The 70,716-nt window shown below is 47.4% G+C and overlaps 12 non-coding genes across 12 annotated transcripts; all 12 read left to right on the plus strand.

Moving 5' to 3' along the window:
• The first annotated feature begins 20,763 nt into the window (after positions 1-20,763).
• On the plus strand, positions 20,764-20,835 carry trnaq-uug (transfer RNA glutamine (anticodon UUG)). Its single transcript has one exon. It is a non-coding gene; the product is annotated as a tRNA-Gln (tRNA).
• A 1,284-nt stretch (positions 20,836-22,119) lies between these two features.
• Positions 22,120-22,191, plus strand: trnaq-uug (transfer RNA glutamine (anticodon UUG)). Its single transcript has one exon. It is a non-coding gene; the product is annotated as a tRNA-Gln (tRNA).
• A 1,286-nt stretch (positions 22,192-23,477) lies between these two features.
• On the plus strand, positions 23,478-23,549 carry trnaq-uug (transfer RNA glutamine (anticodon UUG)). The gene has a single exon. It is a non-coding gene; the product is annotated as a tRNA-Gln (tRNA).
• Positions 23,550-26,186: 2,637 nt separating this feature from the next.
• On the plus strand, positions 26,187-26,258 carry trnaq-cug (transfer RNA glutamine (anticodon CUG)). The gene has a single exon. It is a non-coding gene; the product is annotated as a tRNA-Gln (tRNA).
• A 606-nt stretch (positions 26,259-26,864) lies between these two features.
• trnaq-uug (transfer RNA glutamine (anticodon UUG)) lies at positions 26,865-26,936 on the plus strand. Its single transcript has one exon. It is a non-coding gene; the product is annotated as a tRNA-Gln (tRNA).
• A 2,640-nt stretch (positions 26,937-29,576) lies between these two features.
• Positions 29,577-29,648, plus strand: trnaq-uug (transfer RNA glutamine (anticodon UUG)). Its single transcript has one exon. It is a non-coding gene; the product is annotated as a tRNA-Gln (tRNA).
• A 1,276-nt stretch (positions 29,649-30,924) lies between these two features.
• Positions 30,925-30,996, plus strand: trnaq-uug (transfer RNA glutamine (anticodon UUG)). Its single transcript has one exon. It is a non-coding gene; the product is annotated as a tRNA-Gln (tRNA).
• A 3,996-nt stretch (positions 30,997-34,992) lies between these two features.
• Positions 34,993-35,064, plus strand: trnaq-uug (transfer RNA glutamine (anticodon UUG)). The gene has a single exon. It is a non-coding gene; the product is annotated as a tRNA-Gln (tRNA).
• Positions 35,065-37,705: 2,641 nt separating this feature from the next.
• trnaq-uug (transfer RNA glutamine (anticodon UUG)) lies at positions 37,706-37,777 on the plus strand. Its single transcript has one exon. It is a non-coding gene; the product is annotated as a tRNA-Gln (tRNA).
• Positions 37,778-41,096: 3,319 nt separating this feature from the next.
• On the plus strand, positions 41,097-41,168 carry trnaq-uug (transfer RNA glutamine (anticodon UUG)). The gene has a single exon. It is a non-coding gene; the product is annotated as a tRNA-Gln (tRNA).
• A 1,960-nt stretch (positions 41,169-43,128) lies between these two features.
• trnaq-cug (transfer RNA glutamine (anticodon CUG)) lies at positions 43,129-43,200 on the plus strand. Its single transcript has one exon. It is a non-coding gene; the product is annotated as a tRNA-Gln (tRNA).
• A 1,235-nt stretch (positions 43,201-44,435) lies between these two features.
• On the plus strand, positions 44,436-44,507 carry trnaq-cug (transfer RNA glutamine (anticodon CUG)). The gene has a single exon. It is a non-coding gene; the product is annotated as a tRNA-Gln (tRNA).
• Positions 44,508-70,716: the final 26,209 nt, after the last annotated feature.

Consider the following 70,716-nt stretch of genomic DNA (forward strand, 5'->3'; position numbering starts at 1 on the left):
ATTTATACCCTATCAGAATTTACGCACTCTGTATTTTAGGAGTCTGTTTAAAATTGTTCATTTTTCCTGACACAAGAAACCTATTAAATTTATTACAGAGAAAAAATCATCAGGAACATAATGTTTCCGCACGGGCTCGAACCAGGGACTTTTCACGTGTGTGGTGAACGTGATAACCGCTACACTCTGGAGACCTCTGCTTAGTTAATTATCGACAAAGTACTGTTCAGACAGAAGGGACACTACAGAATCGCTCTTTCTGCAATGATTTCCTTTCACTGGCATTTCTCTGACCGAACTGCACAAGTCAAAAATGTTCCATTCAAACTCATTAAATCCCGAATTTCCTTCCACTCTGAATCTGACGTCTCTAGTTTTGCCCACTCAACCAATGTCCCTTTGCAATTTTCTGCTCCCTTCCGCACTACTTACTCTGCCACTAACTTAGTGTCGTTAAACTTGGTAATATATGCCTATGGAAGACTTTGGGATTACCTTTTATGTTAGCTGCCATTCTTTTCTCAGACCCTCTCTTTGCCCCTCTTATTTTCCTTTTCACTTCTAATCTGAACTCTCTATAGTCAGATATATTAGGATAGTTGAAGCCCCCATTATCACTAGTCTATACTTCATTGTCATAGAGTCGTAACGGCACAGAAGGAGGCCATTCGGCCCATTGATTCTGTTCCAGCTCTCTGTGGAGCTATCCATTCAGTCCCATTCCCCCGCTCTATCCCCATAGCCCTGCAAGCCTATTTCCCTCAAGTTTCTAACCAGTCTCCCCTTGAAAACATTGAGTGTCTCTGCTTCTACGACTTCCGTTGGCAGCGAGTCCCAAGTCCTCACCACTCGCTGAGTAAAAAAGTTTTCCTCACATCCCTCCTGTATCTCTTGCCCAAAACCTTAAATCTGTGTCCATCAGTCCTTGTACAATGAACTAGTGGGAACAGCGTTTTCCCGTCTCGTGTATCCAAACCCGCCATAATCTTGTACACGTCTATCAAATCACCCCTCAACCTCCTTTGCCTTAAAATCATCCTGTCCAGCGCCTTGGGACGTTTTACTACGTTAAAGGTGCTATATAAATAGAGGTTGTTGTTGTTGTTGTTGTGGTAATGAAAACAAATCCAGCTTCTCCAACCTGTCCTTGTAGCTAAGATGCTCCATCCCCAGAACCATACTGGTAAATCTCCTCTGCACCCTCTCAAGGGCCTTCACATCCTTCCTAAAGTGTGGTGAACAGAACTGGACGCAATACTCCAGTCGTGGCCTAAACAGCGCTTTATAAAGGTTCAGCATAACTTCTCTACTTTTGTACGCAATACCTCTATTTATGAAGCCCAAGATCCCATATGCTTTGCTAACCACTCTCTCAATATGTCCTGCCACCTTCAGAGACCTATGTACATTAACTCCCAGGTCCCTCTGTCCCTGCACACTCTTTACAACTGTGCCATTAAGTGTATATTGCCTCTCCCTGTTCCTTCTACCAAAATGCATCACTTCACACTTCTCTGTATTAAATTCCATCTGCCATTTGTCTGCCCATTCTGCTAGCCTTTCTATATCCTGCTGTATTTGACTGGTATCATCCTCACTGTTTGCCACACCCCAAAGTTTGTTGTCATCGGTAAATTTAGAAATTCTACTCTGTATTCCAATATCCAGGTCAATTACATATATATCATAAAAAGCAGTGGTCCCAGCACTGACCCTTGGGGAACACCACTGTCTACCATCCTCCAGTCTGAAAAAACACACATTTACCACAACTCGCTGTTTTCTATCCTTAAGCCAATTCCTTCTCCAAGCTGCCACTGACCCATCTATTCCATGAGCCTCAATTTGGTTATCCAGCCTTCTACGTGGTACCTTATCAAACGCCTTCCTAAAATCCATGCAGACAACATCCATTGCATTCTCTTGATCAATGTTCCCTGTTACTTCATCAAAAAATTCAATTATATTAGTCAAACACGATCTGCCTTTTACAAATCCATGTTGGCTCTCCTTAATTAGCTTAAACCTCTCCAACTGGCCGTTAATATTTTCCTTGATTATTGTTTCTAGAACTTTACCCACCATTGATGTTAAACTGACCAGCCTGTAGTTACTAGAATTATCCTTACAGCCTTTCTTGAATAGTTCTTACATCTCTCTGTAATTTCTCTGCAAATTTGCTTCTCCATATTTTCTCACTAGTTGGTGGCCTATAGAATACATCTAGTAGTGTAACGGCCCCTCTATTATATCTTAACTCTAGCCATATAAATTCAGTCCCTGTCTCCCCATCCTGGAGTCATGTCTGTTCTCCTCGTCTGTCTAACGGTCACCCATTCCCTCTCTGCCTGTACACTCCTTAGCTGCGGGGTGACCACCTCCTGAAACGTGCTGTCCACGTAGCTCTCAGCCTCGCGGATGCACTGCAGTGACGCCAGCTGCTGATCAAGCTCCGAAACCGCGAGCTCCTCCAGCTGACGACACGGCCTGCACACGTGGTTGTCCAGGACATGGGATACGTCCTGGATTTCCCACATGGCACAGGATGCACATTCCGTGGGACTGAGCTGCCCTGCCTTTATTTATTCGACTATTAACTAACTTTACAGAATATTAAGACTAAGATGTACCTAATTAAAGTTATCAATGCAATATATTATTAACAGTTACTAATTTAACGTAGAATTAAATTTTTGCTAACAGTCGCTTGTGTGAAATCTTCTCAAATGCCTGCTAGAAATTATCATATTAAATCTAGAAAATCCCTCCATAGTGTCCTATGTACATTAACTCCCAGGTACCTCTGTCCCTGAAAACTCTTTAAGACTGTGCCATTAAGTGTATATTGCCTCTCCCTGTTCCTTCTGCCAAAATGCATCACCTCACACTTCTCTGTATTAAATTCCATCTGCCCATTCTGCTAGCCTTTCTATTTCCTGTTGCCGTCGATTGGTATCAACCTCAATGTTTGCCACACCCCCAAGTTTGGTTTGATATTTAAGGGGGAACTGATAGGGTAGGTAGAGAGAAACTATTTCCCCCAGTTGGGGAGTCTAGGGTTAGGGAACATAGCTTAAAAATTAGATCCAGGCCTTTCAGGAGTGTAGTTAGGAAACATTTCTACACACAAAGGGTGGTAGAAGTTTGGAACTCTCTTCCACAAACAGCAACTGATGCTGGGTCCATTGTTAAAACTAAATCTGCGATTGATCGATAATTGTTAACCAAAGGTAATAAGGGGTATGGGCAAAGGCGGATAGATGGAGTTAGATCACAGATCAGCCATAATCTCATTGAATGGCGGAACAGGCTCGAGGGGCTGAATAGCCTCCTCCTGTTCCTATGTTCCATGGGGATTGACAGGGTAGACACTGAGAGGTTGTTTCCCCTGGCTGGAGTGTATAGAACTAGGCATAGTCTCAGGAAACGGGGTCGGCCATTTAAGACTGAGATGAGAAGGAATTTCTTCACTCAGAGTGTGGTGAATCTTTGGAATTCTCTGCCCCAGAGGGCTGTGGATGCTGAGTCTTTGTGCATAGTCAAGACTGAGATAGATATAATTTTTGGACTGTAGGGGAATCAAGGGACATGGTGATCGGGCGGGAAAGTGGAGTTGAGCTCGATGATCAGCTATGATCTCATTGAATGGTGGAGCAGGCTCGAGGGGCCGTATGGCTGACTCCTGCTCCTAATTCTTAGGTTATTCTGTTCTAAGGGGGCTTTCTGGTTGATGTTGGGTGTCAGCCTCGGCTCAGTTGTTCGCGTGCTCACGTGAGTCGTAGGTGCAAGCTCCACTTGACTGAAGCACAAATTCCTGTGAAATAGTAGAGGGAGCGCAGCACTGTCGGAGGTGTCGTCTTTTGGATGAGATGTTAAACCGAGGCTCTGTTTTCCACCTCAGGTGGACGTAAAAGATTCCACAGTTGTATTTGGAAGAACACCGGGGTATTCTCCTTGACAAATGTTTATCCTTCAACCAACACATCCAAGTCTGCAGACGACACAAAGCTGGGTGGGTGTGTGTGCTGTGAGGATGATACCGAGAAACTCCAGGATGATTTGGACAGGTTGGCTGATTGGGCAGATGCATGGCATACGCAGTATAATGTGAATAAATTTGAGGTTATCCACTTTGCTGGCAAAAACATGAAGGCAGATTATTATCTGAATGGCAATAGACTAGGAGAAGGGTAAGTGCAACGAGACCTGAGTGTCCTTGTGCACCAGTCGCTAAAGGTAAGCATGCAGGTGCAGCAGGCGGTTAAGAAAGCAAATGGTATGTTAGCCTTCATATCGAGAGGGTTTGAGTACAGGAAAAAGGATGTCTTGCTGCAGTTGTACAGGGCCTTGGTGAGACCACACCTTGAGTATTGTGTGAAGTTTTGGTCGCCTTATCTGAGGAAGGATGTTCTTGCCATGGAGGGAGTGCAGCGAAGAGTCACCAGACTGATACCTGGGATGGCAGGAATGACGTATGAGTTATATTGGACTTATACTCGCTGGAGTTCAGAAGAATGAGAGGTGATCTCATTGAAACTTATAAAATTCTAACAGGACTAGACAGACTAGATGCAGGAAGGCTGTTCCCGATGGCGGGGCGGTCCAGACCCAGGTGTCACAGTCTAACGATAAGGGGTAAGCCATTTAGGGCTGAGATGAGGAGGAATTTATTCACCCAGAGAGTGGTGAACCTGTGGAATTCTCTACAACAGAAGGCAGTTGAGGCCAATTCATTAAATATATTCAAGAAGGAGTTAGATATATTTCGTAAGGCTAAAGGTATCAAGGGATATGGGGAGAGGGCAGGGACAGGGTACTGTGTTTGGATGATCAGCCATGATCTCATTGAATGGCGGAGTAGGCTCGAGGGGGCGAATGGCCTACTCCTGCTCCTATCTTCTATGTTTCTATGTTTATTTTTCCCTGTGTACACGGAGGTCATTGACAGGCTGGTGGAATGGGCGAGCACATGGCAGACGAAATTCAATGGGTTTGAATGTAAGAGTGAGGAAAGTGTCGCTGCGATTGTAGAGGGCCTTGCTGAGACCACACCTGGAGTACTGTGCAGAGTTTTGGTCTCCTTTCCTAAAGCAGGATATACTTGCCTTAGAGGGAGTGCAATGAAGGTTCAGCAGATTGATTCCTGGGGTGAGAGGGCTGTCCTATGAGGAGAGATTGAGTAGATTGGGACTATGCGCTCTGGGGTTTGGAAGAATGAGAGGTGATCTCATTGAAACGTGTAAAATTCTTAAGGGGCTTGGCAGGGTAGATGCTGAGAAGCTGTTTCCACTGGCTGGAGAGTCCAGAAGGAGGGGGCGACTGAGATGAGGAGATATTTCTTCATTGAGGGTGGTGAATCTTTGGAATTCTATACCCCAGATGGCTGTGAATGCTGAATCGTTGAGTATATTCAAGGCTGAGATCGATAGCTGTTTAGACTCTAGGGGAATCAAGGGATATGGGGATCAGGTGGGAAAGTGGAGTTGAGGTCGAAGATCAGCCATGATCTTATTAAATGGCGGAGCTGGCTTGAGGGACCATATGGCTGACTCCTGCTACTATTTCTCATGTTCTTGAGAGGGGAAGATAATGGGCGGGGTCAGTGGGAAGGTAACGGTACAGGGGATGCAATGGGAATGAGGGGTGGGAGGCGTGAGTGTTTGGGGATGGGTCGGGAGGGAATTCCGGCCAAGTCCTACCCACAAATTGCTTCCGGAACACATTGGCGGCTGCTTATTGTGCACCACCACACGATGCAAACCAGCAGCTCCCATGCGAAAGGAAAAAAGAAAAAGGGTAGGGGGAGAAAAGGAGAAAAAGAGAAGCAAACATAGGAATTGAGGATTGAAGAGAAGGGAAATAGGGAGAAAGAAGCAAAGGAGGAGACAGAGAGAAATAGCACACACAGCGAAGAGGAACCTTGCCATGTGCAGTACCTTAGGATACTGACTATATTTATATCTTTCAATAGCATTCTATTATTATCAGTTAATCTCCATTAGTGCCACACACGGGGCACTGTGACTAGGGGGGAAAAGTTCAGTATCGCCCCGTTTGGGGCGGCATTATCGGCCATGCGCAAAATTTAGTGCCTGGCGCACTAATTATCACCTCCGACGGCAAACTTGGCTTTTATTGCCCCTGGAGGTGATTGGAGCGCTAAATCAGGTGCTTCACACCAGTCTTAAGGCAAAAAGCCCGAGGAGTGATGCGGTACCTCAGAGCGCTGGCGAAGCAAGGAAGGGCAAACTAAAATAAACCTGCAAAGTGCTGCTCTGTACCCAAAACTCCTTCACACAGCATTGAATCTCTCCAGAAGTCTCTCTCGCTCTCTCTCTCTCAGAATGCGTGGTGCAAAAATGTCACCAACAAAAAAAGGCAGGAAGCGGTCACCTTTAAGTAGCGCTCCCCCAGTCCCTTTCTGACTGCATAACGCTCTCCTCAAACTGTTGTTGCTAGCGGCAGGCGGTAAGGCAGGGGGCGCCACTAAATATCTGGTCCGGGGCACTACCGGGGCATTGTGCACTTGACTGATGTCATGATCTGCCGGCCCAAGAGATCATGGCGGTAGTGTTTAGTGCCGCCGCAAAAGTCTAGTTAATTTCGCGAGTGGCGCAAGCATCGCCGCGCCCGGGCACTAGTTGCTTTACGCCCATTTAGTGCCCTCTTAAGGCGCTAACGGGAGGTGCAAACAACTGAATTTCCCCCCTAGGTGTGGTATTAAGGCGAAACACTCTATATCAATAAGTTAGATGAAGGGAGCGAGTGTAATGTGCCCAAGTTTGCTGACGATACAAAGATAGGTGGGACAGTAAGCTGTGAGGAGGACACAAAGAACCTGCAAAGGGATATAGACAGGTTAAGTGAGTGTGCAATAAGGTGGCAGACGGAGTATACTGTGGGGAAATGTAAGGTTATTCACTTTGGTAGGAAAAATCAGAAAACAGAACATTTTATTAAACGGCGAGGAACTGTTAAATGTTGGTGCTCAGAGGACTTTGTCTGCCTTGTACACGAAACACAGAGAGGTAACATTGTAGGGGTTCGCAAAATCCCCTCAGCCCCCAAAGATCGGGAAATATTAACCCACATCGTGGACGAAGACGTTGCGTGATTTAAATTGTCTCTGGGTTGGACAATGTTTTAAAACATACCCAGAACCGCAAGAAGGCTGCGTTAAGCTAGGCAGCACTTGGACAACACCGGATTCAAAGAACTTTGTAAAAAAATCGCACACCTTAAGACAGTACATTTTTATTAAAAAAAGGAACTCTTGAGTTTGGTAAATTGCCCAGGGATAAAATGGCTGTCAAGCTGCGTGGCCAAGGACAAAGGGCATGGAAGCAGCTTTCTGTGTCTGTGAAGCAACGGCAGTCAAATTCTGTCAATCAAAAGGGGAGTTTCCCCTCCCTGCAGAGACAATCGATGTTTGTTTACAGAAACTGCTACAAGGATATTTGCACAAGGGATTAAACCAATTGACTGCGGTTTCAGTGACTACAAGATAATGGGTTTCTGTTTACATAGTAATACAACTCCATTCAAAACCCATCAGGTTGAATGGAGATGGTTCGAAGGCTCAGCACAGACATTTGAAAAGAAACACTTAAACTGAGGAAGGGAACAGTTTAAAATGAATGGGTTTGAACCACCCATTACTGGAAAATGGGGACAGTTGGATCCCTTTTGTTTTAGCCCAGAAACTTCCCGATCTGGGCGGGCACATTTCGGCACCAAAACTGGGGTATAAGAGATTGCTTCTCAGAGGCATCTCTCTCTCTCTGGCTTGCCTCCGTGTGCCCTCTGCAGCGTGGGAGTCTGTCTGAAGAAGTAAGAACACCAGCAGTTTACTTTTAAAACATTGCGGTGTTTCTTTACTTCAGGACAGTGAAGATCTCGTTGGACAAGAAGCTGGCACTGCAGTGGTGAGCATATATTTTTCTGGCCTTCCACAAGGCAACTTATGATAAGTTTAGGGGTGGGAGTAAAGTGGGGATTTCGTTAGAATTGTATTTTAGTCGATTTCCCTCGTTGTGTCCGTTTTTTTCCTTCCCTATTTAAGCAATTTTACCGTGATTACAAGATCGTGTGTTGTAGTTTCTTAGTTTTAGTAAAGTTTGACTTTCTTGCATCCAGACCATTTGTCCATTTTAATATATCATTAATTATAAGTTCCTCCAGTCAGAACTGGAAGGAGGGGTTTTGTGATTTGAAACCGCTGTGCAGTGCAAAAAGTGCAGTGGCAAAAACGCTGCCTGACCAGGTAAATTACCGTAAACCAGGTAAAGGAAGGTAAGTTACCGTAAACCAGGTAAAGAATGCCCCCTTCAAATTTGCGACCGTGGCAGGACTGGAGGCAGTTTTTGATATGATAAGTGGTCTGGATCTGGAGAAAGCACCAGCGCTTGCTTTTCTTGCTTTTAGTCTGTAGGTAGCCCTGCAGAAGTTAGCGGCAGTGTGTAAGCTCACCGTTTATGGTATAGGTGGCTGGGTTAAGAAGGGTGAGATGAGGGTGCGGGAGGAGGTTAAAGAGGCCAAGAATCGGGAGTCAGAGTTTGAAAAATGCCAGGCGGAGGTAGAATGCCTCATAAGAGAGGTGAATAAGGCCAGAGATAGTGGGATGAGGGTGCGGGAAGAAAATGCACGCCTTACACTAGAGGTCATGAAATGCCAGGCTGAGATAGAGCGCTTTGTGCAGGAAGCCACAGTGGCTAGGGACAGTGAGATGAAGCTACAGGAGGAAAACGCACACCTCACCCAAGAAACTAGTGATGGCAAAAGCCACGCGAGGCACAAGATAGAGTTCCTAAAGTGCCAAATTACAGAAGCAAGGAGGAACGAGATGAGACTGCGGGAAGAGAATACCCACCTCACCTCAGAAGTAACAGAGCAGGAGGAAAAGGTTAAGGAGGTAAAGGCAGCTTATAAGCTGGCCTGCGACCAAAGGTTTAGTGGAGCAGATCATACCCCATGTAACAGAATGATTGAGAGTTTGGGTATGGAGTTATTAAGGACTGAAGGGATGGAATGTCTCATAAGTCCGAAGGGAAGTCCATTGGACAGTACCAGCAGCCCAAATAAAACCGCCCCACAGGCAGCACCCAGAACAGAGCTTGCTAGGGAATTAGAGATCCCAAGACAGCAGCCCACAGCACCGAGTTTTGAGGAGCTCTGGCAGCAAGAAGGGGTGGACAATGGGGTGGTAGGAGAACGCCAGCAGGTCCCGCTAGGCAGGCGGGGATCAGGACCAGTGTACCCCCTCCCACAACGGAGGTACGGGCCGCCCGTGAACGATAAAGACCCAGGGACTGCTCAGCATACCTATCTGGTGCCCTATGATACCCCACAGCTCAGAGGCCTGGTGAAACATATTCCCCTGCTCTCCGAAAAGAGAGACCCCTCAGTGCACTTGCAAGGGATAGAACAGGCAGCCTGTGTTAATGGCTGTGATGATGAAGAGAAAGCCAAAATGTTCCTTTTCTCTGTAGATACTAAGCTCTATCAGACCCTTTCAGATGAGGCTAAGAGAGGGCAGAATGGTTTTGAGGACCTAAAGGAGGAAATACTGGAAGCCATGGGTGTGAACGACGGCAGTCCGTTCGATCGCATAGGAAAAACACCGCAGAAGGAAGGGGAGACCCCACAGACATTTGCAGACAGGCGGTAGCCAGTCTACAACAGTGCATGTACAGGGGGACAAAATAGGGCACGCCTGAACCCGCAGCAGCGGACCCAATGGTTTTGTTGCCTGGTGTCCAATTGTCTGCCCCAGATAAAAGCAAAGGCTGATACTTGGTTTGACCACCGAGACCCCCTAGCAACCGAAGAGACTGTAATCCGGCAGCTCACAGTAGCATATAGGAACAGTAGGAATAGTGGGAGCCCCAGCAAAAGGGTAAGGTCCACGAGGTTAAACCTGGGACTCAATTCAAGAAATAGCGTTGCCAGGAGGGGAGCCGACCCTCCAAGAACAAGGTCACTTGTTACAGGAGCGGGGAGGATGGCCACTAGTACAGGGATTGTAAAAAGCCTGGAGAGACGATAAAGCCAGCACCCGCGCAGCCCCAACTCAGAAGGCAGAGACAGAAACTCCTCCCGATACAGTCGAGTCCATCATGGAGTCGATAAAACCGTTCCTCAGGGCCAATCAGGGAAAGGTAGCAGCCATCAGTGGTGCTGCAAACCCCTTGCCCACCTTTGCCTCCCCACAATGACTGGAGCACGCGCAGCCCGTCCGTCTGTGTAATCTCCGGTAAGATGAATGGAAGAGACCGCTCGTACAGATGGAGACAGAGAAGGTTACAGGGACTTATCTATTGGATACGGGGGCATCATGCATCGTGATCCATACGGATAATCCCACCACCACACCTCTGTTTGATGGGGTTCCAAACATACTATCGGAATTCACCAGTCAGTAGCAGGCGGGGGTATACTCCAGATCCCTCTCCGTCCCTCTGGGCACGCTCCTAACTAAGTGGACGTGCATCCTGGCAAAGTGGAATAAGGAGGAAGGAAACGGGATCCAAGGAGCCGACTTCCTGGTGGGCCACGGGATCCTCGTGGATCTCCGCAACCATTGCCTTTGGGGGGCTAGCACAGACAGGGAAGAAGGTGTAGTGGTCATCCCGGCCAAGGAGGGTAAGGGGACCTTGTGTACTGTGAAGCCCAAAGAAGGTTACGACCTCAGGCTCATGGTAAATGGTGTCCCGGAGGCACTGCAGGCAGTCGTGCAGGCAAACCTCACAGCCTTTGCCACCCATAACCACGTCTGCGGAAGGATCACAGGGTTTGAGTTTAAAATAAATGGGGAACCCATGACCCGACCACAGAAGCAGTACAATTTCCCCAAGGAGGCAGAACCCGACATGGAGGCAGCCATCACCTCCTTAGTTAATCAGGGAGTGTTGAGGCCCATAGCCACTCATGTTAATTCTCCACTTTGGCCGGTTAGGAAACCGGACAATTCATGGAGAGCCACGGTGGACTATCGGGTGCTTAACAGCAATATCCCCGTGTGTGCCCCCAGAGTAGAAGCAGTGGCTAATATTATTAGCAGTATTCCAGCATCCGCGAACACATTCACGGTGCTGGAAATTTCGAATGGGTTCTGGTCCATCCCTTTAAAATGGGAGGAGCAATATAAGTTTGCCTTCACCTTTAAGGGACAGCAGTATACCTGGACCTGTCTGCCACAGGTTTTCTACAACAGCCAAGGCATCTTCCACCAATGAATGAAGGATAGTTTAAAGGAGTTCAGTCAAACCACTCAATTACTGCAGTATGTGGATGATCTGCTCTTATTTACCGACTCGGTCGTGGAGCATGGCCCACTGCTGGCTGAGCTGCTGCAGAGAAAGTGGTTTAAAGTCAACCCCAAGAAGGCGCAGATGGGTCAGCAAGAAGTTTAATTCCTGGGTCTGACTGTCCGCACAGGAGAGAGGTCGATAGATAAGGCAAGGATGGAAGCGGTCCAGGAGTTACCGATTCCCAAATCAGTAAGAGTGCTGAGGTCGTTCCTGGGATTGACGGGGTACTGCAGGGAATTTATAGAGGACTATGCAGCCACAGCGGCCCTTCTGCTCCGTCTCCTACACAAGGGAGTGGAGTGGTCCTGGGTTGAGGGATGCCAGGCAGCATTTGTTAAGTTAATGGGAGACCTGCAGACCGCAGCAGCCCTAGGAGCGATAGATGGGAAAAGGGAATTTTTTCTGCAGGCAGCAGACAGCATGAGGAAGCAGCATTGGAATAACCGGCTGCTGCTGGAGCCTAGCAGGAGCCACCAGTGGGAGATAGGAGACCTAGTGATGGTAAGATACAATGCCCAGGTGGGAAGTTTGGAGCCACTCTACATGGGACTATACTATTATAGTTGATAGGGACAGCCCCATGGTCTATGCAGTAAAACTACCCCGGTGCACAAAGTAGTTCCACGCCAACCAATGTAAATTGTAACAAGTTCAAGTTCACAGGCTGTAAAGACAGGCACTGTGGCTTGTTCCAAGGGAAAAGCTGTCCGGCGCACCAATTGGGACACTTCCCCGCCCCAGTGGGACCTAAGTTTTGGCCTAAGTTTAAATTTGAGCCAGTTATCTAGTTCAGAAACAGAGAAACAGCCGCCTGAGAGTAAAAATCTGCAGGGTGCTGCGAGTTCATTCCCAGAAGAGACTGCCCGCACATGTGTAGTCGCTGGTCTGGAGACAGGAATTCCCCAGTCTTTTGAACAGGAGGTTCACGGGGAGAGGTTTCCCAACACCAGGTTCGCACAGGTGCAGTTCCCTAGCCTGTGACCCCAGCGGCTCCTCTTCAGTTTTCCCGCGCAGGCGCTGTCGCCTGTTTGAATACAGAGATTTCACAGCCTCTGCCGGGGGACTCAGGGGAGGAGGTTCGTGCAGGCGCAGTTGCCTGTTTCAAGGGACAAACTTCCCAGCCCGCTTCTAGAGTGGTTCCCCCTATGGTGTGGGACTCTGGGGAGGAAAGGATTGAAATTCCTCTTGTGGGGGACATATGGAAGGAGCCGGTACCAGGTTTTGGACCTGCAGAGGAAGATTTTCAGTCACCAGCAGCGGGTGGTGAGGGGATGCCTGCCCCCAGTACAGGAGTGGGTAGGGAAAAGGAGACAAACCCAGATTACTGGCAGGCTGCCAGGTATATTAAACAGTGCGGTCTGTTTGCATCAGGGGGAGAAGGTTCCTAGCCAGCTAGGGCTGTGACCCAGGCTCAGGGTCTGTCAGCCAAAGTTTCCCCGCAGAGACGACCCTCAGAACGTCTCAGCGGGTCCACAAGCCTAATATAAGATGGTCACCAGGGTACCTGTCACAAAGAGCAATCTTCCGAACAGGGAGGAAACAGATCACAGAGGTCCCCAACTAGCAGCCATAAGCTGCCAGGGACAAGAAGCAGGAGGCAGTCCAGCTTCACTGCAGGCAGCAGTAATCTGTGACAGTGACACCAGAGATTAGCCTGGCCGTCCGGAGACGGGCGGCATTTGTATTATAGCTTTGTGTTAAGTTACCAGTGTTTATAGCTTGCTTTTAAGGTGTTTAAATTTTAAGTTTAGAATGTAACTAGTAGTTTAAAGTTTAAGCTTGTAAGTGTGCCAAATATTTGTATTTTGGTCCGAGGTCAAGGGACCCGACCATGTCTCCACCTAAGGCAGCAGGTCAGTGAGAGACCTGGCTGCATGTCCTTTTAAGTTCTTTTGCAGGAGAGTGGACAAAGGAGCAGACCTGTTCGCCCAGCCCGAGCTGGGCATCGAATGAAGATATGGTTATACAGAATGCTGGTGATCACCTCGCCATTGGACAAATCCAGAAGGAGACCCCACAGTGACCTTCGGGAGAAACCGGACAGAGTCCGGAGGAACCTGCCTACTCAAGGGGGGCACGGTGGCATAGTGGTTAGCACTGTTACCTCACAGCGCGAGGGACCCGCATTCAAATCTGGCCTCGGGTGGCTGTCTGTGTGGAGTTTGCACATTCTCCCTGTGTCTGCGTGGGTTTCCTCTGGGTGCTCCGGTTTCCTCCCACAGTCCAAAGATGTGCAGGTTAGGTTGATCTGGCTATGATAAATTGACCCTTAGTGTTAGGGGATTAAATACGTGGGGTTACGGGGATAGGGTGGGATATGTGTCGGTGCAGGCTCGATGGGCCGAAATGGCCTCTATCTGCACTGTAGATTCTGTGATTCATCCTACGTGGAAGGGATGGCCCCAGCTAGGTGGGGCACAGCCCCAACCCAGCACTATCCTGACCGAATTTCACTTGCTGGAGACCTCGCTATTGAGGAGTCATGGTGGGGAAGCACAGGCGCCTTGTCAGATAGGGACGCGTTCCCCGGGGACTGGGTGGTGATGGCCCAGGAAAGATTGTAAAGGGGAGGGGGAGACTCAAGAGTCGCATGGGTGCATTCGGGGAAGGGAGGAACTCACCCGGGGCCCACAGGCAAAGTTGGAGTGTAACTGTGGCTGGGAAGGATGAGTGAGTGGCTGGATCTGGGATCCAAGTTTGAGTGTGGGGCCAGTGAGAGACGCCACACAGGCACCAATCATTTTCTGCAGCCAGTCAAGGGAAGATGGGAGGGGGAGGGACTGGGAGTTGCGATCCCATACTCCCCGGTCTCGGTCTGTGAAACATGAGGGGTACCCCGCCTTCACAAAGGGAGAAGGGAATGGCTTGGGGCTGGCGGAGCAGACTGTTCTGTAAAATCCATTCTGTATGTTTTAAAAGTTTAAGACCATTAAAAGGGGGGGGTGGAAGGAACATTTACTGCCCGGGTGGGAGGAGCAATACTTACTCAAATTTCGTGGCCCTTCATTGGCACGTGATGGTCGGGGTTTATTTCAGCATTTTGTTTCAAATGTTTAATGGAGATTTTTGTATTTTGTTTTACAGTTGCAAGTGCTGCAGAGGCGTGGGACACTCTACGTGCTTGAAATCATTCTGATTACATTGTATAACCAAGATTGCAACATTTTGTAATATGTTATAATGTAACAAGTGGTGCAGGGGTATGAGACCCTTATTGTAACATTTTGTAATTGATGTATCTGTAGATGCCTACCGTACCACGGTTTTCTCAGATTTGAGTGGAATAGACGGGTCGGGGAATCAGTGATAGGTAGCTATAGGTAAATACAGGGGATGGTTGTTTGTCGGGTGTCAGAAATCTTTGCTCACTTCTTCAAGAGGATACTACAAGCAAGTTGGAAGTATCCAAGGTGCGAATGTAGGGGTTTGCAAAATCCCCTCAGCCCCCGAAGATCGGGAAATATTAACCCACATCGTGGACGAAGAGTTTGCGTGATTGTCTCTAGGTTGGATTTTTTTTATAACATACCCAGAACCGCAAGAAGTCTGCGTTAAGCTAGGCAGCACTTGGACAACACCTCAATCAAAGAACTTTGTAAAAAAATCGGACACCTTAATACAGTACATTTTTATTAAAAAAAGGTACTCTTGAGTTTGGTAAATTGCCCAGGGATAAAATGGCCGTCAGACTGCGTGGCCAAGGACAAAGGGCATGGAAGCAGCTTTCTGTGTCTGTGAAGCAACGGCAGTCAAATTCTGTCAATCAGAAGGGGAGGTTCCCTCCCTGCAGAGACAATCGATGTTTGTTTACAGAAACTGCAAAAGGCTATTTGCACAAGGGATTAAACCAATTGACTGCGGTTGCAGTGGCCACAAGATAATGGGTTTCTGTTTACATAGTAATACAACTCCATTCAAAACCCATCAGGGTGAATGGAGATGGTTCGAAGGCTCAGCACAGACATTTGAAAAGAAACACTTAAACTGAGGAAGGGAACAGTTTGAAGCACCCATTTCTGGACAATGGGGACAGTTGGATCCCTTTTGCTTTAGCCCAGAAACTTCCGGATCTGGGCGGGAACATTTCGGCCCCAAAACTGGAGTGTAAGAGATAGCTTCTCAGAGGCATCTCTCTCTCTCTGGCTTGCCTCCATGTGCTCTCTACAGTGTGGCAGTCTGTCTGAAGAAGTAACACCAGCAGTTTGCTTTTAAAACACTGGGGTGTTTCTTTACTTCAGGACAGTGAAGAGCTCGTGGGACACGCAGCTGGCACTGCAGTGGTGAGCATATATTTTTCTGGTCTTCCACAAGGCAACTTAGGATAGGCTTAGGGGTGGGAGTAAAGTGGGGATTTCATTAGAATTGTATTTTAGTCGATTTCCCTCGTTGTGTCCGTTTTTTTCCTCCCCTCTTTAAGCAATTTTAGCGTGATTACAAGATCGTGTGGTGTAGTTTCTTAGTTTTAATAAAGTTTGACTTTCTTGCATCCAGACCATTTGTCCGTTTTAATATATCATTAATTATAAGTTCCTCCCGTCAGAACTCGAAGGAGGGCTTTAGCGATTCGAGACCGCTGATTGGAGCTGGTCAAAGTGCAGTGGCAAAAAGGCTGTCTGACCAGGTAAAGTACCGTAAACCAGGTAAAGGAAGGTAAATTGCCATAAAGCAGGTAAAGAATGCCCGCCTACAATATGAAGGTACACCAAAAAATTAGGAAGGTGGATGCATTTTGGCCTTTATTGCAAGGGGTTTGGAATATAAAAGTGAGGAGTAAGTCTCTCATCCCTGCAATTGTCAGTGCTTTTGGGCCCTGAGGGAATCAGGAAATATGGGGATCGGGTGGGAAAGTGTAGTTGAGGCCGAAGATCAGCCATGATCTAATTGAATGGCGGAGCAGGCTTGAGGGGCTGAAAGGCCTAATCCTGCTCCTGATTCTTATGTTTCTTACATGACAGGGTTAGGGAGTTGGGGTTAATTGGAGTAGGGCTTCCAGACTTCATTGGTTCTCCATTTTAAAGTCCCCACATTGTGGTTTGCAACAAAGCTTAGAGTAATATGCAAGGCAGCTACAGTGGGTTGAACCAGAGACGAGTGAACACTGAGAAGCTGCGCTGGTAAATCTGTGCTGCTGCAGCGGCACCAAGTGGTGACATAGAGAGTTGCCATTATTCTTATGGACAGAGCAATTTATTGCAGAAAAGTTGGCACAGAAGTGTGACAAAAAAGTGATAGGAAGTTTTGTAGAAAGGACTCTGTCTTTAAGGGGCCCACATTCTCCTTCGCCTCCCTCTTTATCATACTATACCAGTAAAAACTTTTCACAGGTTTATTCTTGCATTCCCTTTCTACAGTGTTTTTGCACCCCTTTGCTGTCCAAAGAGACTCGAGGTTCCATGTACATAGATCAATAAAATCTCATGAACAGGTATGGAAAATAATCAAAAAGGCAAATGGAATGCTGGCCTTAATATCTAGAAAGCTAGCATACAACGGGGCAGAAGTTATGCTGCAGCTATACAAAGCCCTGTTTAGGCCTCAGTTGGAGTATTGTATTCAGTTCTGGGCAGAGTTGTTAGATGGCTGTGATCCTAGGATGGATTAACTATTATATCCTGTAAGTTACGGTTGCCCCATGATCTCATGCCGTTATGCCCAGTGTTCTGTGTTTTGCTGGTCTTGAAACAACTATTAAGTAAATATTAAATTGATTTATATATACACACATATATATGACACAAATCCACTTTGAATTGACTTCTGACGAGAGGCAGGACTAATTACATTTGATTTCCTTTACATGTTGAGGAACGATAACCTGCTTGATTTAGTTCTCGTACCCGGGCACAATGTCCATAATATGCAAGAATGATTATATCCAAATACTCTCAATATCCCCACGTGCACTTTATATATGTTCAAATGTATCAAATTACTGTATCACTCATTCCATATATGTATCGGTTCAATAAAATGTAATAAAAACATTTCATCTGCGCCAGTTCCTTATTACAAAACCTCCTGTCCCTATTTTGTCACACTTCTGTGCCAACTTTTCTGAAGTAAATTGCTCTGTCAATAATAATAATGATGAAGGCAACTCTCTATGTCACCAGTTGGTGCCACTGCAGCCGTCCAGATTTACCTGCCCCAGCTTCTCATTGTCCACCGTTCTCTGGTTCAACCCACTGTAGCTACCTGGCATATTACTCTAAGCTTGGTTGTAAACCACAATGTGGGGACTTTAAAATGGGGACCCAATGATGTCTGGAAGCCCTACACCAATTATCCCCAACTCCGTAACCTGTTACATAAGTTACATAAGAATCAGGAGCTTCGTTTGACTGCACAGCAGATTGCTCAACATTTTCTTTGCAAGCTGCATTCGGCTGGCATACTTGTTGAAATTGAAAGCAGTGCTTCTTGAAACGTAGACATTGCACTTCGTATTCTCGAAAAAAGTTAACAATTGCTTATCTTTCGTGCAGCAGTGCCTTGCAAAGATTATTCACATTTTACCTGGCAGGACTGCAATGCAATCTGCCATGAGCAGTGTGAAAAAGAAGCAGAGATTTGTGAACCGATAGCCATCAAGGCAGCTGTGTGATTTACTCAGAACCGAGGCTAAGCAGAGGGGCAAGTGGGCAAGCTGAAGTTAAGGATGAGACCAGACCGAGACAAAGTATAATGGTGGCGATGGTAATGTTGTTGATTTTAAGAAAAGATTCTAATGAATTCTTCAGCGTAGGTTGCATGGTGTAATGTGTGACCACTCTGGACTTTGAGTCCAGCGATCCAAGTTCAAATCTTGGTGGAACCTGAATTCTTGTTGTCCCAGCTGCTGCAAATTTGGGACGTACAAGCTTGGCATCTGCATACCAACCACGGTTACGGGACCGTTTGCTGCCTGGATCGATGATGGTTGACTTATTGTTCTCGACATCAGATGATAGGCTCAACCTCTCATTCCCAGTTCCAAATAAGGGGGGGGGAGAAAGATGTGTATTGTCAAGTGCTTCGTTTCACTGCACAGAAATTGCTCAACATTTTCTTTGCAAGCTGCATTCGGCTGGCATATTTGTTGAAATTGAAAGCAGTGCTTCTTGAAACGTAGACATTGCACTTCGTATTCTCGAAAAAAGTTGACAATTGCTTATCTATCGTGCAGCAGTGCCTTGCAAAGATTATTCACATTTTACCTGGCAGGACTGCAATACAAGCTGTTATGAGCAGTATGAAAAAAAACAGAGATTTGTGAACCGATAGCCATCAAGGCAGCTGTGTGATTTACTCAGAACCGAGGCTTAGCAGAGGGGCAAGTGGGCAAGCTGAAGTTAAGGATGAGACCTGGCCGAGACAAAGTATAATGGTGGAGACGGTAATGTTGTTGATTTTAAGAAAAGATTCAAATGAATTTATCAGCAAAGGTTCCATGGTGTAATGGTGAGCACTCTGGACTTTGAATCCAGCGATCCGAATTTAAATCTCGGTGCAACCTGAATTCTTGTCCCAGCTGCTGGAAATTTGGGACATACAAGCTTGGCATCTGCATACCAACCACGGTTACTGGACCGTTTGCTGCCTGAAGCAATGACGGTTGATTTATTGTTCTCGACATTAGATGATAGGCTCAACTTCTCATTCCCAGTTCCAAATAAGCGGGGCAGAAAGATGTGTGTTGTCCAGTGCTTCGTTTCACTGCACAGCAGATTGCTCAACATTTTCTTTGCAAGCTGCATTCGGCTGGCATATTTGTTGAAATTGAAAGCAGTGCCTCCTGAAACGTAGTCATTGCACTTCATATTCTCGAAGAAAGTTAACAATTGCTTATCTTTCGTGCAGCAGTGCCTTGCAAAGATTATACTCATTTTGCCTGGCAGGACTGCAGTAAAAGCTGCTATGAGCAGTGTGAAAAAGAAGCTGAGATTTGTGAACCGATAGCCATCAAGGCAGCTGTGTGATTTGCTCAGAACCGAAGCTTAGCAGAGGGGCAAGTGGGCAAGCTGAAGTTAAGGATGAGACCAGGCCGAGACAAAGTATAATGGTGGAGATGGTAATTTTGTTGATTTTGAGAAAAGAATCTAGGGAACTGTTCAGCAAAGGTTCCATGATGTAATGGTAAGCCCTCTGGACTCTGAATCCAGCGATCCAAGTTCAAATCTAGGTAGATCCCGAATTCTTGTTGTCCCAGCTGCTGGAAATTTGGGACATACAATCTTGGCATCTGCATACCAACCACGGTTACGGGGCCTTTTGCTGCCTGGATCAATTACGGTTGATTTATTGTTCTCGACATCAGATGATAGGCTCAACCTCTCATTCCCAGTTCCAAATAAGAGGGGGAGAAAGATATGTGTTGTCCAGTGCTTCGTTTGACTGCACAGCAGAATGTTCAACATTTTCTTTGCAAGCTGAATTCGGCTGGCATACTTGCTGAAATTGAAAGCAGTGCTTCTTGAAACGTAGGCATTGCACTTCGTATTCTCGAAAAAAGTTAACAATTGCTTATCTTTCGTGCAGCAGTGCCTTGCAAAGATTATAATCATTTAAGATGGCAGGACTGCAATGCAATCTGCCATGAGCAGTGTGAAAAAGATGCTAAGATTTGTGAACCGACAGCCATCAAGGCAGCTGTGTGATTTACTCAGAACCAAGGCTTAGCAGAGGGGCAAGTGGGCAAGCTGAAGTTAAGGATGGGACCAGGCCGAGACAAAGTATAATGGTGGCGACGGTAATGTTGTTGATTTTAAGAAAAGTTTCTAATGAATTCTTCAGCGACGGTTGCATGGTGTAATGGTGACCACTCTGGACTTTGAGTCCAGCGATCCGAGTTCAAACGTTGGTGGAACCTGAATTCTTGTTGTCCCAGCTGCTGGAAATTTGGGACATACATGCTTGGCATCTGCATACCAACCACGGTTACGGGACCGTTTGCTGCCTGAATCAATGACGGTTGATTTATTCTTCTCGACATCAGATGATAGGCTCAACCTCTCATTCCCAGTTCCAAATAAGCGGGGGAGAAAGATGTGTGTTGTCCAGTGCTTCGTTTGACTGCACAGCAGATTGCTCAACATTTTCTGTGCAAGCTGCATTCGGCTGGCATACTTGTTGAAATTGAATGCAGTGCCTCTTGAAACGTAGACATTGCACTTCGTATTCTCGAAAAAAGTTAACAATTGCTTATCTTTCGTGCAGCAGTGCCTTGCAAAGATTATTCACATTTTACCTGGCAGGACTGCAATACAAGCTGTTATGAGCAGTATGAAAAAGAAACAGAGATTTGTGAACCGATAGCCGTCAAGGCAGCTGTGTGATTTGCTCAGAACCGAAGCTTAGCAGAGGGGCAAGGGGGCAAGCTGAAGTTAAGGATGAGACCAGGCCGAGACAAAGTATAATGGTGGAGACGGTAATGTTGTTGATTTTAAGAAAATATTCAAATGAATTTATCAGCAAAGGTTCCATGGTGTAATGGTAAGCACTCTGGACTTTGAATCCAGCGATCCGAGTTTAAATCTCGGTGGAACCTGAATTCTTGTTGTCCCAGCTGCTGGAAATTTGGGACATACAATCTTGGCATCTGCATACCAACCACGGTTACGGGGCCTTTTGCTGCCTGAATCAATGACGGTTGATTTATTGTTCTCGACATCAGATGATAGTCTCAGCCTCTTATTCCCAGTTACAAATAAGAGGGGGAGAAAGATGTGTGTTGTCCAGTGCTTCGTTTGACTGCACAGCAGAATGCTCAACATTTTCTTTGCAAGCTGCATTCGGCTGGCATACTTGCTGAAATTGAAAGCAGTGCTTCTTGAAACGTAGGCATTGCACTTCATATTCTCGAAAAAAGTTAACAATTGCTCATCCTTCGTGCAGCAGTGCCTTGCAAAGATTATACTCATTTTACCTGGCAGGACTGCAATACAAGCTGCTATGAGCAGTGTGAAAAAGAAGCTGAGATTTGTGAACCGATAGCCATCAAGGCAGCTGTGTGATTTGCTCAGAACCGAAGCTTAGCAGAGGGGCAAGTGGGCAAGCTGAAGTTAAGGATGACACCAGGCCGAGACAAAGTATAATGGTGGAGATGGTAATGTTGTTGATTTTGAGAAAAGAATCGAGGGAACTGCTCAACAAAGGTTACATGGTGTAATGGTAAGCACTCTGGGCTCTGAATCCAGCGATCCGAGTTCAAATCTCGGTGGAACCTGAATTCTTCTTGTCCCAGCTGCTGGAAATTTGGGACAGACAAATTTGGCATCTGCATTCCAACCACGGTTACGGGACCATTTACTGCCTGGATCGATGACGGTTGATTTATTGTCCTCGACATCAGATGATAGGCTCAATCTCTCATTCCCAGTTCCAAATAAGCGGGGGAGAAAGATGTGTATTGCCCAGTGCTTCGTTTCACTGCACAGCAGATTGCTCAACATTTTCTTTGCAAGCTGCATTCGGCTGGCATATTTGTTGAAATTGAAAGCAGTGCTTCTTGAAACGTAGACATTGCACTTCGTATTCTCGAAAAAAGTTGACAATTGCTTATCTATCGTGCAGCAGTGCCTTGCAAAGATTATTCACATTTTACCTGGCAGGACTGCAATACAAGCTGTTATGAGCAGTATGAAAAAGAAACAGAGATTTGTGAACCAATCGCCATCAAGGCAGCTGTGTGATTTGCTCAGAACCGAAGCTTAGCAGAGGGGCAAGGGGGCAAGCTGAAGTTAAGGATGAGACCAGGCCGAGACAAAGTATAATGGTGGAGACGGTAATGTTGTTGATTTTAAGAAAAGATTCAAATGAATTTATCAGCAAAGGTTCCATGGTGTAATGGTAAGCACTCTGGACTTTGAATCCAGCGATCCGAGTTTAAATCTCGGTGGAACCTGAATTCTTGTGGTCCCAGCTGCTGGAAATTTGGGACATACAAGCTTGGCATCTGCATATCAACCACAGTTACAGGACCGTTTGCTGCCTGAATCAATGACGGTTGATTTATTGTTCTCGACATCAGATGATAGTCTCAACCTCTTATTCCCAGTTCCAAATAAGAGGGGGAGAAAGATGTGTGTTGTCCAGTGCTTCGTTTGACTGCACAGCAGAATGCTCAACATTTTCTTTGCAAGCTGCATTCGGCTGGCATACTTGCTGAAATTGAAAGCAGTGCTTCTTGAAACGTAGGCATTGCACTTCATATTCTCGAAAAAAGTTAACAATTGCTCATCTTTCGTGCAGCAGTGCCTTGCAAAGATTATACTCATTTTACCTGGCAGGACTGCAATACAAGCTGCTATGAGCAGTGTGAAAAAGAAGCTGAGATTTGTGAACCGATAGCCATCAAGGCAGCTGTGTGATTTGCTCAGAACCGAAGCTTAGCAGAGGGGCAAGTGGGCAAGCTGAAGTTAAGAATGAGACCAGGCCGAGACAAAGTATAATGGTGGAGATGGTAATGTTGTTGATTTTGAGAAAAGAATCGAGGGAAGTGCTCAGCAAAGGTTCCATGGTGTAATGTTAAGCACTCTGGGCTCTGAATCCAGCGATTCCGTCGTTCAAATCTCGGTGAAACCTGAATTCTTGTTGTCCCAGCTGCTGGAATTTTGGGACATACAAGCTTGGCATATGCATACCAACCACGGTTACGGGACCGTTTGCTGCCTGGATCGATGACGGTTGATTTATTGTTCTCGACATCAGATGATAGGCTCAACCTCTCATTCCCAGTTCCAAATAAGGGGGGGGGAGAAAGATGTGTATTGTCAAGTGCTTCGTTTCACTGCACAGAAATTGCTCAACATTTTCTTTGCAAGCTGCATTCGGCTGGCATATTTGTTGAAATTGAAAGCAGTGCTTCTTGAAACGTAGACATTGCACTTCGTATTCTCGAAAAAAGTTGACAATTGCTTATCTATCGTGCAGCAGTGCCTTGCAAAGATTATTCACATTTTACCTGGCAGGACTGCAATACAAGCTGTTATGAGCAGTATGAAAAAAAACAGAGATTTGTGAACCGATAGCCATCAAGGCAGCTGTGTGATTTACTCAGAACCGAGGCTTAGCAGAGGGGCAAGTGGGCAAGCTGAAGTTAAGGATGAGACCTGGCCGAGACAAAGTATAATGGTGGAGACGGTAATGTTGTTGATTTTAAGAAAAGATTCAAATGAATTTATCAGCAAAGGTTCCATGGTGTAATGGTGAGCACTCTGGACTTTGAATCCAGCGATCCGAGTTTAAATCTCGGTGCAACCTGAATTCTTGTCCCAGCTGCTGGAAATTTGGGACATACAAGCTTGGCATCTGCATACCAACCACGGTTACTGGACCGTTTGCTGCCTGAATCAATGACGGTTGATTTATTGTTCTCGACATTAGATGATAGGCTCAACTTCTCATTCCCAGTTCCAAATAAGCGGGGCAGAAAGATGTGTGTTGTCCAGTGCTTCGTTTCACTGCACAGCAGATTGCTCAACATTTTCTTTGCAAGCTGCATTCGGCTGGCATATTTGTTGAAATTGAAAGCAGTGCCTCCTGAAACGTAGTCATTGCACTTCATATTCTCGAAGAAAGTTAACAATTGCTTATCTTTCGTGCAGCAGTGCCTTGCAAAGATTATACTCATTTTGCCTGGCAGGACTGCAGTAAAAGCTGCTATGAGCAGTGTGAAAAAGAAGCTGAGATTTGTGAACCGATAGCCATCAAGGCAGCTGTGTGATTTGCTCAGAACCGAAGCTTAGCAGAGGGGCAAGTGGGCAAGCTGAAGTTAAGGATGAGACCAGGCCGAGACAAAGTATAATGGTGGAGATGGTAATTTTGTTGATTTTGAGAAAAGAATCTAGGGAACTGTTCAGCAAAGGTTCCATGATGTAATGGTAAGCCCTCTGGACTCTGAATCCAGCGATCCAAGTTCAAATCTAGGTAGATCCCGAATTCTTGTTGTCCCAGCTGCTGGAAATTTGGGACATACAATCTTGGCATCTGCATACCAACCACGGTTACGGGGCCTTTTGCTGCCTGGATCAATTACGGTTGATTTATTGTTCTCGACATCAGATGATAGGCTCAACCTCTCATTCCCAGTTCCAAATAAGAGGGGGAGAAAGATATGTGTTGTCCAGTGCTTCGTTTGACTGCACAGCAGAATGTTCAACATTTTCTTTGCAAGCTGAATTCGGCTGGCATACTTGCTGAAATTGAAAGCAGTGCTTCTTGAAACGTAGGCATTGCACTTCGTATTCTCGAAAAAAGTTAACAATTGCTTATCTTTCGTGCAGCAGTGCCTTGCAAAGATTATAATCATTTAAGATGGCAGGACTGCAATGCAATCTGCCATGAGCAGTGTGAAAAAGATGCTAAGATTTGTGAACCGACAGCCATCAAGGCAGCTGTGTGATTTACTCAGAACCAAGGCTTAGCAGAGGGGCAAGTGGGCAAGCTGAAGTTAAGGATGGGACCAGGCCGAGACAAAGTATAATGGTGGCGACGGTAATGTTGTTGATTTTAAGAAAAGTTTCTAATGAATTCTTCAGCGACGGTTGCATGGTGTAATGGTGACCACTCTGGACTTTGAGTCCAGCGATCCGAGTTCAAACGTTGGTGGAACCTGAATTCTTGTTGTCCCAGCTGCTGGAAATTTGGGACATACATGCTTGGCATCTGCATACCAACCACGGTTACGGGACCGTTTGCTGCCTGAATCAATGACGGTTGATTTATTCTTCTCGACATAAGATGATAGGCTCAACCTCTCATTCCCAGTTCCAAATAAGCGGGGGAGAAAGATGTGTGTTGTCCAGTGCTTCGTTTGACTGCACAGCAGATTGCTCAACATTTTCTGTGCAAGCTGCATTCGGCTGGCATATTGTTGAAATTGAATGCAGTGCCTCTTGAAACGTAGACATTGCACTTCGTATTCTCGAAAAAAGTTAACAATTGCTTATCTTTCGTGCAGCAGTGCCTTGCAAAGATTATTCACATTTTACCTGGCAGGACTGCAATACAAGCTGTTATGAGCAGTATGAAAAAGAAACAGAGATTTGTGAACCGATAGCCGTCAAGGCAGCTGTGTGATTTGCTCAGAACCGAAGCTTAGCAGAAGGGCAAGTGGGCAAGCTGAAGTTAAGGATGAGACCAGACCGAGACAAAGTATAATGGTGGAGATGGTAATGTTGTTGATTTTGCGAAAAGAATCGAGGGAATTGCTCAGCAATGGTTCCATGGTGTAATGGTAAGCACTCTGGGCTCTGTAATCCAGTGATCCGAGTTCAAATCTCGGTGTAGCCTGAATTCTTGTTGTCCCAGCTGCTGGAAATTTGGGACATACAAGCTTGGCATCTGCATACCAACCACGGTTACAGAACCGTTTGCTGCCTGAATCAATGACGGTTGATTTATTGTTCTCGACATCAGATGATAGTCTCAGCCTCTTATTCCCAGTTACAAATAAGAGGGGGAGAAAGATGTGTGTTGTCCAGTGCTTCGTTTGACTGCACAGCAGAATGCTCAACATTTTCTTTGCAAGCTGCATTCGGCTGGCATACTTGCTGAAATTGAAAGCAGTGCTTCTTGAAACGTAGGCATTGCACTTCATATTCTCGAAAAAAGTTAACAATTGCTCATCTTTCGTGCAGCAGTGCCTTGCAAAGATTATACTCATTTTACCTGGCAGGACTGCAATACAAGCTGCTATGAGCAGTGTGAAAAAGAAGCTGAGATTTGTGAACCGATAGCCATCAAGGCAGCTGTGTGATTTGCTCAGAACCGAAGCTTAGCAGAGGGGCAAGTGGGTAAGCTGAAGTTAAGGATGACACCAGGCCGAGACAAAGTATAATGGTGGAGATGGTAATGTTGTTGATTTTGAGAAAAGAATCGAGGGAACTGCTCAACAAAGGTTCCATGGTGTAATGGTAAGCACTCTGGGCTCTGAATCCAGCGATCCGAGTTCAAATCTCGGTGGAACCTGAATTCTTCTTGTCCCAGCTGCTGGAAATTTGGGACAGACAAATTTGGCATCTGCATACCAACCACGGTTACGGGACCGTTTACTACCTGGATCGATGACGGTTGATTTATTGTCCTCGACATCAGATGATAGGCTCAATCTCTAATTCCCAGTTCCAAATAAGCGGGGGAGAAAGATGTGTATTGTCCAGTGCTTCGTTTCACTGCACAGCAGATTGCTCAACATTTTCTTTGCAAGCTGCATTCGGCTGGCATATTTGTTGAAATTGAAAGCAGTGCTTCTTGAAACGTAGACATTGCACTTCGTATTCTCGAAAAAAGTGGACAATTGCTTATCTATCGTGCAGCAGTGCCTTGCAAAGATTATTCACATTTTACCTGGCAGGACTGCAATACAAGCTGTTATGAGCAGTATGAAAAAGAAACAGAGATTTGTGAACCAATCGCCATCAAGGCAGCTGTGTGATTTGCTCAGAACCGAAGCTTAGCAGAGGGGCAAGGGGGCAAGCTGAAGTTAAGGATGAGACCAGGCCGAGACAAAGTATAATGGTGGAGACGGTAATGTTGTTGATTTTAAGAAAATATTCAAATGAATTTATCAGCAAAGGTTCCATGGTGTAATGGTAAGCACTCTGGACTTTGAATCCAGCGATCCGAGTTTAAATCTCGGTGGAACCTGAATTCTTGTTGTCCCAGCTGCTGGAAATTTGGGACATACAATCTTGGCATCTGCATACCAACCACGGTTACGGGGCCTTTTGCTGCCTGAATCAATGACGGTTGATTTATTGTTCTCGACATCAGATGATAGTCTCAGCCTCTTATTCCCAGTTACAAATAAGAGAGGGAGAAAGATGTGTGTTGTCCAGTGCTTCGTTTGACTGCACAGCAGAATGCTCAACATTTTCTTTGCAAGCTGCATTCGGCTGGCATACTTGCTGAAATTGAAAGCAGTGCTTCTTGAAACGTAGGCATTGCACTTCATATTCTCGAAAAAAGTTAACAATTGCTCATCCTTCGTGCAGCAGTGCCTTGCAAAGATTATACTCATTTTACCTGGCAGGACTGCAATACAAGCTGCTATGAGCAGTGTGAAAAAGAAGCTGAGATTTGTGAACCGATAGCCATCAAGGCAGCTGTGTGATTTGCTCAGAACCGAAGCTTAGCAGAGGGGCAAGTGGGCAAGCTGAAGTTAAGGATGACACCAGGCCGAGACAAAGTATAATGGTGGAGATGGTAATGTTGTTGATTTTGAGAAAAGAATCGAGGGAACTGCTCAACAAAGGTTACATGGTGTAATGGTAAGCACTCTGGGCTCTGAATCCAGCGATCCGAGTTCAAATCTCGGTGAAAGCTGAATTCTTGTTGTCCCAGCTGCTGGAAATTTGGGAGATACAAACTTGGCATCTGCATACCAACCACGGTTACGGGACCGTTTGCTGCCTGGATCGATGACGGTTGATTTATTGTTCTCGACATCAGATGATAGGCTGAACATCTCATTCCCAGTTCCAAATAAGCCCGGGAGAAAGATGTGTATTGTCCAGTGCTTCTTTTTACTGCACAGCAGATTGCTCAACATTTTCTTTGCAAGCTGCATTCGGCTGGCATATTTGTTGAAATTGAAAGCAGTGCTTCTTGCAACGTAGTCATTGCACTTCATATTCTCGAAAAAAGTTAACAATTGCTCATCTTTCGTGCAGCAGTGCCTTGCAAAGATTATACTCATTTTACCTGGCAGGACTGCAATAAAAGCTGCTATGAGCAGTATGAAAAAGAAGCTGAGATTTGTGAACCGATAGCCATCAAGGCAGCTGTGTGATTTGCTCAGAACCGAAGCTTAGCAGAGGGGCAAGTGGGCAAGCTGAAGTTAAGGATGAGACCAGGCCGAGACAAAGTATAATGGTGGAGATGGTAATGTTGTTGATTTTGAGAAAAGAATCTAGGGCACTGTTCAGCAAAGGTTCCATGGTGTAATGGTAAGCACTCTGGGCTCTGAATCCAGCGATCCGAGTTCAAATCTCGGTGGAATCTGAATTCTTGTTGTCCCAACTGCTGGAATTTTGGGACATACAAGCTTGGCATATGCATACCAACCACGGTTACGGGACCGTTTGCTGCCTGGATCGATGACGGTTGATTTATTGTTCTCGACATCAGATGATAGGCTCAACCTCTCATTCCCAGTTCCAAATAAGCGGGGGAGAAAGATGTGTATTGTCCAGTGCTTCATTTCACTGCACAGCAGATTGCTCAACATTTTCTTTGCAAGCTGCATTCGGCTGGCATATTTGTTGAAATTGAAAGCAGTGCTTCTTGAAACGTAGACATTGCACTGCGTATTCTCGAAAAAAGTTGACAAATGCTTATCTATCGTGCAGCAGTGCCTTGCAAAGATTATTCACATTTTACCTGGCAGGACTGCAATACAAGCTGTTATGAGCAGTATGAAAAAGAAACAGAGATTTGTGAACCGATAGCCATCAAGGCAGCTGTGTGATTTACTCAAAATCGAGGCTTAGCAGAGGGGCAAGTGGGCAAGCTGCAGTTGAGGATGAGACCTGGCCGAGACAAAGTATAATGGAGGAGACGGTAATGTTGTTGATTTTAAGAAAAGATTCAAATGAATTTACCAGCAAAGGTTCCATGGTGTAATGGTGAGCACTCCGGACTTTGAATCCAGCGATCCGAGTTTAAATCTCGGCGGAAGCTGAATTCTTGTTGTCCCAGCTGCTGGAAATTTGGGACATGCAAACTTGGCATCTGCATACCAACCACGGTTACGGGATCATTTGCTGCCTGGATCGATGACGGTTGATTTATTGTTCTCGACATCAGATAATAGGCTTAACCTCTCATTCCCAGTTCCAAATAAGCGGGGGAGAAAGATGTGTATTGTCCAGTGCTTCGTTTCACTGCACAGCAGATTGCTCAACATTTTCTTTGCAAGCTGCATTCGGCTGGCATATTTGTTGAAATTGAAAGCAGTGCTTCTTGAAACGTAGACATTGCACTTCATATTCTCGAAAAAAGTTGACAATTGCTTATCTATCGTGCAGCAGTGCCTTGCAAAGATTATTCACATTTTACCTGGCAGGACTGCAATACAAGCTGTTATGAGCAGTATGAAAAAGAAACAGAGATTTGTGAACCGATAGCCATCAAGGCAGCTGTGTGATTTACTCAGAACCGAGGCTTAGCAGAGGGGCAAGTGGGCAAGCTGAAGTTAAGGATGAGACCTGGCCGAGACAAAGTATAATGGTGGAGACGGTAATGTTGTTGATTTTAAGAAAAGATTCAAATGAATTTACCAGCAAAGGTTCCATGGTGTAATGGTGAGCACTCTGGACTTTGAATCCAGCGATCCGAGTTTAAATCTCGGTGGAACCTGAATTCTTGTTGTCCCAGCTGCTGGAAATTTGGGACATACAAACTTGGCATCTGCATACCAACCACGGTTACGGGACCGTTTGCTGCCTGGATCGATGACGGTTGATTTATTGTTCTCGACATCAGATGATAGGCTCAACCTCTCATTCCCAGTTCCAAATAAGCGGGGGAGAAAGATGTGTATTGTCCAGTGCTTCGTTTCACTGCACAGCAGATTGCTCAACATTTTCTTTGCAAGCTGCATTCGGCTGGCATATTTGTTGAAATTGAAAGCAGTGCTTCTTGAAACGTAGACATTGCACTTCGTATTCTCGAAAAAAGTTGACAATTGTTTATCTATCGTGCAGCAGTGCCTTGCAAAGATTATTCACATTTTACCTGGCAGGACTGCAATACAAGCTGTTATGAGCAGTATGAAAAAGAAACAGAGATTTGTGAACCGATAGCCATCAAGGCAGCTGTGTGATTTACTCAGAACCGAGGCTCAGCAGAGGGGCAAGTGGGCAAGCTGAAGTTAAGGATGAGACCAGTCCGAGACAAAGTATAATGGTGGAGATGGTAATGTTGTTGATTTTGAGAAAAGAATCGAGGGCATTGCCCAGCAAAGGTTCCATGGTGTAATGGTAAGCACTCTGGGCTCTGAATCCAGCGATCTGAGTTCAAATCTCGGTGGAACCTGAATTCTTGTTGTCCCAGCTGCTGGAAATTTGGGACATACAAACTTGGCATCTGCATACCAACCACGGTTACAGGACCGTTTGCTGCCTGGATCGATGACGGTTGATTTATTGTTCTCGACATCAGATGATTGGCTCAACCTCTCATTCCCAGTTCCAAATAAGCGGGGGAGAAAGATGTGTATTGTCCAGTGCTTCGTTTCACTGCACAGCAGATTGCTCAACATTTTCTTTGCAAGCTGCATTCGGCTGGCATATTTGTTGAAATTGAAAGCAGTGCTTCTTGAAACGTAGACATTGCACTTCGTATTCTCGAAAAAAGTTGACAATTGCTTATCTATCGTGCAGCAGTGCCTTGCAAAGATTATTCACATTTTACCTGGCAGGACTGAAATACAAGCTGTTATGAGCAGTATGAAAAAGAAACAGAGATTTGTGAACCGATAGCCATCAAGGCAGCTGTGTGATTTACTCAGAACCGAGGCTTAGCAGAGGGGCAAGCTGAAGTTAAGGATGAGACCTGGCCGAGACAAAGTATAATGGTGGAGACGGTAATGTTGTTGATTTTAAGAAAAGATTCAAATGAATTTACCAGCAAAGGTTCCATGGTGTAATGGTGAGCACTCTGGACTTTGAATCCAGCGATCCGAATTTAAATCTCGGTGGAACCTGAATTCTTGTTGTCCCAGCTGCTGGAAATTTGGGACATACAAACTTGGCATCTGCATACCAACCACGGTTACGGGACCGTTTGCTGCCTGGATCGATGACGGTTGATTTATTGCTCTCGACATCAGATGATCGGCTCAACCTCTCATTCCCAGTTCCAAATAAGCGGGGGAGAAAGATGTGTATTGTCCAGTGCTTCGTTTCACTGCACAGCAGATTGCTCAACATTTTCTTTGCAAGCTGCATTCGGCTGGCATATTTGTTGAAATTGAAAGCAGTGCTTCTTGAAACGTAGTCATTGCACTTCATATTCTCGAAAAAGTTAACAATTGCTCATCTTTCGTGCAGCAGTGCCTTGCAAAGATGATACTCATTTTACCTGGCAGGACTGTAATACAAGCTGCTATGAGCAGTGTGAAAAAGAAGCTGAGATTTGTGAACCGATAGCCATCAAGGCAGCTGTGTGATTTACTCAGAACCGAGGCTTAGCAGAGGGGCAAGTGGGCAAGCTGAAGTTTAGGATGAGACCTGGCCGAGACAAAGTATAATGGTGGAGACGGTAATGTTGTTGATTTTAAGAAAAGATTCAAATTAATTTAACAGCAAAGGTTCCATGGTGTAATGGTGAGCACTCTAGACTTTGAATCCAGCAATCCGAGTTTAAATCTCGGTGGAACCTGAATTCTTGTTGTCCCAGCTGCTGTAAATTTGGGACATACAAACTTGGCATCTGCATACCAACCACGGTTACGGGACCGTTTGCTGCCTGGATCGATGACGGTTGATTTATTGTTCTCGACATCAGATGATAGGCTCAACCTCTCATTCCCAGTTCCAAATAAGCGGGGGAGAAAGATGTGTATTGTCCAGTGCTTCATTTCACTGCACAGCAGATTGCTCAACATTTTCTTTGCAAGCTGCATTCGGCTGGCATATTTGTTGAAATTGAAAGCAGTGCTTCTTGCAACGTAGTCATTGCACTTCATATTCTCGAAAAAAGTTAACAATTGCTCATCTTTCGTGCAGCAGTGCCTTGCAAAAATTATACTCTTTTTACCTGGCAGGACTGCAATAAAAGCTGCTATGAGCAGTGTGAAAAAGAAGCTGAGATTTGTGAACCGATAGCCATCAAGGCAGCTATGTGATTTGCTCAGAACAGAAGCTTAGCAGAGGGGCAAGTGGGCAAGCTGAAGTTAAGGATGAGACCAGGCCGAGACAAAGTATAATGGTGGAGATGGTAATGTTGTAGATTTTGAGAAAAGAATCTAGGGCACTGTTCAGCAAAGGTTCCATGCTGTAATGGTAAGCACTCTGGGCTCTCGAATCCAGCGATCCGAATTCAAATCTCGGCGGACCCTGAATTCTTGTTGTCCCAGCTGCTGGAAATTTGGGACATACAAACTTGGCATCTGCATACCAACCACGGTTACGGGACCGTTTGCTGCCTGAATCGATGACGGTTGATTTATTGTTCTCGACATCAGATGATAGGCTCAACCTCTCATTCCCAGTTCCAAATAAGCGGGGGAGAAAGATGTGCATTGTCCAGTGCTTCGTTTCACTGCACAGCAGATTGCTCAACATTTTCTTTGCAAGCTGCATTCGGCTGGCATATTTCTTGAAATTGAAAGCAGTGCTTCTTGAAACGTAGACATTGCACTTCGTATTCTCGAAAAAAGTTGACAATTGCTTATCTATCGTGCAGCAGTGCCTTGCAAAGATTATTCACATTTTACCTGGCAGGACTGCAATAAAAGCTGCTATGAGCAGTGTGATAAAGAAGCTGAGATTTGTGAACCGATAGCCATCAAGGCAGCTGTGCGATTTACTCAGAACCGAGGCTTAGCAGAGGGGCAAGTGGGCAAGCTGAGGTTAAGGATGAGACCTGGCCGAGACAAAGTATAATGGTGGACACGGTAATGTTGTTGATTTTAAGAAAAGATTCAAATGAATTTACCCGCAAAGGCTCCATGGTGTAATGGTGAGCACTCTGGGCTTTGAATCCAGCGATCCGAGTTTAAATCTCGGTGGAACCTGAATTCTTGTTGTGCCAGCTGCTGGAAATTTGGGACATACAAGCTTGGCATTTGCAAACCAACCACGGTTACGGGACCGTTTCCTGCCTGAATCAATGACGGTTGATTTATTGTTCTCGACATCAGATGATAGGCTCAACCTCTTATTCCCAGTTCCAAATAAGAGGGGGAGAAAGATGTGTGTTGTCCAGTGCTTCGTTTGACTGCACAGCAGAATGCTCAACATTTTCTTTGCAAGCTGCATTCGGCTGGCCGACTTGCTGAAATTGAAAGCAGTGCTCCTTGAAACGTAGGCATTGCACTTCATATTCTCGAAAAAAGTTAACAATTGCTCATCTTTCGTGCAGCAGTGCCTTGCAAAGATTATACTCATTTTACCTGGCAGGACTGTAATACAAGCTGCTATGAGCAGTGTGAAAAAGAAGCTGAGATTTGTGAATCGATAGCCATCAAGGCAGCTATGTGATTTGCTCAGAACCGAAGCTTAGCAGAGGGGCAAGTGGGCAAGCTGAAGTTAAGGATGAGACCAGGCCGAGACAAAGTATAATGGTGGAGATGGTAATGTTGTTGATTTTGAGAAAAGAATCGAGGGACCTGCTCAGCAAAGGTTCCATGATGTAATGGTAAGCACTCTGGGCTCTGAATCCAGCGAGCCGAGTTCAAATCTCGGTGGAACCTGAATTCTTGTTGTCCCAGCTGCTGGAAATTTGGGACATACAAACTTGGCATCTGCATACCAACCACGGTTACGGGACCGTTTCCTGCCTGGATCGATGACGGTTGATTTATTGTTCTCGACATCAGATGATAGGCTCAACCTCTCATTCCCAGTTCCAAATAAGCGGGGGAGAGAGATGTGTATTGTCCAGTGCTTCGTTTCACTGCACAGCAGATTGCTCAACATTTTCTTTGCAAGCTGCATTCGGCTGGCATATTTGTTGAAATTGAAAGCAGTGCTTCTTGAAACGTAGTCATTGCACTTCATATTCTCGAAAAAAGTTGACAATTGCTCATCTTTCGTGCAGCAGTGCCTTGCAAAGATTATACTCATTTTACCTTACAGGACTGTAATACAAGCTGCTATGAGCAGTGTGAAAAAGAAGCTGAGATTTGTGAACCAATAGCCATCAAGGCAGCTATGTGATTTGCTCAGAACCGAAGCTGAGCAGAGGGGCAAGTGGGCAAGCTGAAGTTAAGGATGAGACCAGGCCGAGACAAAGTATAATGGTGGAGATGGTAATGTTGTTGATTTTGAGAAAAGAATCGAGGGAATTGCTCAGCAAAGGTTCCATGGTGTAATGGTAAGCACTCTGGGCTCTGAATCCAGCGATCCGAGTTTAAATCTCGGTGGAACCTGGATTCTTGTTGTCCCAACTGCTGGAAATTTGGGACATACAAACTTGGCATCTGCATACCAACCACGGTTACGGGACCGTTTGCTGCCTGGATCGATGACGGTTGATTTATTGTTCTCGACATCAGATGATAGGCTCAACCTCTCATTCCCAGTTCCAAATAAGTGGGGGAGAAAGATGTGTATTGTCCAGTGCTTCGTTTCACTGCACAGCAGATTGCTCAACATTTTCTTTGCAAGCTGCATTCGGCTGGCATATTTGTTGAAATTGAAAGCAGTGCTTCTTGAAACGTAGACATTGCACTTCGTATTCACGAAAAAAGTTGACAATTGCTTATCTATCGTGCAGCAGTGCCTTGCAAAGATTATTCACATTTTACCTGGCAGGACTGCAATACAAGCTGTTATGAGCAGTATGAAAAAGAAACAGAGATTTGTGAACCGATAGCCATCAAGGCAGCTGTGTGATTTACTCAGAACCGAGGCTTTGCAGAGGGGCAAGTGGGCAAGCTGAAGTTAAGGAGGAGACCTGGCCGAGACAAAGTATAATGGTGGAGACGGTAATGTTGTTGATTTTAAGAAAAGATACAAATGAATTTACCAGCAAAGGTTCCATGGTGTAATGGTGAGCACTCTGGACTTTGAATCCAGCGATCCGAGTTCAAATCTCGGTGGAACCTGAATTCTTGTTGTCCCAGCTGCTGGAAATTTGGGACATACAAACTTGGCATCTGCATACCAACCACGGTTACGGGACCGTTTGCTGCCTGGATCGATGACGGTTGATTTATTGTTCTCGACATCAGATGAAAGGCTCAACCTCTCATTCCCAGTTCCAAATAAGCGGGGGAGAAAGATGTGTATTGTCCAGTGCTTCGTTTCACTGCACAGCAGATTGCTCAACATTTTCTTTGCAAGCTGCATTCGGCTGGCATATTTGTTGAATATTGAAAGCAGTGCTTCTTGAAACGTAGTCATTGCACTTCATATTCTCGAAAAAATTTAACAATTGCTCATCTTTCGTGCAGCAGTGCCTTGCAAAGATTATACTCATTTTACCTGGCAGGACTGCAATACAAGCTGCTATGAGCAGTGTGAAAAAGAAGCTGAGATTTGTGAACCGATAGCCATCAAGGCAGCTGTGTGATTTGATCAGAACCGAAGCTTAGCAGAGGGGCAAGTGGGCAAGCTGAAGTTAAGGATGAGACCAGGCCGAGACAAAGTATAATGGTGGAGATGGTAATGTTGTTGATTTTGAGAAAAGAATCGAGGGAACTGCTCAGCAAAGGTTCCATGGTGTAATGGTAAGCATTCTAGGCTCTGAATCCACCGATCCGAATTCAAATCTCGGTAGAACCTGAATTCTTGTTGTCCCAGCTGCTGGAAATTTGGGACATACAAACTTGGCATCTGCATACCAACCACGGTTACAGGACCGTTTGCTGCCTGGATCGATGATGGTTGATTTATTGTTCTCGACATCAGATGATAGGCTCAACCTCTCATTCCCAGTTCCAAATAAGCGGGGGAGAGAGATGTGTATTGTCCAGTGCTTCGTTTCACTGCACAGCAGACTGCTCAACATTTTCTTTGCAAGCTGCATTCGGCTGGCATATTTGTTGAAATTGAAAGCAGTGCTTCTTGAAACGTAGACATTGCACTTCGTATTCTCGAAAAAAGTTGACAATTGCTTATCTATCGTGCAGCAGTGCCTTGCAAAGATTATTCACATTTTACCTGGCAGGACTGCAATACAAGCTGTTATGAGCAGTATGAAAAAGAAACAGAGATTTGTGAACCGATAGCCATCAAGGCAGCTGTGTGATTTACTCAGAACCGAGGCTTAGCAGAGGGGCAAGTGGGCAAGCTGAAGTTAAGGATGAGACCTGGCCGAGACAAATTATAATGGTGGAGACGGTAATGTTGTTGATTTTAAGAAAAGATACAAATGAATTTACCAGCAAAGGTTCCATTGTGTAATGGTGAGCACTCTGGACTTTGAATCCACCGATCCGAGTTTAAATCTCGGTGGAACCTGAATTCTTGTTGTCCCAGCTGCTGGAAATTTGGGACATACAAACTTGGCATCTGCATACCAACCACGGTTACGGGACCGTTTCCTGCCTGGATCGATGACGGTTGATTTATTGTTCTCGACATCAGATGATTGGCTCAATCTCTCATTCCCAGTTCCAAACAAGCGGGGGAGAAAGATGTGTATTGCCCAGTGCTTCGTATCACTGCACAGCAGATTTCTCAGCATTTTCTTTGCAATCTGCATTTGGCTGGCATATTTGTTGAAATTGAAAGCAGTGCTTCTTGAAACGTAGTCATTGCACTTCATATTCTCTTAAAAAGTTAACAATTGCTCATCTTTCGTGCAGCAGTGCCTTGCAAAGATTATACTCATTTTACCTGGCAGGACTGTAATACAAGCTGCTATGAGCAGTGTGAAAAAGAAGCTGAGATTTGTGAATCGATAGCCATCAAGGCAGCTATGTGATTTGCTCAGAACCGAAGCTTAGCAGAGGGGCAAGTGGGCAAGCTGAAGTTAAGGATGAGACCAGGCCGAGACAAAGTGTAATGGTGGAGATGGTAATGTTGTTGATTTTGAGAAAAGAATCGAGGGAACTGCTCAGCAAAGGTTCCATGATGTAATGGTAAGCACTCTGGGCTCTGAATCCAGCGAGCCGAGTTCAAATCTCGGTGGAACCTGAATTCTTGTTGTCCCAGCTGCTGGAAATTTGGGACATACAAACTTGGCATCTGCATACCAACCACGGTTACGGGACCGTTTCCTGCCTGGATCGATGACGGTTGATTTATTGTTCTCGACATCAGATGATTGGCTCAACCTCTCATTCCCAGTTCCAAATAAGTGGGGGAGAAAGATGTGTATTGTCCAGTGCTTCGTTTCACTGCACAGCAGATTGCTCAACATTTTCTTTGCAAGCTGCATTCGGCTGGCATATTTGTTGAAATTGAAAGCAGTGCTTCTTGAAACGTAGACATTGCACTTCGTATTCACGAAAAAAGTTGACAATTGCTTATCTATCGTGCAGCAGTGCCTTGCAAAGATTATTCACATTTTACCTGGCAGGACTGCAATACAAGCTGTTATGAGCAGTATGAAAAAGAAACAGAGATTTGTGAACCGATAGCCATCAAGGCAGCTGTGTGATTTACTCAGAACCGAGGCTTTGCAGAGGGGCAAGTGGGCAAGCTGAAGTTAAGGAGGAGACCTGGCCGAGACAAAGTATAATGGTGGAGACGGTAATGTTGTTGATTTTAAGAAAAGATACAAATGAATTTACCAGCAAAGGTTCCATGGTGTAATGGTGAGCACTCTGGACTTTGAATCCAGCGATCCGAGTTCAAATCTCGGTGGAACCTGAATTCTTGTTGTCCCAGCTGCTGGAAATTTGGGACATACAAACTTGGCATCTGCATACCAACCACGGTTACGGGACCGTTTGCTGCCTGGATCGATGACGGTTGATTTATTGTTCTCGACATCAGATGACAGGCTCAACCTCTCATTCCCAGTTCCAAATAAGCGGGGGAGAAAGATGTGTATTGTCCAGTGCTTCGTTTCACTGCACAGCAGATTGCTCAACATTTTCTTTGCAAGCTGCATTCGGCTGGCATATTTGTTGAATATTGAAAGCAGTGCTTCTTGAAACGTAGTCATTGCACTTCATATTCTCGAAAAAATTTAACAATTGCTCATCTTTCGTGCAGCAGTGCCTTGCAAAGATTATACTCATTTTACCTGGCAGGACTGCAATACAAGCTGCTATGAGCAGTGTGAAAAAGAAGCTGAGATTTGTGAACCGATAGCCATCAAGGCAGCTGTGTGATTTGATCAGAACCGAAGCTTAGCAGAGGGGCAAGTGGGCAAGCTGAAGTTAAGGATGAGACCAGGCCGAGACAAAGTATAATGGTGGAGATGGTAATGTTGTTGATTTTGAGAAAAGAATCGAGGGAACTGCTCAGCAAAGGTTCCATGGTGTAATGGTAAGCATTCTGGGCTCTGAATCCACCGATCCGCATTCAAATCTCGGTAGAACCTGAATTCTTGTTGTCCCAGCTGCTGGAAATTTGGGACATACAAACTTGGCATCTGCATACCAACCACGGTTACAGGACCGTTTGCTGCCTGGATCGATGACGGTTGATTTATTGTTCTCGACATCAGATGATAGGCTCAACCTCTCATTCCCAGTTCCAAATAAGCGGGGGAGAGAGATGTGTATTGTCCAGTGCTTCGTTTCACTGCACAGCAGACTGCTCAACATTTTCTTTGCAAGCTGCATTCGGCTGGCATATTTGTTGAAATTGAAAGCAGTGCTTCTTGAAACGTAGACATTGCACTTCGTATTCTCGAAAAAAGTTGACAATTGCTTATCTATCGTGCAGCAGTGCCTTGCAAAGATTATTCACATTTTACCTGGCAGGACTGCAATACAAGCTGTTATGAGCAGTATGAAAAAGAAACAGAGATTTGTGAACCGATAGCCATCAAGGCAGCTGTGTGATTTACTCAGAACCGAGGCTTAGCAGAGGGGCAAGTGGGCAAGCTGAAGTTAAGGATGAGACCTGGCCGAGACAAATTATAATGGTGGAGACGGTAATGTTGTTGATTTTAAGAAAAGATACAAATGAATTTACCAGCAAAGGTTCCATTGTGTAATGGTGAGCACTCTGGACTTTGAATCCACCGATCCGAGTTTAAATCTCGGTGGAACCTGAATTCTTGTTGTCCCAGCTGCTGGAAATTTGGGACATACAAACTTGGCATCTGCATACCAACCACGGTTACGGGACCGTTTCCTGCCTGGATCGATGACGGTTGATTTATTGTTCTCGACATCAGATGATTGGCTCAATCTCTCATTCCCAGTTCCAAACAAGCGGGGGAGAAAGATGTGTATTGCCCAGTGCTTCGTTTCACTGCACAGCAGATTTCTCAGCATTTTCTTTGCAATCTGCATTCGGCTGGCATATTTGTTGAAATTGAAAGCAGTGCTTCTTGAAACGTAGTCATTGCACTTCATATTCTCTTAAAAAGTTAACAATTGCTCATCTTTCGTGCAGCAGTGCCTTGCAAAGATTATACTCATTTTACCTGGCAGGACTGTAATACAAGCTGCTATGAGCAGTGTGAAAAAGAAGCTGAGATTTGTGAATCGATAGCCATCAAGGCAGCTATGTGATTTGCTCAGAACCGAAGCTTAGCAGAGGGGCAAGTGGGCAAGCTGAAGTTAAGGATGAGACCAGGCCGAGACAAAGTGTAATGGTGGAGATGGTAATGTTGTTGATTTTGAGAAAAGAATCGAGGGAACTGCTCAGCAAAGGTTCCATGATGTAATGGTAAGCACTCTGGGCTCTGAATCCAGCGAGCCGAGTTCAAATCTCGGTGGAACCTGAATTCTTGTTGTCCCAGCTGCTGGAAATTTGGGACATACAAACTTGGCATCTGCATACCAACCACGGTTACGGGACCGTTTCCTGCCTGGATCGATGACGGTTGATTTATTGTTCTCGACATCAGATGATTGGCTCAACCTCTCATTCCCAGTTCCAAACAAGCGGGGGAGAAAGATGTGTATTGTCCAGTGCTTCGTTTCACTGCACAGCAGATATCTCAGCATTTTCTTTGCAATCTGCATTCGGCTGGCATATTTGTTGAAATTGAAAGCAGTGCTTCTTGAAACGTAGTCATTGCACTTCATATTCTCGAAAAAAGTTAACAATTGCTCATCTTTCGTGCAGCAGTGCCTTGCAAAGATTATACTCATTTTACCTGGCAGGACTGTAATACAAGCTGCTATGAGCAGTGTGAAAAAGAAGCTGAGATTTGTGAATCGATAGCCATCAAGGCAGCTATGTGATTTGCTCAGAACCGAAGCTTAGCAGAGGGGCAAGTGGGCAAGCTGAAGTTAAGGATGAGACCAGGCCAAGACAAAGTATAATGGTGGAGATGGTAATGTTGTTGATTTTGAGAAAAGAATCGAGGGAACTGTTCAGCAAAGGTTCCATGATGTAATGGTAAGCACTCTGGGCTCTGAATCCAGCGAACCGAGTTCAGATCTCGCTGGAACCTGCATTCTTGTTGTCCCAGCTGCTGGAAATTTGGGACATACAAACTTGGCATCTGCATACCAACCACAGTTACGGGACCGTTTGCTGCCTGAATCAATGACGGTTGATTGATTGTTCTCGACATCAGATGATAGGCTCAACCTCTTCTTCCCAGTTCCAAATAAGAGGGGGAGAAAGATGTGCATTGTCCAGTGCTTCGTTTCACTGCACAGCAGATTGCTCAACATTTTCTTTGCAAGCTGCATTCGGCTGGCATATTTGTTGAAATTGAAAGCAGTGCTTCTTGAAACGTAGACATTGCACTTCGTATTCTCGAAAAAAGTTGACAATTGCTTATCTATCGTGCAGCAGTGCCTTGCAAAGATTATTCACATTTTACCTGGCAGGACTGCAATACAAGCTGTTATGAGCAGTATGAAAAAGAAACAGAGATTTGTGAACCGATAGCCATCAAGGCAGCTGCGTGATTTACTCAGAACCGAGGCTTAGCAGAGGGGCAAGTGGGCAAGCTGAAGTTAAGGATGAGACCTGGCCGAGACAAAGTATAATGGTGGAGACGGTAATGTTGTTGATTTTAAGAAAAGATCCAAATGAATTTACCAGCAAATGTTCCATGGTGTAATGGTGAGCACTCTGGACTTTGAATCCAGCGATCCGAGTTTAAATCTCGGTGGAACCTGAATTCTTGTTGTCCCAGCTGCTGGAAATTTGGGACATACAAACTTGGCATCTGCATACCAACCACGGTTACGGGACCGTTTGCTGCCTGGATCGATGACGGTTGATTTATTGTCTCGACATCAGATGATTGGCTCAACCTCTCATTCCCAGTTCCAAATAAGCGGCGGAGAAAGATGTGTATTGTCCAGTGCTTCGTTTCACTGCACAGCAGATTTCTCAACATTTTCTTTGCAAGCTGCATTCGGCTGGCATATTTGTTGAAATTGAAATCAGTGCTTCTTGAAACGTAGTCATTGCACTTCATATTCTCGAAAAAAGTTAACAATTGCTCATCTTTCGTGCAGCAGTGCCTTGCAAAGATTATACTCATTTTACCTGGCATGACTGTAATACAAGCGGCTATGAGCAGTGTGAAATAGAAGCTGAGATTTGTGAACCGATAGCCATCAAGGCAGCTATGTGATTTGCTCAGAACCGAAGCTTAGCAGAGGGGCAAGTGGGCAAGCTGAAGTTAAGGATGAGACCAGGCCGAGACAAAGTATAATGGTGGAGATGGTAATGTTGTTGATTTTGAGAAAAGAATCGAGGGAACTGCTCAGCAAAGGTTCCATGGTGTAATGGTAAGCACTCTGGGCTCTGAATCCAGCGATCCGAGTTTAAATCTCGGTGGAACCTGAATTCTTGTTGTCCCAGCTGCTGGAAATTTGGGACATACAAACTTGGCATCTGCATACCAACCACGGTTACGGGACCGTTTGCTGCCTGGATCGATGACGGTTGATTTATTGTTCTCGACATCAGATGATAGGCTCCACCTCTCATTCCCAGTTCCAAATAAGCGGGGGAGAAAGATGTGTATTGTCCAGTGCTTCGTTTCACTGCACAGCAGATTGCTCAACATTTTCTTTGCAAGCTGCATTCGGCTGGCATATTTGTTGAAATTGAAAGCAGTGCTTCTTGAAACGTAGACATTGCACTTCGTATTCTCGAAAAAAGTTGACAATTGCTTATCTATCGTGCAGCAGTGCCTTGCAAAGATTATTCACATTTTACCTGGCAGGACTGCAATACAAGCTGTTATGAGCAGTATGAAAAAGAAACAGAGATTTGTGAACCGATAGCCATCAAGGCAGCTGTGTGATTTACTCAGAACCGAGGCTTAGCAGAGGGGCAAGTGGGCAAGCTGAAGTTAAGGATGAGACCTAGCCGAGACAAAGTATAATGGTGGAGACGGTAATGTTGTTGATTTAAGAAAAGATTCAAATGAATTTATCAGCAAAGGTTCCATGGTGTAATGGTGAGCACTCTGGACTTTGAATTCAGCGATTCGAGTTTAATTCTCGGTGGAACCTGAATTCTTGTTGTCCCAGCTGCTGGAAATTTGGGACATACAAGCTTGGCATCTGCATACCAACCACGGTTACGGGACCGTTTGCTGCCTGAATCAATGACGGTTGATTTATTGTTCTCGACATCAGATGATTGGCTCAACCTCTTATTCCCAGTTCCAAATAAGAGGGGGAGAAAGATGTGTGTTGTCCAGTGCTTCGTTTGACTGCACAGCAGAATGCTCAACATTTTCTTTGCAAGCTGCATTCGGCTGGCCTACTTGCTGAAATTGAAAGCAGTGCTCCTTGAAACGTAGGCATTGCACTTCATATTCTCGAAAAAAGTTAACAATTGCTCATCTTTCGTGCAGCAGTGCCTTGCAAAGATTATACTCATTTTACCTGGCAGGACTGCAATACAAGCTGCTATGAGCAGTGTGAAAAAGAAGCTGAGATTTGTGAACCGATAGCCATCAAGGCAGCTGTGTGATTTGCTCAGAACCGAAGCTTAGCAGAGGGGCAAGTGGGCAAGCTGAAGTTCAGGATGAGACCAGGCCGAGACAAAGTATAATGGTGGAGATGGTAATGTTGTTGATTTTGAGAAAAGAATCGAGGGAATTGCTCAGCAAAGGTTCCATGGTGTAATGGTAAGCACTCTGGGCTCTGAATCCAGCGATCCGAGTTCAAATCTCGGTGGAACCTGAATTCTTGTTGTCCCAGCTGCTGGAAATTTGGGACATACAAACTTGGCATCTGCATACCAACCACGGTAACGGGACCATTTGCTGCCTGGATCGATGACGGTTGATTTATTGTTCTCGACATCAGATGATAGGCTCAATCTCTCATTCCCAGTTCCAAATAAGCTGGGGAGAAAGATGTGTATTGTCCAGTGCTTCGTTTCACTGCACAGAAATTGCTCAACATTTTCTTTGCAAGCTGCATTCGGCTGGCATATTTGTTGAAATTGAAAGCAGTGCTTCTTGAAACGTAGACATTGCACTTCGTATTCTCGAAAAAAGTTGACAATTGCTTATCTATCGTGCAGCAGTGCCTTGCAAAGATTATTCACATTTTACCTGGCAGGACTGCAATACAAGCTGTTATGAGCAGTATGAAAAAGAAACAGAGATTTGTGAACCGATAGCCATCAAGGCAGCTGTGTGATTTACACAGAACCGAAGCTTAGCAGAGGGGCAAGTGGGCAAGCTGAAGTTAAGGATGAGACCAGGCCGAGACAAAGTATAATGGTGGAGATGGTAATGTTAAATAACAACAGAAAATGCTGGAAAAACTTAGCAGGTCAGGCAACATCCGTGGAGAGAAATTTGAGTTGACGTTTCGGGTTTGACCCTTCTTCAAAACTGGAGAGAAAAGGAACTAGATCGAAGGCAGGGCTGCGATCGGACAAAAGAATAAAAGAACCAAAAGAACCAAAAGGAGGAACAGCACCTCTTCTTCCGATTAGGCACTCTGCAGCCTTCCGGTCTCAATATCGAGTTCAACAATTTCAGATCATAACCTCGGCCCCTATTTCATTTTTACTTATATTTTTCCACTCCTTTCCTCCCCCCCCTTTCCTTTTGTTTCTCTCTCACACCTGGCAGCTATCTTTTGCCCTGCCAGTACACTTTACACCTAATCCCAGCCTATTACCATCTCGTCTAGCTTCTAATCTCTTTTACTTCTTTTGGTTCTTTTATTCTTTTGTCCGATCGCAGCCCTGCCTTCGATCTAGTTCCTTTTCTCTCCAGTTTTGAAGAAGGGTCAAACCCGAAACGTCAACTCAAATTTCTCTCCACGGATGTTGCCTGACCTGCTGAGTTTTTCCAGCATTTTCTGTTGCTATTTCGGATTTCCAACATCTGCAGTATTTTGCTATCGAGATGGTAATGTTGTTGATTTTGAGAAAAGAATCGAGGGAACTACTCAGCAAAGGTTCCATGGTGTAATGGTAAGCACTCTGGGCTCTGAATCCAGCGATCCGAGTTCAAATCTCGGTGGAACCTGAATTCTTGTTGTCCCAGCTGCTGGAAATTTGTGACATACAAACTTGGCATCTGCATACCAACCACGGTTACGGGACCGTTTGCTGCCTGAATCAATGACGGTTGATTTATTGTTCTCGACATCAGATGATAGGCTTAACCTCTTATTCCCAGTTCCAAATAAGAGGGGGAGAAAGATGTGTGCTGTCCAGTGCTTCGTTTGACTGCACAGCAGAATGCTCAACATTTTCTTTGCAAGCTGCATTCGGCTGGCATACTTGCTGAAATTGAAAGCAGTGCTTCTTGAAACGTAGGCATTGCACTTCATATTCTCGAAAAAAGTTAACAATTGCTCATCTTTCGTGCAGCAGTGCCTTGCAAAGATTATACTCATTTTACCTGGCAGGACTGCAATACAAGATGCTATGAGCAGTGTGAAAAAGAAACAGAGATTTGTGAACCGATAGCCATCAAGGCAGCTGTGTGATTTACTCAGAACCGAAGCTTAGCAGAGGGGCAAGTGGGCAAGCTGAAGTTAAGGATGAGACCAGGCGGAGACAAAGTATAATGGTGGAGATGGTAATGTTGTTGATTTCGAGCAAAGAATCTAATGAACATTTCAGCAACGGTTACATGGTGTAATGGTGAGCACTCTGGACTTTAAATCCAGTGATCCGTGTTCAAATCTCGGTGGGATCTGAATTCTTGTTGTCCCAGCTGCTGGAAATTTAGGGCATACATGCTTGGCATCTGCATACCAACCACGGTTACTGGGCTTTTGCTGCCTTAATCAATGACGGTTGATTTATTGTTCTCGACATCAGATGATAGGCTGAACCTCTCATTCCCAGTTCCAAATGAGCGGAGCAGAAAGATGTGTGTTTTTCAGTGCTTCATTTGATTCCACAGCAGATTGCTCAACATTTTCTTTGCAAGATGCATTCGGCTGGCATACTTGTTGTAATTGAAAGCAGTGCTTCTTGAAACGTAGACATTGCACTTCGTATTCACGAAAAAAGTTAACAATTGCTTTTCTTTAGTGCAGCAGTGCCTTGCAAGGTTTATACACATTTTATCAGGCAGGACTGTAATACAAGCTGCTCTGAGCAGTGTGAGAAAGAAGCAGCGTTTTGAGAACCAAGATCCATCAAGGCGGCTGTGTGATTTGCTCAGAACCGAGGCTTAGCAGAGGGGCAAGTGGGCAAGCTGAAGTTAAGGATGAGACCAGGCCGAGACAAAGTTGAATGGTGGAGACGTTAATGTTGTTGATTTTGAGAAAAGAGCTAAGGAAATCTTCAGCAACGGTTCCATGGTGTAATGGTTAGCACTCTGGACTCTGAATCCAGCAATCAGAGTTCAAATCTCGGTGGAACCTGAATTCTTGTTGTCCCAGTTGCTGGAAATTTCGGACATACAGGGTAAAGGCATCTGTGTACCAACCACGGTTGCTGGACCGTTTGCTGCCTGAATCAATGACAGTTGATTTATTGTTCTCTGTTGTGTATGTACCTTTAAGGGAATAACTGGTCTTAGACTGCAGTACTGGCAGTGACCACCCCTGTATAAAAGGCCCTAGCAGGCTTCTGTAGTTTCAGTTTCAAGCTGCCTCTTGTTCAGTAAAGTACATGTTAAACTGTTACTCCCGAAGTGCGTGTATTATTGAGGTGCAGACTTTACAGTGGCGACGAGTAAGTTCGAACTCACCTGCAGTGTGGCATCATCTCACGGGGATCTCACCTGAAAGGAAGGTCCTGGAAGGTCGTAGTCTGAGCAACGGGCGCCGACCGAGGGCAACCGCCCAAAGAATCCATCGGTGTTTGGAGAATTGCGGGAGAGACTGTGGTTCCAGCGAATCGTGCTGGAAGCAGGTAGCGCGCTGACCCTTCCGGCCTGTGGTGGGCTCAAGCTCGATTGAGAGGCTCTACAAATCGGGCAATTCAAACAGCCCCAAAACGCACTGTTCCCTGACTGGGATTCGAACCCGGGCTGCGGCGATGAGAGCGCCGAATCCTAACCAGTAGAACACCAGGGAAGCTCCAGCAAGCACAGCAATGCAGTTGTTCCTGCCTGCTCCTTTGCAATTCAGATCCTTTCGCGACAGGCAAACTGTTCGGACAAAATGACATTTTTTAGACGAGCACACAAAAGACGTGTTTGCGAAAGCACGGCACCAAGTGCGGGTAGGCATCCACTTGAAATCGATTTCCTCCTGTGTTTTTCTCTGGATGTTGTCTCTCTCGGTGCTGGGCGAACAATTCATTGATGCATTTCTCCTGAACTGAAGCCTTTTGCCCATCTCGCGGGGTCAGAGCCGCTCTGTCTGTCTCTTACCTGCTTGTGACCATTATCGGGAACAGGCCTCCTGTTCAACTTTCATCAGCAAACCCAGAAAGACAAATAAACAGAAAGATGTGTCTCTCAGCCCCGGTGGCAAAGGTGCAGTGGATGTTAATCCAAATAAATCCCCCGTGAGATTCTGTCTGCATTAGCTTCCTTCTACCTTCTAAAGTTTGTATTTTATATTTTCGGAAAGACCATAAAATTAGGCTGTTGGCCCGTACGGGGATCGGACCCGCGCCCTTGGCGTTATTCACCCCCCCGTGCTCAGTGCTCAGCAGAGTCGGCAGCACGAAGTTGGCAAACTGCCTGCAGTCCTCCGAACGGGCCTGTGTTGCGAGCCCATTCCGATCCCCGCACCCATTCTCGGGGAAAGGAATTTCTCGACCTATCTCCTATTGATAAACTCACGGTCTGCTCGAGCACAGAGCTCTCAGCCTTCACTCACTGATCTTCACAAGAGTTGATTGTGTTTTGTAAATCTCTCACTTGCGCTCCTCGCGGTCAAACACAAAGTTTACCTGCTGTGTTTTCCAGCAGCCAGTAAGTTGATTTGAAAAGGCCATTGTGACAGGGTTTGGGCTCTAAATCCAGTCATAGATCGGGTTGTGATGCCTTGTGGCTCAAGCGGTCACCTGACCTGTCAGCTGATGACCTCACTGCTGATGATGACTGATGTGCCTGAATAATCCCGAGACTCGATGTTATCGAAACAAAACAAGGCTTTTATTAACTTAGAAGATAACACGCAGTGGAGAGAGGTATCTTCCCTGGAGGTCTGCAGTACTGGCTGTGAGGCCAGACTGAGCTGGCTTACATAGAGGCCAGGTATGGGCGGAGCCCTACACAAAACACATTCCATACATTCCAATACACAATACAATGGTGAGGAGAAACCTGAAACCAACCACAGTCACAGGCAATACAATGGTAAGGGGGAACCTGAAACCAACCACAGTCACAGGCAGTGATGAATGGAATATTTAATCACATTCACCCCTTCTATAGATTTAGTCTGTTCGGGGGTTTGGTAATCCTCTGCGACCGACGTGGCTGTTGTGGTGTCGCGGGTGTCGGCTGGGTGTCCCCGGTGGCCTCCTGGGTCTCTGCCGGGGGTGCCACCAGGGTTGTTGAAGGGGTAGTTGGTGGGGGTGCCGTTGGTCGATGTTCTTCCGGGGGTGATGAAAGAGTAGTGGGTGGGTAAGAGTTGCTGTGGTCGTTGTTGCTGCTATTGCCGTGGTTGTTGTCGTTACCGGCTGGGGCGACATCTTTTATTGACACGGTGTCCTCCCTTCCGTCGGCGTGCCAGACATACGCGTATTGGGGGTTGGTGTGGAGTAGGTGCACTGGCTCCACGAGAGGGTCCGTCTTATGGCCCCTCACATGCCTTCGCACGAATGCCGGACCCGGGGTGGAGAGCCATGACGGCATGGATACGCCTGAGGTGGATTTCCGGGGGAAGCTAAACATTCGTTCATGAGGCGTGGCATTAGTGGCAGTACACAATAGCGACCGTATCGAATGGAGCACATCTGAGAGGACTTCCTGCCAGCGGGAGATAGGGAGGCCCTTGGTCCTTAGAGCTAGAGTGACTGCTTTCCATACTGTCCCGTTCTCTCGCTCCACTTGACCATTACCCCGGGGGTTGTAGCTGGTGGTACGGCTCGTGGCGATACCCCTGGACAGCATGTACTGGCGTAGCTCTTCACTCATGAAGGACGCCCCCCTATCCGTGTGGATGTAGCTCGGCATACCGAACAGGCAGAACAGGCTGTTGAGGCATTTAATGACCGTGGCGCTGGTCATGTCTGGGCAGGGGAAGGCGAATGGGAACCGGGAGTATTCGTCCACAATGTTCAGGAAGTAAACATTGCGGTCGACGGACGGGAGGGGGCCCTTGAAATCTAAGCTGAGCCGCTCAAAGGGCCGTGTAGCTTTGATTAAGTGGGCTCTATCAGGGTGGTAGAACCGAGGCTTGCACTCAGCGCAAGTGCGGCAGTTCCTGGTCAGAGACCGAACTTCCTCAATCGAGTAGGGTAAGTTGCGGGACTTTATGAAGTGGAACAGCCGCGTGACCCCTGGGTGGCAGAGGTCGTTGTGGAGGGTCTGTAGCCGATCCCCGGTGGCGCTGGCACAATCCCTCGTGAGAGGGCATCTGGGGATTCGTTAAGGGCCCCTGGCCGGTTAATGATGTCATACTCGAAGGTGGAGAGCTCGATCCTCCACCTAAGAATCTTATCATTTTTGATCTTCCCCCTCTGTTTGTTATTGAACATAAACGCTACCGACCGCTGGTCGGTAAGTAGGGTGAAGCGTTTGCCGGCTAGGTAGTGGCGCCAGTGGCGCACTGCCTCCACGATGGCTTGGGCCTCCTTTTCCACGGAGGAGTGTCTGATCTCGGGCCCTTGGAGGGTCCTCGAGAAGAAAGCTACGGGCCGCCCCGCCTGGTTGAGGGTGGCCGCCAAGGCAAAGTCAGACGCATCACTTTCCACTTGAAATGTAGTGTTCTCGTCCACTGCCTGTAGCGTGGCCCGCTCAATATCCTGCTTAATGCTTTTGAAGGCGGCGTGGGCCTCAGCAGAGAGCGGAAAAGAGGATGCTTTCAAGAGGGGGCGGGCTTTGTCGGAGTAGTTGGGGACCCATTGGGAATAATAAGAAAATAACCCCAGCCACCTTTTCAGGGCTTTGGGAGTGTTGGGCAGGGGCAGCTCCCGTAGGGGGCGCAATCGGTCGGGGTCTGGTCCGATTTCCCCATTCTCCACCACGCTGCCTAGTATGCAGAGGCGCGTGGTGTTGAAAACGCACTTGTCCTCGTTGTAGGTGAAGTTGAGTTTTTGTGCGGTTTTCAGGAACCTCTCGAGGTTCGAGTCGTGATCCTGCTGGTTGTGACCGCAGATGGTGACGTTGTCGAGGTAGGGGAAGGTTGCCTGCAAGTGGTGGTCATCGACCATGCGATCCATCTCCCTCTGGTAGACCGAGACCCCATTCGTCACCCCAAAGGGGACTCTGAGGAATTGGTAGAGGCGTCCGTTCGCCTCGAAGGCGGTGTACGGGCGGTCATCTGGTCTGATAGGGAGCTGCTGGTACGCTGACTTGAGGTCGATGGTGGAGAACACCCGGTATTGGGCGATTTGGTTCACCATTTCTGATATGCGGGGTAGCGGGTAGGCGTCTAGTTGGGTGTACCTGTTGATCGTTTGGCTATAGTCGATCACCATCCATTTCTTCTCGCTACCCCTTACCACCACCATTTGGGCGCGCCACGGGCTATTGCTGCATTCAATAATGCGCTCTTTCAGGAGCCTGTCTAGCTCGGTTGCGATAAACCGCCTGTCCTCCCAGCTGTACCTCCTGCTTTTGGTCGCTATTGGCCGGCAGTTAGGGGTGAGGTTCGCGAATAGCGAAGGCGGCTTTACCTTCAGGGTAGCCAGGCCGCACACTGTGAGGGGCGGCTGGGACCCACCGTACTTGAGCGTGATGCTTTGGTGGTTGCACTGGAAATCCAGGCCCAAGATCACGCTCGCGCATAGATTCTTCATGATTAATACTTTAAAATTATCGTATACAGTCCCGTTAACGGACAATTGTACTGTGCAGTAACCCAGAATGGTCGATGTCTGGGTTTTATCAGCCATAGAGATGGTACCCCGAGTAGGGACCACCTTTAGGGAGAGTTGTCGTGCCAGTTCCGGGTGGATAAAACACTCCGTGCTTCCACTGTCAATTAAACATTTAACCCCGCACCTGTTTACCTCGATGTCCACCATTGATTTGGATAGCGGGTGAGGCCTGGTCTGGTCCACTGTGAACGATGCCACTGTAGGGCCCTGATCGAGACAAGATGGCGTCCGCGCTGTCTGCTCACAAGATGGCGACCCCACGAGGTCGGGCAAGATGGCGTCCAAGATGGCCGCTCCCACGGCGCACACGCGGCGGTGGCGAGTTTTGGTTTTCCAGCGGGGTACCCTCTGCACACCTTCCCAAAGTGCCCCTTCTTACCGCACTAAAAGCAGGTGGTGCCTTTCGCCGGGCACAGGTTTCTGGTGTGCTTTGGCTGCCCGCAGAAGTAGCAGTTGGGTCCCCGACGCGTCGCGGCTGTCGTAGGGCTTCTGCGGGGGAGAGCGGGGCCCTGACGGTGTCGGGCTGCCGGGCGGGGAAGATGCCTTCCAAGATGGCGGCGCCCTTGGTGCACACGTGGCGGCGTGGACGGCACGGGCTGAAGAGTAGGCGTCCGAGTTTCTCTGGGCCACATCCAGTGATCGCGCGGTGTCCGCAGCCTGTTTCAGGTCCAATCCCGTTTTTTCCAGCAGTCTTTGCCGGATGTAAGTGGAGCGGAGGCCTGTGATAAAGGCATCGCGAACAAGCTCGTCAGTGTACACTGCGGCTTTTACATCTCGGCACTTGCAGTCTTTGCCAAGCATTTTCAGGGTACCGAGGAACTCCTCCACCGATTCCCCAGGTCGCTGTGCGCGAGTGGCGAGCAGATGCCCAGCATACACCTCATTCGTAGGCTGCTGGTAATGCGCCTTTAAGATGTCGCAGGCGGCCAGGTACGTGTCGGCGTCTTGGATGAGGGGGTAAACCCGGTGGCTTACCCAATTCCGCAGAATTCCGAGTTTCATACTCGCAGCGTCCGTAGCGTCTTTGACGGCTGCGGAATTGTCCAGGAAGAATTCCATACACATAAACCAGTGTCCGAAGCGTGCTGATGCGTCCGGAGCATGCTGATCCAAATCCAAACGTTCGGGTTTCAGGAGTTGATCCATTGTGTTGAAAAATAAGTTAATAAAATTGATGTGCCTCAATAATCCCGAGACTCGATGTTAGCGAAACAAAACAAGGCTTTTATTAACTTAGAAGATAACACGCAGTGGAGAGAGGTATCTTCCCTGGAGGTCTGCAGTACTGGCTGTGAGGCCAGACTGAGCTGGCTTACATAGAGGCCAGGTATGGGCGGAGCCCTACACACAACACATTCAATACATTCCAATACACAATACAATGGTGAGGAGAAACCTGAAACCAACCACAGTCACAGGCAATACAATGGTAAGGGGGAACCTGAAACCAACCACAGTCACAGGCAGTGATGAATGGAATATTTCATCACAATGACCTCATAATTAACCCCATCGTACAGCTGTGGGTTGATGTTTAAATTGATGCAAAAATATTTCCCTGAAAGCCAATCAAATCTAATCGACATAAACTAGTTGATGTTATGAATTTGTGCTCCCAGTGGGAATTCATGCAGAGTCTGCTGGTGTTCCTCTCCCCAATTACCCACAGGAAGCTTTGTGTTCAGAGTCTGTACTCATTACATCGACATTACACAGTATTATTACACAGCCACATCTAAAACTGGACACATTAATAGGGAGACAACAGTGTGAATCGTAGGGTGGGAGAGGGGGGGAGCGAGGGAGAGAGAGAAAGAGAGGGAGGGGGGAGGGAGAGAAAGAGAGGGAGTGGGGAGGGAGAGAGAGGGGGAGGGAGAGAGAGCGGGGAGGGAGAGAGAGAGAGGATGAGCGAGAGAACGGAGGTAGGGAGAGAGAGGGGGCGGGAGAGAGAGGGGGCGGGAGAGAGAGGGGGCGGGAGAGAGAGGGGAGGGAGAGAGAGGGGAGGGAGAGAGAGAGGGCGAAGAGAGAGTGAGAGGGGGTGAGATGGTGATAAACGTGGTGGTAAACGCTTCAGCCGTGTTTTTGCACTCACGTGCTGGGCTCCGCCATCATTGAGGATGGGGATATTCATGGTGCCTCCTCCTCCCGTTAGTTGTTTAATTGTCCACCACCATTCACGACTGAATGTGGCAGGACTGCAGAGCTTTGGTCTGATCCATTGATTGTGGGATCACTTCACCCTGTCTATAGCATGCTGCTTCCGCTTTTTAGCACTTCATTTTTGGTATGCCTGCTGCTACTCCTGGCATGGTTTTCTGCACTCCTTATTGAACCAGGCCAGGCCTTGGTGGTACAGATTGTGGTTGAATACTATTCTGCTGTTGCTGATGGCCCACAGCGCCGCATGGATGCTCAGTTTTGAGCTGCTAGATCTGTTCTGAATCTGTCCCATTTAGCACGGTGGTAGTGCCACACAACATGATGGAGGGTGTTCTTGGTGTGAAGATGGGCCTTCGTCTCCTCAGTGACTGTGCGGTGGTCGCTGCTGCCAATGCTTTCATGGAAAGATCCATCTGCGACAGGTAGATTGGTGAGGACGAGGTCAAGTAGGTTTTTCCCTCATTTTGGTTCTCTCACCACCTGCCGGAGGCCCAGACTGGCAGATATGTCTTTCCGGACTCAGCCAGCTCGGTCAGTAGTGGTGCTACCGAACCACTCATGGTGATGGACATTGAAGTCCCCCACCCAGAGTACATTCTGTGCCCTTGTTACTCTCAGTGCTTCTTCCAAGTGGTGTTCAACATGGAGGAGCACTGATTCATCAGCTGAGGGTGGGAGGGAGGTGGTAATCAGCAGGAGGTTTCCTTGCCTATGCTTGACCTGAAGCAACGAGACTTTTATGGGGTCCGGAGTCAATGTTGAGGACTCCCAGGGCCACTCCCTCCCGACTGTATACCACAGTGCCGCCACCCCTGGTGGGTCTGTCCTGCCGGTGGGACAGGACATACCCAGGGATAGTGATGGAGGAGTTTGGGGCATTGGCTGAAAGGTAAGATTCTGTGACTATGACTATGTCAGGCTGTTGCTTGACTAGTCTGTGTCACAGCGCTCCCAATTCTGGCACAATTGCCCAGATGTTGGTGAGGAGGACTTTGCAGGGTCGACGGGGCTGGGTGTTCCGTTTCCGTGTTCTTAGCTGGTGCCGAGTTCGATGCCGGGTGGTCCCTCCGGATTGAGCAAGTTTAAAACACACGAGAGAAAGACACACACTGAAAGAGACAGACTTTTATCACAGCAGGGGGGAGTGTGAAGCAGGAATTTCGACTGCTCGTGTGGAGAAGAGACAAACGTTGTCTTTGCAATAAAGGTTGGAAGCGATCAAACATCCAAGGCGTCCCGAACAAATGAGAACCACTGTATCATCAGGATACACACAGGGAGGGAGTGATGGTTTATGATTCACACACGTGTCCCAATATGAAAAATATAAGAATACAGCAATCGGAAGCTCAGAGTAATAAAAAAAGGGGAACTCTTCAAATCGACTCTTTGAGGAGCAAAGCCGGTATCTCTGGGGTGTGTGTGTTTTATTGGTACCGATGTCTCATATACACTGCATGGAAGGGGTTATATGTCAGTATCTGATTGATTATAACTTTATTGAACGAAGTCAAAGGTTTTTTCACTGTTTCCCTTCACCTCGAACTTGTATTGGAGATAAAGGATGTTTGACAATATCCTGTAATACATCCACACGGGAGATAGGAATATATGACAATCTCCTACAGCCAAGGACAAAGTGACTGAGCACAGAGAGAAATGTGAGTTGATTAGAGAGAGGCAATATGGATGTGTAGAGGGCAGGTCATGTCTAACGAACCTCATTGAACTTTGAGGAATTAGCTGAAGTAGTAGACAGAGGAATGTCTGTGGATATGTTGTATATGGACTTCCAGAATGGATTCAATGAGGTTCCGTATAAGAGACTGTTAGCTAAAATTAAAGGTCATGGAATTGAAGGCAAATTATTGGGCTCGTTAGGAGATTGGTTAGGCGGTGGGAGACAGAGAGTAGGGACAGTGGAAATGTACTCGAATTGGAAGGAAGTGACTTGTGGTGTCCACAAGAATCTGTGCTGGGGGGTCAACTATTCACTATATTTATTAATGACAGGGATAACATAATAGAGAGCCATATATCCAGGTTTGCCGATGACACAAAGATAGGTGGCACAGTAAGTAGTGTAGAGGGGAGCATAAAATTACAAAGAGACATTGATAGATTAACTGAGTGGGCAAAACTGTGGCAGCTGGATTTCAACACAGTTAAATGTGAGCTCATCCATTCTGGACCAAAGAAAGACAGATGTGAGTATTGTTTAAATGGTGGAAAGCTGGGAGCAGTGAAGGTCCAAAGACATTTAGGGGTTTGTGTAAAGAGATCACTAAAATATAGTGATCAGGTACAAAAAATAATCAACAAAGCCAATGGAATGTGAGCCTTTGCCTAGAAATTGGGTTGTGGCGCCAAAGTGGCGCAAAAGTCGCCTGAGCGCAGGATTTAGCGCAGCGATCGTAGTAATACCGATCGCCAGAAATTCAGTTTCAGTGCCCCTCGAGGGACACGGGGCGAGACTCGAGGCACTCCGCGTCCCTCTTAGGGCGCTGAAACTGATTATCGCAGTGCAACGTGCCGAAGCGACACACACTGCGGCACGGCACGCTGCGGTACTGCAGGCCTTCCTCCCACTGTTAAGGGGGAGGTGCCTGCAACAGCGCGAACACCAATCGCGAGTGCTGGGAAATGAGCCCGGCACCAAGGAGAAGTGCCGGGCTCTCGGGAAACAGCTGGCAATGCCGCGGGGGGTGGGGTTAGGAGGCCGGGGACGGAGGTGCTGACAGGCGGCCGCCCCGCACCTCCACCTTAACTTGCGCCACTGCCGGCACAGTAAGGCCCCGTGAACCAGGTGCGGGTAGCCAACGGCGCAACTGCGCCGTTCGCTACCAAATATCGCGAACGGGGCACTGCGCACATCGATGATGTCATCGGTGGCGGCGCAGCGCAACAGGCTAACGCCACCACTAGCGCCCCTCCTGAATATCGCGGGAGGTGCAGCCAGTAGCGCTACAGCCACTGCCTGCCTCTTTAGGTGCTAACAGGTGGCGCTACTCACCCAATTTATATCGAGAGGGCCAGAATACAAGGGGGATTGCTAGAGCTTTACAAAGCCCTGGTTAGATCTCATCTGGAGCACTGTGTACAGTTCTGGGCACCGCACCTGGTAAAGGATATCCTGGACTTGGAGCATGTTAACTGGGACCAAGGGTTAAAGTATGAGGCGAGATTACATAAACCTGGCTTCTGTTCCTGGAATATAGAAGGTTAAGGGGTGAGTTGATTGAGGTTTCCAGGATTTTGAAAGGAATTGATAGGATAGATAGAGAAAAACTATTTCCACTGGTGGAGGAGTCTCGAACAATGGGTAATAACCTTAAAATCAGAGCCAGGCCATTCAGGAGAGAATTTAGGAAACACTTCTTCACACAAAGGGTGGTAGAAGTGTGGAACCCTCTCCCACAAAAAGCAGTAGAAGTCAGCGCAAATAATAATTTCATATCTGAGTTCGATAGATTTATCATCGCTAAGGGTATTAAGGGATCTGGAGCTAAGTCGGGTGGATGGAGTTAGGACACAGATCAGCCACGATCTCATTGAATGAAGGAACAGGCTCGATGGGCTGAAGGGCCTCTTCCTGTTTCTATGTCCAGTGCTTCTCATATTCCACATCAGGGCAATAGGGATATATGACAATATCCTCCAATACCTCAATAAGGGCAATAGGGATATATGACAATATCCTCCAATACCTCAATAAGGGCAATAGGGATATATGACAATATCCTCCAATACCTCAATAACGGTAATAGGGATATATGACAATATCCTCCAATACCTCAATAACGGCAATAGGGATATATGACAATATCCTCCAAGACCTCAATAAGGACAATAGGGATATATGACAATATCCTACAATACCTCAATATGGGCAACAGGGATATATGACAATATCCTCCAATACCTCAATAACGGCAATAGGGATATATGACAATATCCTCCAAGACCTCAATAAGGGCAATAGGGATATATGACAATATCCTACAATACATCAATAAGGGCAATAGGGATATATGACAATATCCTACAATACCTCAATAATGGCAATAGGGATATATGACAATATCCTCCAAGACCTCAATAAGGGCAGTAGGGATATATGACACTATACTCCAATACCTCAATAAGGGCAATAAGAATATATGACAATATCCTACAATACCTCAATAAGGGCAATAGTGATATATGACAATATCCTACAATATCTCAATAAGGGCAATAGGAATATATGACAATATCCTCCAATACCTCAATAAGAGCAATAGGGATATATGACAATATCCTCCAATACCTCAATAAGAGCAATAGGGATATATGACAATATCCTACAATATCTCTAAGGGCAATGGGGATATATGACAATATCCTCCAATACCTCAATAAGGGCAATAGGGATATTCTGTCTGTGTGATATGACAATATCCTCCAATACCTCAATAAGGGCAATAGGAATATATGACAATATCCTACAATACTTCAATAAGGGCAATAGGGATATATGACAATATCCTACAATACCTCAGTAAGGGCAATAGGAATATATGACAATATCCTCCAATATCTCAAAAAGGGCAATAGAGATTTATATGACAATATCCTACAGTACCTCAATAAGGGCAATAGGGATATGTGACATTGTCCTACAAAGCTTCGACATGAGGGTAATACAACAACAACTTGTATTTATATAGCGTCTTTAACGTACTAAAAATGGTAGTAAGTCCCAGGATGATTCACCGGAGCATTTCAGACAAAATTTGACAACGAGGCACATTAGGGCAGATTGCCAAAATGTTGTTCAAAGGTTTAAAGGAGGAAAGAGAGGTAGAAAGGATTAGAGAGGAAATTCAGAGCTTAGGGCCTAGGCAGCTGAAGGCACGGCCACTAATGGAGGAGTGATTAAAATCAGGGATGCTCAAGAGGCCGGAATTAGAGGAGCACAGATACCTCGGAGGGAGTTTTGTGGGGCTGCAAGAGATTACAAAGATAGGGAGAGAAGAGGCCCTGGAGCGATTTGAAAACAAGGATGAGAATTTTAAATTGAGCCATTGCCTAACCGGGAGGCAATGTAGGTCAGCGAGCACAGGGGTGATGGGTGAACGGGACTTGGTGCGAGTTGGACACGGACAGCAGAGTTTTGGATGACCTGCAGTTTACGGAATGGAGAAGGTGGGACGCTGGCCAGGAGAGCGTTGGAATCGTCAATTGTAGCGGTAATAAAGGCAATGGATGTTTGAGGTATATCCCATATCATACAATATTGATATGCCTATCAATTAGTCCAATAAAAGGCGACGAGTTAAGAACGTAACTGAAGGTTTTTATTGGCTAAATAACAGAGCCCACCCTCGTGGGTGATCCGATCCAACAGGGAGGAATACTAGCCAGTCAGCTACCTTTATACCTGGGCAGGTAATGGGCGGAGTCGGAGGTGGTCAGCCCAGGTATAACAGTGCGACAAGAGGCGACCTCGTGTAGTGATGTGACAGTGAGAACAGTGAGAACAATATACAGTGATAACTATAACAGTGGTTTACCACATTCACCCCTTATTTAGATTAGAGTCCGGCGGGGTGAAGTGTATTACCAGCTCTGGTATGTCAGTCTGTCCGGAGGCTTCGTTAGCCTCTCCGATCGTCGCAGCGGCGGTGTTACATTATCCGGTGTTAAAGCTGGTGTCTGCGTAGTCGGCAAAGGCTCGTGGGGTTCCGGCATGCCGTCTACCTCGGCTGGACTCGGGGGGTTGGGGGGGGGGTGAGGGTGCGAGGTCTCGTAAGGAGACAGTGTCCTCCCGTCCGTCTGGGTAAGCCACATAGGCGTACTGGGGGTTGGCGTGCAGGAGGTTCACCTTCTCGACCAGGGGGTCCGTTTTATGGGCCCTCACGTGCTTTCGCAGCAAGACGGGTCCCGGAGAGGTCAGCCAGGTTGGTAGGGTGGTTCCCGTAGTCGACTTCCTGGGGAAGACAAACATTCGGGCATGGGGGGTGGTGTTAATGGCAGTGCAAAGTAGTGACCGGATGGAGTGCAGCGCAATCCGGAGGACCTCTTGCCAGCGGGAGGTTGGGAGGCCCTTAGACTTTAAGGCTAAGAGGGTGGCCTTCCATACCGTCGCGTTCTCTCTTTCCACCTGGCCGTTCCCTCGGGGGTTGTAGCTGGTGGTCCTGCTTGCTGCAATACCCCTCTCCAATAGGAACTGACGGAGTTCCTCGCTCATGAAGGAGGCGCCCCGGTCACTATGTATATAGTTCGGGAACCCGAACAAGGCGAAGAGTTTGTTCAGGCATTTAATGACCGTGTTACTGGTCATGTCTGGGCAGGGGAAGGCAAAGGGGAAACGGGAGTACTCATCAACGATGTTGAGGAAGTACACATTACGGTCGGATGACGGTAGGGGCCCCTTGAAGTCGATGCTCAGACGCTCGAAGGGGCGGGTGGCCTTGATCAGGCTTGCTCTGTCCGGCTTATAGAAGTGCGGTTTGCACTCAGCACAGATCTGGCAGTTCCTGGTCATGGTCCTGACCTCCTCGATGGAGTATGGCAGGTTGCGGGCCTTAATGAAATGGTAGAGTCTGGTGACTCCGGGGTGGCAGAGGTCATTGTGGAGGGTCTGAAGTCTATCACTTTGCGCGCTGGCGCATGTAATGCGTGAAAGAGCATCAGGGGGGTCGTTCAGTTTACCGGGCCGGTACAAGATCTCATAATCATAGGTGGAAAGCTCGATTCTCCACCTCAAGATTTTGTCGTTCTTGATCTTGCCCCTCAGCTTGTTATTAAACATGAAGGCAACCGAGCGTTGGTCGGTGAGGAGGGTAAATCGTTTGCCTGCCAAGTAGTGCCTCCAGCGCCGTACTGCCTCCACAATTGCCTGGGCTTCCTTCTCGACCGACGAGTGTCGGGTCTCGGGGCCCTGTAGGGTCCTTGAGAAGAAGGCTACCGGCCTACCCTCCTGGTTAAGGGTAGCGGCTAGGGCGAAGTCGGATGCATCGCTCTCCACTTGGAAGGGGATTGACTCATCCACTGCGTGCATTGTGGCCTTGGCTATGTCTCCCTTAATGAGGGAGAAGGCCGCGCACGCCTCTTCCGTGAGGGGGAAGGATGTGGTTTTCAGGAGGGGTCTGGCTTTGTCCGCATAATTGGGTACCCATTGGGCATAGTAGGCGAAAAGCCCCAGGGTTCTCCTAAGTGCTTTTGGACAGTGGGGGAGGGGTAGCTCCATGAGGGGGCGCATTCTTTCGGGGTCGGGGCCGATGACTCCGTTCTCTACTACACAGCCAAGGATGGCAAGGCGCGCTGTGTTAAACACGCATTTCTCCTTATTGTAGGTGAGGTTCAGCCGTTGGGCCGTACGGAGGAATTTCTCCAGATTCACGTCATGGTCCTGCCGGTTGCGGCCGCAGATGGTGACGTTATCGAGATAGGGGAAAGTGGCCTGTAGTCCGTTCTGGTCAACCATCCGGTCCATCTCCCGTTGGAAAACCGAGACCCCGTTGGTGACACCAAAGGGGACCCTAAGGAATTGGTAGAGGCGGCCATTCGCCTCGAAGGCGGTGTACTGGCTGTCCTCCGGGCTGATGGGGAGTTGGTGGTAGGCCGACTTGAGGTCGATGGTCGAGAATACGCGGTATTGTGCAATCTCATTGACCATGTCCGATATGCGGGGGAGGGGGTATGCGTCCAGCTGGGTGTATCTGTTTATGGTCTGGCTGTAGTCGATAACCAGGCGATTTTTGTCGCCGGTCTTGACTACCACCACCTGGGCACGCCAGGGGCTGCTGCTCCCCTCAATAATGCCCTCTTTCAGGAGTCGCTGCACCTCAGAGCTAATGAAGGCTCTGTCCCCAGCGCTGTACCGCCTGCTCTTAGTAGCGACAGGTTTGCAGTCGGGGGTGAGGTTAGCGAACAGGGAAGGTGGCGGTACCTTGAGGGTGGATAGGCTGCAGGTGTTACGCGGTGGGCGGTTTAACTTTCGCTGGTTGTCGACTGTGAGTGGGGGGAGGGATCCACCGTATGCTAGGGTTACACTTTGGAGGTGAGATTGGAAGTCCAGCCCTAGTATGATGGCAGCGCACAGCTGGGGGAGTACGAGGAGTTTAAAATTTTTATACTCTGTCCCTTTAACCGACAATGTCACGACACAGTAGCCGCTGATGTCTGTGGCGTGCGACCTCGATGCCATCGAGATGCGGCTGCGCGTTGGCAGGACGGGGAGGGAGTAGTGGCTCACCGTGTCTGGGTGGATGAAGCTCTCCGTGCTTCCGCTGTCGAACAGGCAGGTCGTGGCGTGGCCGTTGACTTTGATGTCCATCATTGAGCTGGCCAGGTGGTGCGGGCGGGCTTGATCCAGGGTCACGGAAGCTAGGGTGTAGATGAGCGCGTCGTTGTCATGACAAGATGGCGGCGAAGATGGCGGCCCCCGTAGTTCACATGAGGCTCTGTTTAAATCGTTTGCCCCGCACAAAGATGGCCGCCCCTGCTGTTCCCATGAGGCTCTGCAGGCTTCGGCTGCCCCGCACAAAGATGGCCGCCCCTGGTTTTCCCATGAGGCTCTGCAGGCTTTGGCTGCCCCGCACAAAGATGGCCGCCCCTGGTTTTCCCATGAGGCTCTGCAGGCTTCGGCTGCCCCGCACAAAGATGGCCGCCCCCAGGGTTCGCATGAGGCACTGCTGGCTTCTGAGGATTTGCTTCTGCAGGCCTTGGAGAAGTGGCCTTTCTTGAGGCAGGTTTTGCAGGTCGAGTTTTTGGCTGGGCAGCGCGACCTCGGATGCTTCTCCTGGCCGCAAAAGAAGCAGCCAGCGGCCCGATCGGGGTTGCCTGATGTCGGGGCCGGTACCGGGGCTAGCGGGCCCGGTCGGATCCGTGATGCAGACGCTGAGGTAGGTCCCGGGGGCAGCGCTGCGAAGGGTGGTGGGGTGGGGGTCGGGCCCGAGTCCCAGGGTCGCGAATAGTACCTGGCAAACGATTCCTGGTCTTGCTGGGTGGCCTCTAGGGTGAGGGCGAGGGCTTCGGCCTTGTCCAGGTCTATGTCCTTAGCTTCAAGCAGTCTTTGCCGTGTGTAGTCGGAACGTAGGCCTCTCACCAAGGCGTCGCGGACATTGTCTTCCATGTTCGCAGTAGCCGTCACCGCTTTAAAGTCACAGTTCCTGCCGAGTTGTCTCAGCGCTCGTGAAAATTCAGCTATCGATTCTCCTGGCTGTTGCTGGCGAGATCTTAAGAGATGCCTAGTGTACATGTAGTTTACCGGGCTCCGGTACTGCTGTTTCAGTAGGTTGATGGCGTCGTCGTACGTAGTCATGTCCTGGATGAGTGTATACACTCTCGGGCTCGCTTGGGCTTTCAGGACTCTTAGTTTGGATCTCTGAGGGACGACGGCTTCCTCCAGGTACGATTCGAAGCAGTCCAGCCAGTGTTTGAAGTCGTTGGCTGAGTTTGGTGCCTGTGGGTTTAGATCCAGGTATGGTGGTTTCAAGGCTTGCAGCCAAGCCGGCTGGTGTGGCCCGTTGTCTGGAGGCTGCTGTTGCTGTGCTGCTGGGTGAGCTCCTTGCTGTTGCTGTTCATTATCAGACATCTTTAAAATTTAGTCAATAAAATTGATATGCCTATCAATTAGTCCAATAAAAGGCGACGAGTTAAGAACGTAACTGAAGGTTTTTATTGGCTAAATAACAGAGCCCACCCTCGTGGGTGATCCGATCCAACAGGGAGGAATACTAACCAGTCAGCTACCTTTATACCTGGGCAGGTAATGGGCGGAGTCGGAGGTGGTCAGCCCAGGTATAACAGTGCGACAAGAGGCGACCTCGTGTAGTGATGTGACAGTGAGAACAGTGAGAACAATATACAGTGATAACTATAACAGTGGTTTACCACAAATACCTCCACAGAACAGGGAAAGACGTAAGAAAACTACTGGGCACTTGGTCTAAGCATTAAACAAAGCTTTAATCAAATGTTTTACAAGATGGAGGTCCAGTTGTGTCCTTCATTAGTTCCTGTTAAGTATGTCCTGCGCAAGTTGGGCCCGTGCCCGAGTTTTCATACTCTCCCTGGACAGCGCCAACCGCAGGCCGCTCAGTTGATTCATGTCAACAATATCTATGATACCCCCACATGCGGCCACTAAGCATGTATGACAATATCCTGCAATGTACCCACAGTAGAAAAACATGTGGAAACAGAAAACGTAATATAGAAGTGAGGACAGATTTCAAAAGGGAAGGTCATGCATGACCAACCTTATTCAATTCTGTGAAGTAGTAACAAAGAGAAGACAAGGATAATACAGTAGATGTAATAGATTAGGATTTTCCAAAGGCCTTCGATAAGGTACCGCATCGTAGACTCATGACTATGGTCAGAGCATGTGGAGTCAGGGGACCAGTAGCAGAATGGATAGCAAGCTGGATGCAGAATGGAAAACAGAGAGTCAGGGTTAAGGGGAGCTACCCTGACTGGAAAATGTTGGGAAGTGGTGTTCCACAAGGATCGGTGCTGGGAGCACTGTTCACAATTTACACAAACGGTTTGGACTTGAGAATCGGAAATACAATTTCAAAATTTGCAGATGACACCAAATTGGGGGAGTACAGTTAATACTGGGAAAGACTGTGACAAAATACAAGAGAACATTAATAAACTTGCAGAATGGGCGTGTAATTGGCAAATGAATTTCTACAGAGATGAGAGATTTTACATTTTCATAGGAAGAATAAGGAGGCCACAGACTGCTTGGAAATTAATAGTCCAACTGGGGCAGATGATCAAAGTGATCTGGGGGACAGATACTCAAATCACTAAAAGTAGCGACCCAGGTTAATAAGGCCAAAAAAAGCAAACCAACCCCTTGAGTTTGTTTCGAAAGGGATCGAATTGAAAAGCAGACAAGGTTTGTTAAACTTGTATTGAACCTTGGTTAGACCACATTTAACTTTAATTTCACAGTTCTGGTCTCCATATTATAAAAAGGATGGAGAGACACTGAAGAAGATGCAAAAAAGATTTACAAGGTTGATACCAAAACTAAGAGGTTATAATTTTCAGGAAAGGTAGAACAGGCCTGTAGAAAAGAGAGGGCTGAGGGGTGAGCTCAGAGTTCTATAAGATTATGAAAGGGTTTGATAGGGTAGACGTGGAGAGATTCTTCCACTTGTGGGGGGAGACCAGAACTAGGCTCCGTAAATACAAGCCGGCCATTAATAAATCCCACCGGGAATTCAGGAGAAACTTCTTTGCCCAGAGAGTGGTTAGAATGTGGAACTCGCTCCCACAAGGAGAAGTTGAGGCGAACAGCACAGGTCCATTTGAGGGGCAGCTTGATCAGCAGCTGAGGGTGAAAGGAATAGAAGGAGATGCTGAAAGGTGAGGTGAAGAGGGCTGGGAGGAGGCTTGTGTCAATCACAAACACTGCGATACACCAGTTGGGCCCAATGGCCTGTTTCTGTGCTGCAAATTCAATGTAATTCAGGGAAAAAGTGCGATAGGAATATATGACACTAGCTATAATAACAAAGAAAGTACTTTTGAAGTGGAGTTGCTGTTGTAATGTGGGAAACGCAGCCGCCAATTAGTGCACAGCAAGCTCCCACAAACAGCAATGTGATAATGACGAGATAATCTGTTTCTGTTATGTTGGTTGAGGGATAAATATTGGCCAGGACCGCTGGTCATCCTCGAAACAGTGCCATGGGATCATTTACATCCACCTGAGAGAGTAGACGGTATCTCGGTTTAACGTCTCATCTGAAAGACTGCACCCCCGACAGTGCAGAACTCCCTCAGCACTGCACTGGAGTGTCAGCATAGCTTTATGTGCTCAAGTCTTTGGAATGGGACTTGAACTCACAACCTTCTGAGAGAGACTGTGAGAGAGAGTGAGTCTGAGAGAGACAGTGTGTGAGAGAGTGAGTCTAAAAGAGACAGTGTGTGAGAGAGTGACTCTGAGAGACGGTGTGTGAGAGAGTGAGACTCAGAGGCAGTGATGAAGTCCAACTCCACCTTCAGTTTGCCGGTGCAGTTTTCGGTCGCCTGAGGAAGAGCATGTTTGAAGACCAGGGCGTCGAACCCGGCACCAAGCTCATGGTCTACAGAGCAGTCGTGATTCCCGCCCTCCTGTATGCTTCAGAGATATGGACCATGTCCAACAGGCAACTCAAAGCCCTGGAGAGGTACCTCCAACGCTGCCTCCGCAAGATCCTGCAAATCCATTGGCAGGATAGGCGCATGAATGTATGTGCTCTCGCTCAGGCAACATCCCCAGTATTGAAGCTTTGACCACGCTCGATCAGCTCCGATGGATGGGCCACATCGTCCGCATGCTCGATACGAGACTCCCAAAACAAGCGCTCTACTCGGAGCTCCGACACGGCATGAGAGCCCCAGGTGGGCAGAGGAAACGCTTCAAGGGCACCCTAAAAACCTCCTTGAAAAAGTGCAACATCCCCACCAACACCTGGGAATCCCTGGCCCAAAACCAGACAAAGTGGAGGAGAAGCATCCGGGAAGGCGCCAAACACCTCGAGTCTCTTCGACGGGAGAAAGCGGAAGCCAAGAGCAAACAGTGGAAGGAGCGCACGTCAACCCAGACACCACACCCACCCACCCCTTCAAGCACTGTCTGCCCCACCTGTGACAGAGACTGTAGGTCCTGCATTGGACTCATCAGTCACTTGAGAACTAATTATCAGTAATGAAGCAAATCATCCTCTGTTCCAAGGGACTGCCTAAGAAGAAGTGAGAGTCTGACAGAGACCGTGTGTGAGAGAGAGACCCAGAGGCTGTGTGTGAGGGAGTAAGTCTGACAGAGTCAGTGCGTGAGAGAGAGTCTGAGAGAGACAGTGTGTGAGAGAGAGAGTCTGAGAGAGACAGTGTGAGAGAGAGAGAGTCTGAGAGAGACTGTGTGTGAGAGAGAGAGTCTGAGAGAGACAGTGTGTGAGAGAGAGAGTCTGAGAGAGACAGTGTGAGAGAGAGAGAGTCTGAGAGAGACTGTGTGTGAGAGAGAGAGTCTGAGAGAGACAGTGTGTGAGAGAGAGAGTCTGAGAGAGACAGTGTGAGAGAGAGAGAGTCTGAGAGAGACAGTGTGAGAGAGAGAGAGTCTGAGAGAGACTGTGTGTGAGAGAGAGAGTCTGAGAGAGACAGTGTGTGAGAGAGAGAGTCTGAGAGAGACAGTGTGAGAGAGAGAGTCTGAGAGAGACAGTGTGAGAGAGAGAGACCCAGAGGCTGTGTGTGAGGGAGTAAGTCTGACAGAGACAGTGTGTGAGAGAGAGAGTCTGAGAGAGACTGTGTGTGAGAGAGAGTCAGACAGTGTGTGAGAGTCAGTCAGAGAGACAGTGTGTGAGAGAGTGAGTCTGAGAGAGAGTGTGTGAGAGTAAGTCTGAGAGAGACCGTTAGAGACCAGCTATTCACTATATATATAAATGAGCTAGACGAGGGAACTAGATGTAATATCTCCAAGTTTGCAGACGACACAAAGCTGGGTGGGCATGTGTGCTGTAAGGAGGATGCCGAGAATCTCCAGTATGATTTGTACAGGTTGGGTGATTGGGCAGAAGCATGGCAGATGCAATACAATGTGGAAAAAAGTGAGGTTATCCACTTTGGTGGCAAAAACAGGAAGGCAGATTATCTGAATGGCAATAGATTGGGAGAAGGGGAAGTGCAACGAGACCTGGGTGTCCTTGTGCACCCGTCGCTGAAGGTAAGCATGCAGGTGCAGCATGCGGTTAAGAAGGTAAATGGTATGTTGGCATACGTAGTGAGATGATTCGAGTACAGGAACAAAGATGTCTTGCTGCAGTTGTACCGGGGCTTGGTGAGACCTCACCTTGAGTATTGTGTGCAGTTTTGGTCGCCTTATCTGAGGAAGGATGTTCTTGCCATGGAGGGAGTGCAGTGAAGATTCACCAGACTGTTACCTGGGATGGCAGGAATGACGTATGAGGAGAGATTGGATCGATTGGGCTTATACTCGCTGCAGTTTAGAAGAACGAGAGGGGATCTCATTGAAACATATAAAATTCTAACAGGACTGGACAGACTAGATGCAGGAAGGATGTTCCCGATGGCCAAGGAGTAAAGAACCAGGGGTCACAGTCTATGGATAAGGGGTAAGCCATTTAGGACTGAGATAAGGAGGAATTTCTTCACCCAGAAAGTGGTGAACCTGTGGAATTCTCTACCACAGAAGGCAGTGGAGGCCAATTCATTAAATATAATCAAGAAGGAGTTGGATATATTTCTTAAGGCTAAAGGGATCAAGGGATATGGGGAGAAAGCAGGGACAGGGTACTGAATTTGGATGATCAGCCATGATCTCATTGAATGGCGGAGCAGGCTCGTGGGGCCGAATGTTCTACTCCTGCTCCTATCTTCTGTGTTTCTATGTGTGTGAGAGAGAGAGTCTGAGTGAGACAGTGTGAGAGATTGAGTCTGAGAGAAGCAGTGTGAGAGAAAGTCTGAGAGAGACAGTGTGTGAGTGAGTCTGAGAGACAGTGTGAGAGAGTGAGTCTGAGAGAGACAGTGTGTGAGAGAGTGAGCCTGAGAGAGAGTGAAAGAGAGACAGTGTATCAGAGAGTGAGTCAGAGAGACAGTGTGAGTGAGTCTGAGAGAGACAGTGTGTGAGAGAGTGAGTCTGAGAGAGACAGTGTGTGTGAGAGTGAGTCTGAGAGAGACAGTGTGTGAGAGAGTGAGCCTGAGAGAGACAGTGTGTGAGAGAGTGAGTCTGAGAGAGACAGTGTGTGAGAGAGTGAGTCTGAGAGAGACAGTGTGTGTGAGAGTGAGTCTGAGAGAGAGTGTGTGAGAGAGTGAGCCTGAGAGAGACAGTGTGTGAGAGAGTGAGTCTGAGAGAGATAGTGTGTGAGAGAGTGAGTCAGAGAGACAGTGTGTGAGAGAGTGAGTCTGAGAGAGCCAGTGTGTGAGAGAGAGAGAGATGGTCAGAGAGACAGTGTATCAGAGAGTGAGTCAGAGAGACAGTGGGTGAGAGAGTGAGTCTGAGAGAGACAGTGGCCCCGATTTTCGGCTTGTGTGGGAAATGGTCGGATTTCCCCGAATGTGGGGTTTCTGACACACATAATAAAGTGTCAGCCCGCCCCATGCAATTTTCCCTCAATTGTCCAATTAATTCCAAGCATGTGGGAAGCCTTGCTAATTGTCTAAATCGAGTCAGAAATCCCCACAGTATGATGTCATCATTCGTGGTGCTTTCAAGGTCCATGGCAAGCACTGCATCCTCTGAAGGCTTCCAAATGAACCATACAGGATGGCAGAGGAGCCTGCAGCAGCTGTGGCCAGTGCCAGACCCCGAGCTGCCTTAAAATTCGAGGAGGCTTCACTGCAGGCATTATTGGATGGGGTTAGGGCCCACAGGGAGGTCCTCTTCCCTCGGTCAGGGAGGAAGAGGCCTCCCACTGAGACCAATGCTGCATGGATGCAGGTGTCAGCAGATGCCAACTCGCTGGGAGTCACCAGAGGAACCTTGGCATTACATCTGTAACTCCTTCCTTGACTCCCCCACAGTACCATCCAGAGCCCCCGTCCTCACTGTGGAGGAGGAAGAGGCTGTGCAGCCAGACTCCTCAGAGGAAGCTCCAACCTCTGAGGGTGCAGCGTCAGCAGAAGTAAGCGCACCCAGCACCAGCGCAGACACTCACACCTCGGGGGGACCTTTGGGACATAGAGTAGTGTTGTCACCTGGTGTTTCACAGCTGACAAGTGAGCCTCAGCAGATTCTGGAGACAGGGACAGCAGTGGAGAGTCCTCGTTGGAGGGCGCAGGGCTCTGCCAGCTCAGCTCAGCTGCGCTGCATCTCGACCCTCTGCCTCTGGGTCCATCCGCAAGAGAAGAGTTGATGGATCGCCATGCACAGATGCAGGAGTCTCTGGCAGGTTTTGTCTCCAGGGTCGCTGCGAATGTGGAGCGAATGGAGGAGTCCATAGCGACCATGAGCAGAGCCTTTGTGGAGTCATTGGTGCATGAACGCAGCACCATGGAAAGGTTGGCAACCTCCATGGAGGAGATAACTCGCCAGCTTAGTGGTTAGCACTGTTGCCTCACAGCGCCAGGGACCCGGGTTCAAATCCGGCCTCGGGTGACTGTCTGTGTGGAGTTTCCACATTCTCCCCGTGTTTGCGTGGGTTTCCTCCGGATGCTCTGGTTTCCTCCCACAGTCCAAAGATGTGCGGGTTAGGTTGATTGGCCATGATAAAAATTGGCCCTTAGTGTTAGGGGGGATTAAATATGTGGGGTTATGGGGTTACGGGGATAGGGCTTGGGTGGGATGGCTGTCGGTGTAGGGACCGGGTGCTAGGGTTTGGATGATCAGCCATGATCTCGTTGAATGGCGGAGCAGGCTCGAAGGGCCGAATGGCCTACTCCTGCTCCTAGTTTCTATGTTTCGATGTTTCATACGGAAAACATGGTGAGTGCTCATAAGAGAATGACATCTCTTGAGGAGCGTTGGCCATCTGTTGAACAGAGAAACCAGATCTTCATGCAAGTCCTTCTGAGTAGGACTGCCAGTGCAGAAACGGGTCCCACTGGCCCCCTAAAGCGCAGCAAGGTGCTCTCAAGCCACTTCCAAGCGCTGGCCCCTTCTGGATTGTGCAGCTTCAGGTGAGTGAGCAGCAGCCTGGTGCTCATCCTGCTGTTCCTGGTTCTGCTGCTGCCACCTCTGCTGTTGGAGATCCTCTAATGCCAGGAAGGGAAGGTGCCAAAGGCCTCCCATGCTTCTAGCAGATGCCTCGGTTGAGGAGGTCCTGAGTTAGGGTGGTGAGAGCGGCTTTCCAGGAGCTCACACTGGAGAAGTGTGTGAGGCTCCAACTTTCTGCAGCTGCTCCTAAGGCTTCAAATAGTTCCCCCAAGCCTTGATCAACAAGGTCCTGCAGCCTGCAAATGCTGCCTCTTTAAATATCTTCAGCCCTCAGCGACCTGCTGCTGCAAGCAAGCAAGCCAGCTGTTTTCACGCCAGCTCTCATCGGCGGGGTTCCCCGCAGGCGGGTTTCAGGTGGGGAAAGCCCCAAAGTCGCAACGGCACGGGAAAATCGTCCTTAACAAGGTGATCATTGGTGATTAGTGCTCCGACGAGCAGTCCCACCAGCGGCGGGCGGGACTGAAGCGGGGCGCGTGGAAATGGCGGTCCGAAATTCGGACGGGGCGGGGAATCAGACGGGGGAGGGGTCCCGACTCGCTTTTTCCGCGATTTTCGGACCACGGCCGCATGAAAAGCCGCCCGACAGCTGCCCGAAAATCGGGGCCAGTGTGTGCGAGAGTGAGTGTGAGAGAGACAGTGTGTGAGAGAGTGAGTCTGAGTGAGACAGTGAGTCTGATAGAGACAGGGTGTTAGAGCGTGAGTCTGAGATAGACAGTATATGAGAGAGTGAGTATGAGAGAGACAGTGTGTGAGAGAGTGAGTCTGAGAGAGTGAGTCAGAGAGACACAGCGGGTGAGAGAGTGAGTCAGATAGACAGTGTGTGTGTCACAGTGAGTCTGAGAGAGTGTGTGCGAGAGTCTGAGACACAGTATGTGAGAGAGTGAGTTTGAGAGAGACAGTGTGTGAGAGAGTGTGTCTGAGAGAGGCATTGTGTGAGAGAGTGTGTCTGAGAGAGACAGTGTGTGAGAGTGAGTCTGAGAGAGACAGTGTGAGAGAGTGAGTCTGAGAGAGATAGTATGTGTGTGAGAGTGAGTCTGAGAGAGACAGTGGGTGAGAAAGTGAGTCTGAGAGAGACAGTGTGTGAGAGTGAGTCTGAGAGAGACATTGTGTGTGAGATTGAGTCTGAGAGAGACAGTGTGTGTGTGTGAGTCTGAGAGAGACAGTGTGTGTGAGAGTGAGTCTGAGAGAGAGTCTGAGAGAGACAGTGTGTGTGAGAGTGAGTCTGAGAGAGAGTCTGAGAGACAGTGTGTGAGAGAGAGAGTCTGAGAGAGACAGTGTGTGTGAGATTGAGTCTGAGAGAGACAGTGTGTGAGAGTGTGAGTCTGAGAGAGACAGTGTGCAAGAGAGAGTCTGAGAGACAGTGTGTGAGAGAGTGAGTCTGAGGGAGACAGTGTGTGAGAGAGAGAGTCGGAGAGAGACAGTGTGTGAGAGAGTGAGTCTGAGAGAGACAGTGTGT

The sequence above is a fragment of the Somniosus microcephalus genome, unplaced genomic scaffold (assembly GCF_052327205.1).
Source record: "Somniosus microcephalus isolate GS21.2 unplaced genomic scaffold, FLI_Smic_1.0 unresolved_chr4, whole genome shotgun sequence".
NCBI lineage: Eukaryota > Metazoa > Chordata > Chondrichthyes > Squaliformes > Somniosidae > Somniosus > Somniosus microcephalus.